Below are 56031 nucleotides of genomic sequence, written 5' to 3'. Positions count from 1 at the left end.
TGCAACTATTATTTCAGTGGAAGAAGAGATGACGCATATATAGAAGCTGATGATGAGCATTTATTTATACAGCACGACGCATACTTTTTTGTATTAAATGAATTCTTGAGTAAATATGGTACGATACAGATGGAAAAGAATAATACAGATACTCCTTCCGTTCTATAATAATTATTCAATTAATACATTAAACAATTTTTTTTATCTCTAATTAAATATATTTAATTTTCTTTCTCTTTTCATCTAATACTTGCATACACTCTTTCTCTCTTCAATTAAATAAATTAACCAACAACTCCTAAAATACCATATCAACTAAAAAATGTGTTATATTTTACTAATTTTGTATTAAAACTCGTGTCGTTTCAAATTTTTTTTATTTTATCTTAAGTTGGATGGAGTGTGTTTTCAACGTAGTACTAATTTTTTCCATAAAATCTAACGTTGACTTGTAGATGTATACTATTTGCAATTTCATGATTTATAGTTCATCAATGCAATCAATTTTACTAATATCATTAATTATGATTGAGGAGTAATAAATTAGGGATGTCAATCGGACTAATCCGTTCGGGTTTGAGCCAATCTATTGGGGTTGTCGGGTTATTTGGGTGCGGGCTATTTGGGTTATCAATTTTCGGGTCATAATTTTTCAAACTTAGCCCTAACCCACCGGATTTCGGGCTAACCCATCGGGCTATTCGGGTCTAAAAACTTTCGAAAATTATTTCTTGTATCAAAATTTTCTTCTACGAAATGATTTTAAGTTTTGATATTTTTCTTCTTCTTGGTTTTAGAATTTAATAAAATCTTTAAATTTTCATAGTTTTCTTCAATAATAGTTGGAGAGAATCCTTTCATCTCGATCGACTACAACATAAAATAAATAAATCAAAATTAAATCAATCAGTTTGAATTAAATCTTGTGTTTGTGTTATTATTTTGGCATTATTCATAGTTAATTCTTTACGAAAATTGAAAATCATATCTTACATGAATTATTATTAAAATGATAAATATATTGAGACTTTGATGGGTTAGTTCTTAATTTTGTACTTATTAGATGGCTTTGGTGGTGGTAAGACAGTAGTGACAGATAGTGGGACGATGAAATAATGAGTCGAGGTGAAACTTAAAAGTTGATAGTGTGGGACCGAGTGGAAAAGTGTAGAATGAAGATTGAAGAAGACTAATGATTGTGTCATATGAAATTCAAAAATACAAAAAATCCCTAAAAATTAATACTCCCTCAGTCCCATAAAAATATGTGCACTTTCCATTTTGGTCTGTCCCATAAAAATAATGTAAGTCTCACTTTCAACTAACACTACTTTAATTATCATTCTCCTCCTCTCTCTTACTTAACTATATCTTTCTACTCATCTCTCTTACTGATACGCTCAGATTTTGCACTATTTTAAGGTCATTATTTGGTTCATTTTTAATGTCAAAGTTGCATTACATGTCATTTATTTGTATATTTTATCTATTTTGGTATTTTAACGTGTTTTGTGAGAAATGTGCATATTTGAGCCTAAAAAGGGAGTCAAAACGTGAAATCTGGAAATTTGGAGCTTCAAGTGGCGTCCGGCGACCTCCGCAACACTTCCGGCGACCGCCGGGAAGTGCGTGGAGACCGCCACAAAAGAGTCAGAAGTTTCTGATTAACGCGCGGCGACCGCTGGCCAAGGTGCGGCAGCCCGCCACAAGAATACGGTGCACAACAGCTGTGTTCAAACTCAATTTTCCGGAGATACTGAAGTCCAATCAGGGTGTTCTATATGTCATTCTCTTATTCTTCGAATGAGCTTCGCATTGGTACCAATATCACCTCAATCGTAGTTCTGTGGAGAAAGTTATGGTCGTTCTACCAAAGTCGCGCAAAGTTGTCAACTGCAGTATAGACGGAAATTTAAAGAAGGAAAGAAGATATTACCTTGTGAAGCCAAATCTTACAAAAATTTCATCTTTCCTATTGCTTAGAGGAGACTTTTTACCAAATTTAAATCCTTCTCAAGCCTATATACACCCCATAACCTAATTTATAGAATTCATCCTTCCATATAGCCCCAAAAAGGGGAGCTTTCATAGCTCCTCCTCCAACCCTAATTCTTCATCATCTTTTTGTCAATTACTTCCATAGCATAAATTTGAGAGTTCTTCATTGTGCAAGAGGTTGAAGCAAGAAGCAAGAGATCATCAAAGCGCTACAAGGATTCAACCTTTGAGTTTTATTTGCTTTAGCACTTATGTTTATTTTGTCTTCACTTCAATCTATGTTTTTAGCTTATTCAATTATGCCTAACTAAATTCATAGGATTCTTTGGATGTGTTAGTAACTTTTATTGGTTTGTACAATTCTTTTTTCTATTTAATATCCGTTTTGTTTTTGCTTTGTTTCTTCCCTAAGTTATTATTGACGCTTCACGTCTAAGTGACACATTCTGTGTTGATCCAATATAACTTGCTTCATAACTGTGAGAGAGTTCTAGCGAGTTAGGTCCACTTAGTAGACACTACAATTAGCTTCCTTTAAAACGATACTGTTAATTGAGAGTGAGGACTTTTTAAGGGTCTTAGGAGCTTTATGGAGTTACGTGTTAGGATTGACAACCCTAATGTTAGTAATCAACGTTTGCATCGCATGAGCATAAGCTAGGTGACTCGTCCTTTCAAACTATAAACTGTGCTAGGGTATTGTAGTTGGAATTTGTATAACCATAATTGTGAACGCGCATCCCTTAAATTCTCTTATCTCTCATATTTTATCTTTGTGATTTAATTGCATTTAGCGCTTTTCTTGTTTTTAATTGTTTTTTCTTTCAAAAATCCAAAACTCTCTTGTTTCTCTAGATAGTATTTGACGCTTAGTACATAATAACCAGTTGCAATTATATTCCACGAGTTCGATATCCCGGTACTGACCTTTAGCTATACTATTCCTACTTTGTATACTTGCAGGTATTTTTAGTGTTAATAAATAGTGCATCACTTACTTTACCTATATTGTCTTAATTCTCGTGCCATATCCAAGTCTATATTTTTGTGGGACGGAAGGAGTATTTTTTAGTTAAAAGTTGCAACCCGTCAGGCCGACCCGTAATCCGTTCAAGCCAACCCATTTAGTCGGTTTTGTATTCGGGTTACAAAATTACAGCCTTAACTCACTAATTTTATCGGACTATTCGAGCGACCTATGGATTTCGAGTTGGATTGACTTCCCTATGTTAAATTAACAAAAATTGTACGCATAAAATTGGACATTTTGGGTATTCTACAGTAGGATGCATTTATTAAGATACATATATAGAAGCTGATGATGACCATTTATTAATACAGTAAGATATACACTTTTTTGTATTAAATGAATTCTTGAGCAAATGTGGTATTATCTTTTTACATTATATATGAATAAAAGGAGGTTTGACTCTTAAATATTAATGAATACTATTTGCAGTTTTATGATATGTAGTTTCATTAATAAATATTACCACTGCCATTTTGTTTTGAGGAAAGTACAGATGGAAAAGAATGGGTAGTGATAAAATGCAAATCTATATATTGTACAAACTCCAAACTATAATCTGGACCGTTAGAAAATGTCAACAGATGACTAAAATACATCAACAGAAAATGTCAACACAGTTTCAACATATTTTCAACACAACATCAACCGTTGACATTGTGTTGACATTTTCTGTTGATATAATTTTGTCATCTGTTGATATTATCTAACGGTCCAGATCATAGTTTAGAGTTTGTACAATATTTAGAGTTTGCATTTGATTACATCCCGGAAAAGAATAATACAGATACTCCTTCCATTCTCTAATAATTATCTAATTAATACATTCAACAACTTTTTATCTCCTTTTAAATATTCAATTTTCTTTCTTTTTTATTTAATACTTACATCCACTCTTTCTTTTTTTAATTGATTAAACTAACCAACAATTCTGATAAACTCATAGTTTAGGATGGTTTTAGAGGTATTTAACACATGTTTTTGTTGAATTAAGGTGTTTATAATAGGTTTTCACCCATTTAGTCATCAAATAGATGAAGTAATGAGTTTGTTGGAGTTTTGAAGTAAAAACAGGTTGAAACGGGAAAAACGAAGCAAACGGGATGATTCGAGAGAGTTCGCCCGGTCGGGCGTTTTCCATATACAAAACGCACGCCTGGCCGGACGTTTGAAGAAGAGAACAGAAAGTTCACCCGGCCGGGTGTTTTTCATCTGACGAAACGCCCGGTCGGGCGTTTGAAGACTGAAGTGTGATTGCTCCAGAACCCGGCCGAGCGTTTTTCATCTGACGAAACGCCCCGTCGGGCGTTTGAAGATTGAAGTGCGATTGCTCCAGAATGCCCGGCCGGGCATTTTCACACTCATAAATCGCCCGGCCGGGCGTTAGCTACTGATGCTCACTTTTGCCCCTTGCTCACTCCGGATATAAAAGGGTTCTCACTCATTTTCGAACCCTAACTTCCCCACTGCAAAATTGAGAGAGAAATCGAGAGATTCAAGAGGATTGAAGACGAGGCTTCCATCTTCAAGAGATTGAAGAAGAAGACTCTCCCCAACATCAAGTCCACCTTAGGGAGTTCTATTTTCCATTCCTATCATGTTTTCCTTTGTTCTAGACCACCTTAGGGATATTGGTGAAGTTTGTATGGAATCCATGGGCTAAACCTTGATTTGTGCTTATCTATCTCTTTTGTGTTGGTTTTGTTGGTTATTGGGCTTTTTCATTATCTAATTGCTTAGCTACCAATTGGATATGTCTTGTTCTAATTATTGTCATTGAGAGATGCTTGATTAGATTATTAAATAATCAACAACTACGTGCGTTTTATGTGATCGAGAGATGCATAGCTAGATAGAGGGCTTGGGTCCGTAGGCCTTAGGAGTCGGCCTTGACTTGTAGGGAGGAGACTCTGGCATTAGAGGTCGATCAACGAGTTAGATGCACCCGAGAGGGGGTCTAGCCAATTATCCCGACTTTCCTAGCCACACATGAGACCCAATAGATGAGCATGATCCCTAGGTGAACACCCGTGATCCATACCAACGGATCCATATCCCTACCTTCCCAATTTGTGTGAAAACTACCTTTTATTTGCTTTAGTTTCCTAATTTGCTCTTATTTGCTTACTTGTTCTTTGTTCTTAGTTCGCAGTTTAAGAAAAACCAAAAACCCCTTTTATCTAGATAGTGTTCAAAGTTGCATCGTAGTACTCAAGCCGGCATTTAGTCTTCGAGGATCGATAATTTCAATTTTTCACGTGCTACATACCCCATACACTTGTGGGTGACGTATTGATTGCAAATTTAGCATGAGTCAAACTCCTAAAATACTATGTTGACTAAGAAATGTACTCCCTCCGTCCCTCTGTAGTAGAGACAATTCTTTTCAGCATTGGATTTAAGAAAAATTGTTTTAAATGAGTTAAGTAAAAGGAGAATAAAGAAGAAAGGAAAAAAGTACAGAGATGAAGAGAGAGTAGAGTACATTTTGCTTAAAAGGAAATGACTCAGTTACAGTGGGACAACCCAAAATAGAATACGACTCAGCTACAGAGGGACGAAGTGCGTATTATCTTAGACACAAAGGATAGAATAGTTTAATAACAAAATGTGAGTGTAATGAGTTAGTGAAATATGAGGCATACCTACCCTTTATGATAAAAGAATAAAATATAATTAATATGAGACAAATGAAAATGACAAAAGCGAACAATTAATGTGAGATGATTGTAATATTATGAATGTTACTAGTACTTACTCTCTCTTTACTCCTTGTAGAAAATTACTCCCTCCGTCTCTTAAATTTTGTCACATTTTAACTGGGTACGGATGGTACAAAATATAATGGAAAGTGAGTTGAAAAAGTCGGAGTTCGTGAAATTAATATATGGTTATGCATTATGGAGTAATTTATTTGCCAATGTGTGTTAATTGTTAATCAGTGAATAGTTAAAAACCCTGAGGTAGAGTTTTGAGATATCCATAATTATTTGTTTTTGTTTTGGCTATCAATGTATTCTTATGTTGGGCTTTAGTTTCAATAAAGAATTATATAGAAGTCCACCATAAGCTTATATAGCCCAATGATGAATGAAAACAATCAATTTACTTCCCTTTTTTCTAATTTTGTCGGCAAACATGCACCCTCAATTAGAGGTGTGTATTCGGGTTTCGGTTCGATTTTTCAACCAAACCGAATCAAACCTGAAAAATTAAATTTAGGCTAAAATTAAAATCAAAAACCAAAAAATCGAAAATCGAAAATTAAAAAACCGAACCAAACAGAAAAAACCGAAATTAAAAAAAAAAAAAAAAACCAAAATAAAAATACTCCCTCCGTCCATAAAAAATAGAGCACATTTACCATTTTTGGCCGTCCAAAAAAAATAGAGCACATTCATTTATGGAAAGTTTTCAACAAATAATAACCCTACACATCATTCCACTAACACTATTTCTCACTTATTGTTTCTCCTTCTCTCTTACTTTTTCCCTTCTCTCTTACTCTACCAATTCTACATTAAAATTCGTGCCAAACACCAATTGCTCTATTTTTTTGTGGACGGAGGAGTATTATATATATAATTTATTTTATTTTATATGTACTAATAGAATATAAATATATATTATAAAATTAATAGAATATATATAATAAGTACATATTATATAAAAATATATTAAAAGAATATATATTATACTATATGATATAATATACTAAATTAATGGAGTAGAATAAATATAAATAATATTATATTTAAATAAAACTCGTTTTCTCAGTTTTTCGGTTTTTTTTCCGTCCGAACCGACCGAACCGAAAAACTAAATTTTTTGTATTTTTAAAACCGAATCGAACAAGAAAAACCGAAAAAATCGAATCGAATTTTAAAATTTCTGTTTGGTTTGGTTCGGTACGGATATTCGGTTTTAGGTTTTTTTCTCACCCCTTCACTCAATACTCTCTCTCTCCCTCCCTCTACTTTTCATCTCTCCAGAAATCGGCAAGTCGCCGACCAACAGTCCGAAACTCCGCCGTCGCTCATCTCCACGGCGTCTGCGTCTGCTCTGCCTCGCCTCCGTCCTCTCCTTCTTGCTTTGCTTCGGCCTTCTTTCCTCCTTCATCCTCCGTTGAAGAAGATTCCTAGAGCTTAGAGCTTCAAAATCCACGCTTAAGCTTAAACCTAGTGAAATTTTATGGTACCAATTCTAATTTATGTCGCCTCTATCACACTTTGGAGTTGAATTTTTGAGTTAAATAGAAGAAATCCAAACTTAGGTTGAATTTCTGAAAAGGGGCTAACTCTATGTCCTTAATTCATGAATTTTTGTGAATAATTGCTTAATCTGGATAAAGCTCTATGCTTCTTGGTATAATTGAACATGTTTTGAATTAGGAGTTAAATTCAAATCAACACTTTCTTGAATTATGTAAAGTGACCGAAAGTTGAGCTAATGGGTTACTATAATTTTGGTTTATTTGATTCAATTTGCTTTAGATATATGAGCATCTCTTGTTGACAATTTTTCAGCCGTTATAGGATGCAATCTTTATGATAATCAACTTAAGTGCAGCCCGCCTAAGAGAATAATAATGTGTCGCATATAAGGTAGTGTCTTTCTCACCTCATCGTTTAATATAATGCTCTTAATCAAGCTGATTATTGTTGCTCGTGCAGTTATATAATAAAATAAAGTAAATCGACTTGTGCTCTGCATATAGAAGAACTGTGTGTTGATATTTTCATCTTTACTGCGTGTGTGAGGTACTAGTTCGATGATTTCGATTATTTAAGTTGTTTCATCGTTGTTGGTTGATGGAGAGTGGTGATATGAGCAATGTAATGATATTCACAAGGTCGGTGTTTGATAATTCATCAAGTGTTATTAGTTGCTATTGATTTGCATTTTGGTGATCTATGTAAATCTTGTGGTTTTGAATGTTATGGTACTACGGTGAGTACCAAATTATGTTTGTTTAGTAATTCAAGTAAGTTTAATACTTTGTGTAATCCTTGGATTAGTGTGATCTTATCCCTTTAGTTTTAGAAATTACCGAACATAGAACATGTTAATAAAAAGGGATTGACAAACTGGTATTTTAGTGTCGTGATTGGTATGTTGATATGCTTAATTGTTGAGTTTTTGTGATCAATGGTTATTTCCAGCCAATTACTATATGTTTTGGAGTTCATGTGTTTGTTGAGTGTTTTAGGCAAAAATAGGCAGAAATGGGCGAAACAGGGGTCTCACCCGATCGGGTGCAGTATTGTTCAAAAATACCACCCGGCCGGGTGGCATTTAGAAGCCGTGGAGAGGCCAGAGAGTTCGAGAGAAGTCCCACCCGGTCGGGTGATTTTCCAATACAACAATTGTACCCGGCCGGGTGGTGAATTTATACCTGCGAGAGTCCAGAGAGTTGCGGAAAGTGCAGACCCGGCCGGGTGAGTTTCCTGTGCAATAATTGCACCCGGTCGGGTACGACGTCGCTGGCGATTTTTCCTTTTCAAAAGCGCGATTTTTAGAGGAGAAGAATAAGAATGAAGATCTATGGCAACTCTACTCATTCTCTACCGCCGTAAAACACACAATCCATCTCTCTAAAGCACTCTTGTAAGAAGATTGAAGATTCAAGCTTCAATTCCAACGCCAATTGTACTCCGTATCATGTTTTCCATTGTTTTTCTTAGTTTAGACTTGTTTTCTTCCATGAATATGAGTAGCTAAACTTCTTTTATGTAGAATTTTTGGTGAAGATGCATTGATTCATAGTTTTAATCCAATTGACTTCGTTTTTATCTAGCTCTTGTAATTGTTTGGTTTATTCTTGTGCTTTTTCCTGTCAATTGCTTGATCACCAATGGGTAGTGTTAGGGTTTCTTAGAGTAATCAAGAGGTGAAATAATTAATCTTAAAATAGGAATAATCCACACCTTTATTCAATAAAACTCGGGAAAGTTGAGATTCTGAGTGGGATCTTTAATCTAATCGATCTTTTGGGAGTAAAGTCTAAGACTTAGAAGGGGACTTCAATTGTTACACTTGATCTGCGGATTTCTCACCTTGGGAAAGGGTCAAATCCATATTTGTGATTGATTCAACAATTCTAGAGACTTTAAATGGTAATTTAATTTCAATTGGGTTAGGCTATGAGTTGTGCATCGGATCCTTGAATTCTGCATATTTCTTCATCTCTGTCTGCAACTTGTTTCTTTGTTCTCTTGTTTAAGTGTTTTCTTTTAATCTCTGAATTATATGCTTTCAGTAGCTGTTAGCTTTAAATCCAAAATTGATCGTCTGGATAGTAGTCAAAATTGGTACGTGGTACTTAGGTTTACACTTAATTGTCTCTGTGGGATACGATATACTCTTGCTTACTATTTGGGTAAAATAAAGTTGAGTTAGGGATGCTTGGATGTGAGATATTGACATACTTAGATTTTACATGGTTTTAAAGGGTGGTTTTGTATGAATTTGATCATATTTGTCTATTATTGGACGTGTTTATATATACTTCTCTATTATGTTGGTATGTTGACCATTTTGTTAAGAATGTGTAGAAAAAGGTACAAACTATGTGGATGTGCAGCAGCCTTGGTTTGAGACAATTTTTACTGGAGAGTTTGAAGTCCAATCAGTCTCATATGCATATCAATCTCTTCGTCTTCGAAAGAGCTTCGCGTGGGTATCTCGCACACCTCAATCGGAGTTCGGTAGAAGAAGTTATGGCCGTTACAAGAACACTGCGCAGTCCAAAAATTACACCCGGCCGGGTACGTTATTTTGGCATATTTTCTTGCCAAAAACGCGATTTTTGATGGGAGATTAAAGAGAAAAACGCCTAGGGTTCATAGGATTCGATACCTACCGCCTCCAACACTCACACACACCCCCAAGAACATCTTGAGAGAGAGAATTGAAGATTGAAGGCTCCAGATCGGAAGATTGAAGACTTCATTCCATAGATTCATTCCACAGGAGTTCTTAGTATCTATCTCATATGTCTTTCATTGAATTCTTTGTTTCAAACATGGTTTTTGTGAAGAACATGAGTAGCTAAACATTTCTTGTAGAATTCTTGGTGATGATGCATTAATTTCATAGTTTTTATCCAATTGATTTTGCTCTTGCCTTGCTCTTGTGGTTATTTGATTATTCTTGGGTTTATTCCTTTCAATTGTTTGATCACCACTTGATTGTGTAGGATTAATTAGATTAATTGGGAGATGAAATAATTAATCTGGAAATAAGAATAATTCACACCTTAATGCAATAAAACTCGGGAGAGTTGAGGTTTTGAGTGAGGTCTTTGACCTAATCGAACTTTTGGGAGTTAAGAGTTTTAGGATTAGAAGGGGACTTCAATCCTAGCGCTTAATCTACAGGTTTCTCACCTCGGGAGGGGGTTTAATCTATAATTGTGGCCGACTTAGTAACTCTAGAGACACCAAAAGGTAAGACAACTTGATTGGATAAGAGCTTGGAATTGTGCATCGGATCCTTGAGTTCTACATTTTTCTCCATATATCTGTTCACTTCGTGTTTACTTGCTTTTATTTATTTACTTGTTCATTTTATGCTTTTCGTAGTGTTAAAACAAAACCAAACTTTTCCTGATTCTCTAGATAGTAGTTAATTTTTGTTCGTGGTAGTTAAGTTGACATAAATTAGTCTCTGTGGGATACGATACTCTTGCTTGCTAATTGCTACACTAGCCCCGTACACTTGCGGGTATCACTTGTGTTAAAATAAGTCGAGTCAGATATCAAGCTTCTTCTATGGACGATCTAGCCTCCATTCTGTTATTATCTTATGGAGGGTCTAGCTTCTATTCTGTACATATCTTACATGGATTATCTAGCTTCCATTATGTTATTATTATATGGACGGTCTAGCTTCTATTCTGTACATATCTCATGGAGAATATCCACCTCCATTCCAAAATATCGTATAGAGGGTTTAGCATCTATTTGGAAAATAAATATATTTCAAGGGTTGATCTAGCCTCCATCTCAACTCATACGGATGGCCTAGCTTCCATCTTTGAATAATCTGTTATGAATTTCTAAAACTCTCAAAGTCGGAGTTTAAGGCTCGTTATATGTTTGACTATATATATCTGGAAATATTTGTTGTGTTTGAAGCCTAATAGCTACTGGTCAATGTTACATGTTTATGAGAATGTGTAAGAAAGTAGTGATATTATGTGAATATTTTACTTTGTGTGGAGACTTTATGATCTTATAAGAATCTTGGAGTTTCCCTTTTGCCATTATGGGTTTCCATTTTATATTAATGAAGAAATGCTAAATGAGAGCAATTTGAATACTAAGTGAGTTAATTGAAGCTCTATATGTTATCATGATCATGTAAAATTGCTACACAGGTGTGGATACACATGAAATTAAATGACGTGTTAAGTTTTCTTTTTGTTGAATCAGATTAATCATTTAATTTTAATCGTATTGCAGGTAATTTATATATATCTTTTATTTGAGAAGTCTACTTTATAATATGTGAATAAACTACTGAGCTTTTAAAGCTCACCACTTTTCAGATTGTTTGTTTAATAGATAAAAGCCCTCATACTCTAAGCAGTTGCATCCCCATCAAGTCACCAGTCTTACGATTTTTGGTTATTACCTTTTTATTGATGTGTATTTTTGTTCGTTTATAGGCAGGTTGAATGTTTCATAAAATTATGCTTACTTGTTGGCAAAGTTATCAGCCTTTTAAGATAAAAAGAGTTTTATGGGTTTTCTACCGCCCTATCTTTAATAATATTTGTATTTTGGAATTTTGATAATCACAACACAAGGTGACATCGCTTATTCAGTTTTTAGCTAGTCGAGCAAGGGTGTTACAATTTTGGAAAAAAAAAGCGGGTGTCACAATTTTTCTCTATTTTCTATATTTGTATACACTAAAAAATTTTAAAATCTTAATCGTTTAGAGTACTATTTACATTTAAATTATTTCTATATTTTTATCTTGTTATATAGTGTTAAAATAAAGATTTATGAATAAAATTAAATTAGTACTTTCATTAAACAACTAAAAAGAATACATAATTTTACGTATCATCCATATGATTGAAGCATGTCCAAATTTCTTGAATTAGGTTTTATGAGGGTTAGTCATATTGCTCTTTATCACATCTTGCCTGAGAGAAATAAAGATCGAGAAGCGGATTATGAAAATTGTGTAGGAAGTGTATTTATAGGTAAAAAAGATTAAAAATCACTTACGACTATAATAAAATTCTATAATAGTCGTTGATTAAAAAAAGGCCATTTGAATTGTTGTTATTATTTTACTTTATTTTAAAATCAATTTTATATTAAAATACTCCTTCCGTTCCATAGTAATAGAGTTATTTCATTTTTTAGTAAAAGTCAACACATTTTTCCACACCTACTTTACCCTCTCTTACTTTTTTCTCTCTTCATCTCTCTACCTTTTTCATTTTCCACTTTATTCTCTCTTTACTTAACTCACCTAACATAATTTTTCTTAATCTCCGTGCCGAAAAGTTTTGCCTCCATTACTATGGAACGGAGGGAGTATAAAAAAATAACGGATGAGTCACAGTGGCCTCACCATTGAGAGAACGCATGTTCACAGATAGAGTGTGCTTTGAACAGCGCATCATCGTGCTTAGCAGTTAAGCACGCGACGACGTGCTTTGGCAAATGCTAAGCATGTTGATGCGCATGTCTTTACTAGCACATACACCATTTTTTAGTCTTGGGAATGATACATACAATGAATGATATAATCGTTATATACTCTCTCCGTCTAACTCTAAGTGGAATATTTCTTATTTGACACTAGATTTTATGTAGTTTTGTTTGGTAAGTTAAGTGTAAAGAGAATAAAATAAGAGAGGGAAAAAAGTAAAGAGAATGACGATTCTATTTTAGTAAATGTGTCATTTAACAAAATATTTCAAAAAGGAAAATGTGTGACTTAAAAATTGATAAAGTAAAAAGTAAGATAGAAAAAAGAAATATATTAGTGAAAAATAAGTCAAACCCATAGATAGAAATAACTTTTCTAAAATAGAGTTTTAATTTCTATTTTAAGAAATGGCTCAAAAAGAAAAGAGTTTATGGTCTATTTTTAGAAACGGAGGGAGGAGGGACAGCAATATGAATATTATAATTACTTTATGATTTTCTAAAACCAATTACAGCAATTTATTATACACCAATAAAAGATTCTGAACGAATTTGAAAAATCTGTTTCTCAATTACATATATTTTCCTTCGCAATTCTCCACTTGTATGGTAAATTTCTCAATATATGGAATGAATTCTGTGCACTGTTCTGTATAAATAATGCTCTTCACCAGCTTCCATATTCTTCCATTGAAATAATAGTTGCAAGTATGAGAATCCCCTGTTTTCTACTCCCTCCGTCCCAAGGTATTAGACTAACTTTCCCTTTTGGGATGTCCCAACATATTAGACTCATTTCTTTTTTTAGCAAAAAACATGTATCTTATTTTATTCCCCACCTACTTTTTTCTCTCTCTCTCCCCTACTTTTTCCCTCTCTCATACTTTACTCTCTCCACTTTAACTATTTAAATATCAATTCCTTAAATCATGTGCCTAAAAGAAGTGAGTCTAATACTCCGGGACGGAGGGAGTACTTGTGATGTGCATATTCAATTTTGTAACAGCAGAAGAAACTCTAGATACGTACATTTTCCAATTCGATCCACAAATCAACAATATTAATGACGAGCTCGAGTCACGTCTTCTCCATCGCTATAAAAACGTTTTCTCAGGTTTCTCAGCAAGACTATCAGCAGCTGAAGCGAAAGCCATGGAAAATACAGAGGGCTTCGTGTCGGTGCGCCGCGAAAAAGTCTACGAGCTCGACACCATCCACACTCCTAACTTCTTGGGGCTGAACCAGAATGCCGTTTCTGGAAACCTTCCAATTACGGAAAGGGCGTCATAATCGGCGTCATGGACACCGGGCCACCCGTCGTTCAACGACGAGGGGGTCCCGCCCCCTCCCGCCAAATGGAAGGGGTGGTGTGACTTCAAATCCTCAGGCTGTAACAACAAGCTCATTGGAGCGAGAAGCTTCCTGGCAGAGAGGCCGAGCCCGGTCGATGAGCAAGGACACGGCACGCACACTTCCAGCACGGCTGGCGGGAATTTCGTGAGAGAGAGCAGCACGGCGTCTGGAGTCGCGCCGCTAGCTCATGTGGCCATGTACAAAGTTTGCGGAGACAGGGACTGCCCCCAGAGCGCCCTGCTCGCTGGAATAGACGCCGCTATTGCAGACGGCGTGGACATAATCTCAATATCACTGAGCGGTGAATCGCTTCCTTTTTTCAGCGACAGCATCGCGGTAGGCGCGTTCTGGGCGGTGCAGAATGGGGTCTTTGTCAGCTGCTCCGCCGGGAACAGCGGACCTTCCTCTTATACTGTCTCCAACTCTGCACCGTGGGTCCTCACTGTCGGTGCTAGCACCGTTAATAGGAAATTGGCGGCTACAGTAGTACTCGGAGACGGCCAGGAATTGAGCGGGGAAGCGGTGTCCCACCCGCCTAACTTCTCATCCGCTGATTTGGCATTGATTTTTCCTGGCGCCACTAATACTACTACTTCCGAATGCCGTCCGGGCACGTTGGACAAAGCTGAGGTTATTGATACAAATTTTTCATCCTAAACTCAATCGATCAATTGGAGTGACTAATTAAACTTATATAATAATTTCAATTCTCTTTTTACACGAAGTAAGATATTATTATATTTAATTTTTTTCATTTGCCAACAGGTTGCCGGAAAGATTGTCATGTGTGAAAGGATCGAACCATATGCCACAGCTGCCGAATCCGTGAAGAAAGTCGGTGGCGCAGCCGTGATTTTGATGAACGGAGTATCCGCAGGCTACAGTTTTAATTTAGTAGCATATCAAACTCTCCCCATGTTGGAGCTCAGCTTCAATGATGCACACAAAATCAAAACCTACATCAAAAAGACTTCCACTCCAACCGCCAAAATCATGTTCGATCCCCACGCCCCATTAGTAGCATCCTTTTCGTCACGAGGCCCGAACAAACAAAGCCGTGGAATCCTAAAACCCGACATCATCGGACCCGGAAGCAACATTCTTGCAGCTTGGATCGGAGGTCAATTCAACATAGACTCGGGCACCTCCATGTCGTGCCCTCATCTCAGCGGCGTGGCAGCGCTGCTGAAGAGCGCGCACCCGGACTGGTCGATTACCTCTCGATGATCTTGAACCGGATCACTATCATGAATAACAATATCTGATCTATCAAATCAACCCGCCGTCAAGACTTGAATAGTATAACATAGGAAGTTCATTTATCCAACCGAATCAAAATTGGGATTCCTAACTCAATTACTCCAAAATGATATTTATCATCCGTTTCCTTGTTTTTTCTATAACCCACCTTGCGTTTTCCTTGGACAATCTCGCCAGCTGCAGTGAAGTCGGCCATCATGACCACCGCGGACCGTGTCAACCTCGGTGGCAAACCAATTGAAGATCAAAACTACCTTGCTGCTGACCCTTACTCAATAGGTAGTGGCCATGTGAATCCTACCAAAGCCAGTAATCCTGGTCTGGTTTACGACCTTCAACCAGAGAGCTATATTCCCTACTTGTGTGGCTTGAATTACACCGAACGGGAAATCTTCATAACCATTCATCGGAGGGTGAATTGCTCGAATGTGAAGTCTATTAAAGATGCAGAACTGAACTATCCATCGTTTTCAATCAATCTAGGATCGTCGACTAAGTCGGTGACGTATACAAGGACGGTTACAAATGTTGGTGAATCGAATTCGGTGTACCATGTGGAGATTGTTGCGCCACCAAAGGTGAGAGTGAGTGTGGAGCCAACGCAATTGATATTTTCTAAAGTGGGACAGGAACTGAGTTATAATGTGAGCTTCACCCGCTTATCTATTCCAGCCGTGGAAACTGTTTCTCAAGGATTGCTTAGCTGGATTTCTGCGGATCACTTGGTCGCATCTCCGATTGCAGTTACATATGAACATCGTTAACCACTTCTTCAACTTCAAGTATCCTCTAATTTGTGTAGACTGAAATTATTTTCCTCACCGAAATAATTCACTCAAACTTGAAAAAATATGATACAAATTAAAAGTCCATGTAACGCTCAATTGGACGTACTAGTTAAGAAAATTGAACATTATAATATTCCTTTTTTCCCCTAAAAATAGTCTCTTTTTTGTAAATTTTGTTTCACCCTAAAGATAGTCTTATTTGTGAGTATTAACACCCCAAATCTACCCTAAGAAAGGAATATGATTTTTTATTAAAATCAAGATTGAATCACCAGTTTACAACAACAATCGAAGCGAGGCCTTCAAATATTGTTTAGTGCACCTGCACCAGCTAATTTCTTTTATCTTTGATTTAAATGCTTATTGCACTTCTCTACAGAGCATTTTTCCCATATGAAAAATTACTAGTAAATTTGGGGATATATTTATTAAACACACGAATACTTATTTATGAAAATGTAGCTAAAATTAAAATTAAAGTATGTATATCTTTGATAAGTATTCGACACTTCCAATAACAACAAATTTTATTATAATGCATGTTTCGGGATGCTTGAAGTTGAAGAAGAGGTTAATGATGTTCATATGTAACTGCAATCGGAGATGCGACCAAGTGATCCGCAGAAATCCAGCTAAGCAATCCTTGAGAAACAGTTTCCACGGCCGGAATAGATAACCGGGTGAAGCTCACTTTATAACTCAGTTTCTGTCCCACTTTAGAGAATTTCAGTTGCGCTGGCTCTACACTCACTTTCACTTTTCGTGGCGCAGCGATCTTAACATGGTACGACGAATTCGCTCCCCCAACATTTGTAACCGTCCTTGTATACGTCACTGACTTAGCTGACGATCCAAGATTGATTGAAAACGATGGATAGTTCAGTTCTGCATCGGCAATAGGTGTCACACTCAAGCAATTGACCCTGCGCTGAACGATGATGCCGACTTGCTGGTCGGTGTAATTCAAGCCGCACAAGTAGGGAATGTAATTCTCTGGTTGGAGGTCATAAACCAGGTCGGGGTTATTCGCTTTTATAGGATTGACATGGCCACTACCTATTGAGTAAGGGTCAGCAGCAAGGAGGTTATGATCTTCAATCGGTTTGCCACTGAGGTTGATGCGGTACGCAGTGGTCATGATGGCGGACCGAACTGCAGCTGGCGACCAGTCTGGGTGCGCGCTTTTCAGCAGCGCTGCGACGCCGCTGACATGAGGGCACGCCATGGAGGTGCCCGAGATGATGTTGAATTGACCTTTATTGTCTCCGATCCAAGCTGCGAGAATGTTGCTTCCGGGCCCGATGATGTCTGGTTTGAGGATTCCACGGCTTTGTCTGTTCGGGCCTCGTGACGAAAATGACGCTACGTATGGGGCGTGAGGATCGCCTATTTGAGTTCCTTGGAACACGATTTTGGCGGTTGGAGTGGAAGTGTTATTTAGGTAGGTTTTGATTTTGCATGCGTCTTTGAAGCTGAGCTGTAACATGGGGAGAATTTGATTTGCTACTAAGTTTAAACTGTAGCCTGCGGATTCTCCGTTCACCAAAATCATGGCTGCGCCACCGGCGATTTTCATGGATTCGGCAGGTGCAGCGATTGATCCGCTCCTTTCACACATGACAATTTTTCCAGCAACCTGTAGGCAAATGAAAGAAAAATAAACAGAGTAGTACAAAATATCTCACTTCAGTGTAAAAAGAAAACTGAAATCCATTATTAGTCTATTGATTTTAGGATGGAATCCTATGGATTTTTATAACTAACCTCGGCTTTGTCCAACGTGCCCGGGCTACATTTGGAAGAGGTATTGTCTCTGGCTCCAGGAAAAACCAATGCCAAATGAGCAGAGGAGAAGTTACGCGGCTGGAACATCGCTTCCCCGCTCAATTTCTGGCCGTCTCCGAGCACTACCGTGGCCGCCAATCTCCTATCAACGGTGCTAGCGCCTACAGTGAGGACCCACGGAGCAGCGTTGGAGACGGAACCAGAGGAAGGTCCCCTGTTCCCGGCGGAGCAGCTGACAAAGACACCCTTCTCCACCGCCCGGAAGGCGCCTAATGCGACGCTGTCGCTGTAAAAAGGGACCGATGCAACACCCAGCGACATTGACATTATGTCCACGCCGTCTCCGATGGCAGCGTCTATTCCGGCGAGCAAGGCGCTCTCGGGGCAGCCCTGGACTCCGCAGACTCTGTACATAGCCACATGAGCCAGCGGCGCAACTCCAGATGACGTGCCATTCGCGCTGCCATAAACGCCGGCGCCTCTCACGAAATTCCCACCGGCCGTGCTGGAAGTGTGCGTGCCGTGGCCTTGCTCATCGACCGGGCTTGGGCTCTCAGCGAGGAAGCTTCTCGCTCCGATGAGCTTGTTGTTACAGCCTGAGGAGTTGAAGTCACACCGCCCCTTCCATTTGGCGGGAGGGGGCGGGACCCCCTCGTCGCTGAATGAGGGATGGCCCGGTGTGATCCCGGAGTCCAGGATGCCGATTATGACGCCCTTTCCGTAATTGGAAGATTTCCAGAAACCAGCATTCTGGTTCAGTCCCAAGAAGTTGGGAGTGTGGGTTGTGTGGAGCTCGTAAACTTTTTCGCGGCGCACCGATACGAAGCCCTCTGTGTTTTCCATGGCTTTCACTTCAGCTGCTGATAGTCTTGCTGAGAAACCAGAGAAAACGTGGTTATAGCGATGGAGAAGACGTGGTTCGAGCTCTTCATTGGCTGCGTAAAGTGAATATTGATTAATATTGTTGATTTGTGGGTTGATTTGGACGATGTACGTCTCTAGAGTTTCTTCTGATTTTACAAAATTGAATAAGCAGATCACAAGTAGAAAACAGGGGATTCTCATACTTGTGAATTGCCTGCAACTATTACATCAAAGTTGATTATGCCATTATTTATTCAGTACGATGCACACACTTTTGTAACATTTTCCACTAGTAAAGATTAAATGAATTCTTTAGTAAATGTGATTTGATCGTTTTTATATATTGGATATGCGTAAAAGCTAAGTTTGACTCTTGTGAATATAAATGTATACTTACTATTTGCAGTTTTATGATTTGTAGATTCATCAATAAATATTACTCCTATCATTTGTATTGAGGAAAGTACAAAAAGAAAAGAATAAAGTGAATATATAAAATATTTTGATATGTCATAGTATTATATAGAGTCCAGATTTGCTAATACACGACCTTATTACTATCATCACCATTATGTCATTATCACATATACTCCAGTATATAAAATACAAAAACGGATTAGGGACATTTTCAATAACTTGAGGCAATATGGCATCCACACGGCTCCATAGTCAAAAAATCACTTTATAAGTATGAATGTTTATCTCCATTATCCACCTACCTCGTACATAAAGCACATAAAATAAAATTAATAATACCAACATTAAACAAGTACAGTATAATTCTTTTTCAACTAGATCTTACTGGAATCAGCTATGTTTGTCTTTATATCTATATGAATTCAAAAGTAATTCATTTATAAAAAAAAATTGAATTCATATATTATTATTATTGCTATATCTTTTCTCTTGTATATTAAGATTTATATTTATGGATAAAATAAATTAAAAACTAAGATAAAAAATACTCCATAATTCTACGCATGAATTCATATATTATTATTATTGCTATATCTTTTCTGTTGTATATTAAGATTTATATTTATGGATAAAATAAATTAAAAACTAAGATAAAAATACTCCATAATTCTACGCATTATCGATGTGGTCGAGTGTGCCCAAATTTCTAAGAGCATCCCCATCCGTGCTTTTATTTAAAAGCACGGAGGTGGGCCCGGACCCACTTTTACTCCTTGTCCTTAGCTAAGAGCACAACACCCACATCCGTGCTCTTCCGCAAGGACAAGCTCAAGGGTCCCATCATTCTATTATTCAATTTAAATACTTCAATTACTAAAAACATTTCTACATTATAAAAATACATTAAAAAATAAAAATTACATAATTAAAATCCTAAAAAATAAAAATTACTCCCTCCGTCCCTGAAAATTTGTCACTTATTTCCTTTTTCGTCCGTCCCTAAAAATTTATCACATTTCACTTTTATCATATTTGGTAGTGGACCTCACATTCCACTAACTTATTCCCCTTCACATTTTATTTTAAAACTAATATATAAAAGTAGGACTTATTTGTCACTAACTTTTTCAACTCACTTTCTATTACATTTCTTAAAACCCGTGTCCGGTCAAATGGTGACGAATTTTGGGGGACAGAGGGAGTACATAATTAAAATCCTAAAAAATAAAAATACATAATTAAAATCCTACAGATTAAAAAATACACACGTGGAAGACTAGTCATCTATCCCCAATGTTCTCTTGAGACCCCGGATCATTCCCTCATGTGTTGAAAGTTGCTCCGGAGTCATCTTAGACGTATCGTGCATATAGAGTTGACCCAAGAGGACCCACAACGAGTTGTTCGAGGGTGGAGGAGGCACAAAGGGAGCGGGGACGGGGGCGGATGGAATCGGGGCGCGACGGCGGGTGGTCGTCGCCTTCTTCCTTCATTGCGGCCGGCAGGAACTGCTCGGGCCAGCGTCGGGGCTACCCAAGTTAGTTCCGGCAAGCTGGGTAGCCACATCATCGAAGGCGCCGTCGGATAGGGCTACCGACCTCGACCGTTTGCTGGAGGAGCTGGAGGAGGCTACTACGCCGCCACTATACTTCGGATGAAGGCGCCCCTCCTGCCAACAAGCGAGTACTTGAACACTTTGAACTCCAAGCTTTGGTAGGTCGCCAAGGCGGCACTGATGATGTCGAACTCGCTCTTACCGCTCCCCGTCGCCCGCTCTTCCTGTTGGAAGTACCCTGGAACTTACCGATTGCCTCGTTGCGTCTGAAGATGCAATTGCGCACCATACTCTCATTGCGATAAATGGTTCCCTTCGGTCGGGTTTCATTGTAAAGACGAGTGATGCGCCACCAATACGTATCCCCGGTTTGGTTCGTGCCAACGTCCGGATCTTCGGAGACTGCCAAGTAAGCTTTGAACATCGCCATCATCTCACCCGGAGTGTACGGAGTCGGGTGCCACGAGTAGGAGGAGTGGGAGTAGGAATAGAAGTAGGAGTAGGAGTAGAGTTGTTGCTCCCTCCCGATCCGGGTTCGGGTGCCCACCCGAACCCGCAGGCATTTTGGTCGTCCACCGGGTAAGGGCGGTAGCCACCGGCAACTTGCGAACCTTGGGTTTGAGGAGGGGCCATAAATTGCGTTTCTGGACTAGGGAATGAGTCGAGTTGAACCAATCGTGGTTCCAACCGCGATTGCCGGAGGGGTGATCGCCGGAGCCGGACATTGTGTAGTGTGGTGGGAATTTAGATGAGAGAATATGAGAAAAAAGATGAGAGAATGTAGATGATAGAATAGATGAGAATGTGATTTTTTTTTTTGTTGAAGTTGGGGTATTTATAGATGAAAATGTGAATTTTGAGGAAAAAAAATTGAAAAATAAATTAAAAGTGGGTAGAAAACGGATATAATTTTTTGGGAAGTGGGAAAATATATATTTTTTATTTAAAAATGTTTTTTTAAATTAATTTCGATTTTAAAAAAAAAATTGAATATGCCAACGGCTAAGCCATTGACCAATCAGAGAGTGCCACGTAAGGATGCTCAGCAGCACGCATACGCTCAAATCCGAAGGATCACCTTGAGCAGGGAGGTCACTTCTAGTTAAGGAATCGATTGTCTCTTCGTTTGCCCACTCAAGCTGAATTGACACCTTCGTATCCAAAAAGAAACGAACCAACTAGACCAAATCCGATAAGATCTACTTTATCATCCAAATTAGAAATATCATCGACTTATTCGATTCGAATATTATTCCTTTGTTACACCGAATATTATTCCTTTGTTACACCAATGCTCACGCAACGTAAGAAACCGGGATACTGTGCAAATTCATATAAAGTATTGTACTTAAATTTATGCCCTACCCAGTAAAATTTCGTATAACATGGACAATCATTAGTTTCTAATTCAGCCATACCATTTGAAATATATATAAAAAAAAAAAATCTAACTCAGCTATACCAATCAAGAAAGAGAACTGAAAAGGTAAGGACAAATAAAAAGAGCAAAAGAAATGTTCTGCTACTGCTATTCCTTTGGATGGCTTGCGACAGCTCTTTATTACCAAGCACCACATTATTTGTAGCCTCAACTGCCTGTTTAATCCAAAAACAAAAGGAATAATAAAGTTCAGTCATATTTAATGGGACGGAGGGAGTAGTAAACAAGTGTTCTAAGACTTTTTTATGGATGTGAACCAAGCAAAAAGTTATAAACGAGCTATATCATGAATTACAATTTCCACATGAAAACATAGAGATTGTAAATCAGCTGGGAGAAGTGGATGAAGTTCAATTTACCTGCTCATACAGAAATTCTATCTGTTGGGCCTGTTGCAAAACATGAGTAGACATGAGGTGGTTCAGTGCAGACATTTCCACCATCTTTGTCTCTGTATCTTGAACAGCGTCTAACATGGTAGCTAACTCTACCTGCATCAATATTACACAAACTCGGGAAATCTAATTAGAGAAACTATGGCTTGACTAGCTTATGCCACAAATACAGAAGCTTCTACTAGTGACCAGTCGATTACCTGAAGAGCGTGTGTTTCGTCATCTATGTATTGTTGCTGGAATCTAATTGGCTGTGCTTGAGCATCATCTGTCTGCCTGATTCCTGTATTGCTTACTTTCCTGGAGTCAATGTTACCAGAAGTTGAGCTCTCTGCAACAGTAGGGCCTTTCGGCTTGAGTTTTCTTCTTGGTGTCACCCGATTGATGGCGTCTCGAAAGCGTACAGCTCGAAGCTGATCAAATTGGGATGTTACTGAGTGAAGCTTTTCACTTAAGATTAATACCTGCAATTACAAAAAATAACTTTGCTAAGCAAAAAGTCATATTGAGAAATGATAATATACTTCAGTTTTTATATTAGTAGTAGTACATAAATATGAGTCTATGTGCTTCGTAGAGATGCTAAAACTATAAAAGTTTTTTTACCTTAGGTTGCCACAGCATTACTAACATATCAATGGTTATGGCACAATATTCTGTACTCATAGACAAATGAATTTGACACTACAATCTCAGATTGAGGACCACCACAACTGATAACAAAAGCAAGGTCATCTTTTGTTTCATGTAAAAAACATTAAAAGAGACAAAAACATAGTGCTACGTATTATTGAACAGCTCGAGTGAATAACCAGAGAAATCTAAACAATAACCACAGCTGCAACTATAAAACAAGGAGAAAGCATTATGATTGATATCAAAAAATGCAGATATACAAGCCATACCACTCCATGTTTGTGAGCTATGGTATCTGCATTTGAACTGTCACTCCTTATACCAAGCCATCCCTTTGAAATGGCTTCCTCGTTATTTATGCTATTCTTGAGAACATCTATTTGCTCTTTGCACGCTTTGATGAAAACTGTAACCTGCAAAATGTAGATTTTGTCAAGATGATGTAGGTAATGACATAAAATTTGCCTGTATGGAGCAGAAAACCTCTTATTCAGATAAACTAAACAGAGCATTTTAAATATAGTCTGCTAGTTCCAAGATCATAAGGTCCCAAAATAATTAAGATTAAAATGGCAGCACAGAGCAACGATAAGGGGTTGGGTATTTCGAGAGGATAGGAAAAGTTAGACATGTTGTACATCGGATATTCAGCTACACAATTAGAGAATCTAATCCAATTTAAATTTGACAAGAAACTGCTCATGCGACAGTAAACACATGAGAAATACGAATAAAGTATGTACCAGACACGGATCCATTAAGGATCACGAAGAAAGGACACAAGATGTTAGATTGCTACTTAGCATATGCAGTATGTACAGTTGAAATGAAACAAACATAAAATTACCCTGAAGAATAATATGGAAGATATACATTGGTAGCATATTTGTGTAGCTATGCTAAACGACCAAGCCAATACATTATCCATGAAAATATGAGAAAATCAATATTAGCAACATATGGCAGTTTAGCCTTTTCAAGAATGCAATTGTTATCTATGATGGATTGATGGTAATAGATAACCCAATATTAATTTATTTTCCAGCTCCCAACCATAAAGAAAGCATGAACTTAAGTAGATTACACTTTATGGCCTGACCTCTGGCTTGACCTTCAAAAAAGTACTCCTACCTTTAACCCAATCTCCAAAGCTGGCAGGGGAGTGAATTTCCAGTGCCGGAATGCTAAATTTTTGGATTTGGAACACCAAAAATGATCAGACATGGCCAAATCTAGAAACCCAATCCATAGCTTTTGGGACTCTGGCGTGCCAAGGCAGCAGTACGGTACTGAAAATTCAATCCCATGCGTTTTTGGAGATCCGGTGAATGGTTGGGTTTTGTTGCAGTATTTGAAGGTAGAGCCATTTTAAAAACCGGGCCAAAATCCCAAAGGTCATAAATAATCCTAAACTTTTAAAACACAAAACCTTAACAATCATTCTATAAGGAAAAATTAGTCCCCAAAATGCAAAGCCAAAGGGAGCTCTAGACAGAAAACTAACATCATGTAGACAGGCCAAATGTTATAAGTAACTTATAAGAAATCTTAAACTTAAATACAAACCCTTAACAATAATTCTTGAAGGAAAAAGAACAGTCTAATAAAGCTAGGGAATAAATGTATCTCACCTCATGCTCGATGCTATCTCTCTCTTTTTCAGTAATTCGGTGTACATCTACATAATCCTTTTTATGCTTCGAGAGGAACTGCTCTAATGCTCTAATACTTTCAAGCTGGCAAAAAACGATCGCACATCAACTCAAAAAAGTTTATACATCCTTGTAAAACATGCCAGTATCACCAACACTAAATTCAACAATCTTCCCAGCTATGTGACACAAATGTACCGTTTTTAGTGCAGCTTTGGTGAACAGTGACCTTTCCAAAGATTTATGCATAATAAAAGATGCCATTATCGCTGCAATTTTGGCCTGCCAAAAGAATTGACAAAGTAAGAGAAACATAGAGCAACCATCCAAAAGAAAGAGACTCAACTGTAGGAATAAAAAAATCTACAACAATCTGATAAACCATGATGAAATAAAAATTAACAAAACCTCATCATATTCCAAATTTAGTGCTGCTCGGCGCGCAGCATCCTTAAAATCCTCAGTTCTATCTCTGGCTTTTGCCATGCCTTCAACTCCTATTTAGCGGGAGCGGAGTGGCCGTCTGATTTGGGGGAAATCTGCAATTAGATTTCACAATCAATATCAACAAATTAAACTAATCAAAAGAATAATTGGGGAAAAACTAGGAAAAAACATAACGATTCTAAGTCACTTAAATGTAAAGCACACTGACATGATAAGCATCTATGATAGATTGATAATCAACCCAACAAAAAATCCAAATCTTTGAAAATTATTGATAAAACCGCAATCGAGTTTGTGATTTCTCAACAGATAGCAATCTACACAGCAGAATAGCTTATACAGACACGAGCAACCAGAACCTTTCCAAATCGGAATCGCACTTCTAGAGAGAACGATCTGGGCAGAGACCTAAAGTTCAAAGCTAAAAACACTAATATGACATTTCCATCCTTATTTCTTCGTGAACAAATGAAATTTAAAGTTCATTAGAAGAATTGAGGTTCGATTGTTTTTTTTGAAAAAAAAAAAGGCCTTTAACTTAGAGCATCCACGATGTATTGTTTTTTATAATTTAGTATTATCTAATTTTTTTATTTACAATGTCTAAACTGACATGTTTATTCAGCCGGTTCCGATTCTAATCGGATCAGTTAACCAATTAACCGGTTTTAAATTTTCATAAATCTTAGAATCGGAATTGAAACCGACCTGTTCCGGTTTGGAACCGGCCGGTTAAGAATCGATCGATTTCGGTTCATAACCGGAATCGATTTGTAATATTTAATCCAAATTTATTTGAATAAAGATTTAAATGATTCAATATTTATCATCTAATAACTAAAACTGCAATAAATTAAATACCTGAAAATTCGAAAAACCTCACAACAATACAAACCGACATGACGACAATATTTATCATTCAATACATAAAATTTCAATAAATTAAACACTAAAAGAAACGTACTCCAGTAATCTAGCATCTAGAAATATAACAATTATTATCTCAAAATTCAATAAACACATACCTAAAAAATCCAATACCTAGAATATTCATTAAATCGGTATTTAAACAAAACAAATTAATATCTGAAATACTATTCATTAAATCAGCATGAGTCGGAGACCGCGGCATATATGGATGACGTGGGGTGAAAGAATGAAAGTTATGGGAGGATGATAATTAGGGTTAAATTTTAATTTAGGTAATTATTTATTATTATATTAAAATAATATCTGAAATTTAAATAATAACAGTATTTGATTAAGATTATCTATATATTAAAATATAAAATAAAATTGAAATCAGAATGCAAACCGGTTCCTGGTTAAGAACTTGTCGGTTCCGATTAGAACCAGAACCAATATTTTTCAAAAAACAAGAACCGGAACTGATTTTCAGTTCCCGGTTTCTCAATTAACCGGCCGATTCCGATTCCGATTCTGGTTAACTGAGAAACGGAGAACCGATTAAGCACCCCTATGTAAACATTAAAAAGATATATATATTAAAGTTGAAATGAAAAATAGATAATTGATAGGGCGGACACTAGGATGAAACCATTGCAGAAAGAAGGGGCAGACTAAGAAATGATGATGTGACAACCACTAGAGCGGAGACTAGGGTATCCATTGTGGATGCTTTTACTAATTTGTGCATTTAGTTTAGGAAAGTAATTTAATCTCCAATTATTAAATCTATATCATGCGTCAATAATAAAAAAAATATATACAAAATCAATATAAATATGTTCTTATGCATAGCAACTACCTTGGCTGCTCGAGAAGAATACTCCCAACAACGGTCGGACGGAGTCGTCAAGGTCTTTCGGCACTATAAGTGTGCATCGTCCCTCTGACAGCTCGCGACTGACAAAAGTTCTGACATGTTCGACGAGTACTTGCACATCGCCGAGTTCATTAGTCGCGAATCCTTAAAATGATTTTGTAAGGACATTTGCAAGGCATTCGATGCAAAATACCTTAGGCCACTCACAACCCACGACTTCCAACAATTGATTTGTCTTCACAAAGCATGTCACGGGTTCCCCGATATGCTCGGCATTATTGTATGCACTAGCAGTGGAAAAATTATCCAACGGCATGGAGGGGGCATATACCAGCGGCCACAAAGGCTCTCGTTTGACAATAGTGCTATGAGCAGTCTACGACTACAACCTAGTGTATCTGGATTCAATAATGACAAAAATATGTTCAGTCTGAACAGGAGAATTTCGCTAAAACGGTGTCTGTTCTCACTACAATGCAAGAAAAAGTGCTTGCAAAGTTTTTGTTAGTGAATGTTATACGAGCAACATTGTGCTCACCATTTGTGATGGAGTTGAAAGAGCACTTCCACTGATTTTCTTTTGTAGTGAAACACGATCATTAATAGAAACAAGTTACATCATAGACCTATCCTCAACTCTCCATCATCATCATCATCAAGACACCAACTAATCAATCTGGAAACATTTGTGGACGATTTGGCCGATTAATGAAGTATTCATTGGGCAACACAGTTTCTGAAATATTTCTCATTTCACGTCTCAAAAAAGTTTATCCAATATCAGGACATATAATAAAAAGATGTATGTAAGAATATTTTAGTAATCCTTAGCGTGTCATTGTTACATCTCCATTGTAACTCGTTATCATCTTGGACCTCTTGCCATTGTTGGACACATAAATTTCTGGCTGACAAGTACTTGAAACATATCAAGTTAAGCACTAAGGGAACACATCTTTCTCGCTAGTGGGCGATGGAAATCGAACTATGGAGCCACTAACTTAGTGCACACAGTTTCAGAAACTAATTTAAATACGCACGAGAACTTCGATCCAAGACTCTAGTCAACAAGAAACAGACTTACAAAAAATGTACTTATTGATCGGCAACATAATGTAGTTTTAGCAAAATTCATAGAAATACAATGGCTTATATAATTATTCATCTTAAACTTTAATACTAAATGATCTTGGTCCATAAAATCCTTCCTCCAATGACCAATACCATATTCACAAATCAAGGAATAGAAAAGGTACGGATAGCTAATTCCCACAACAAAATTCTAATCAATCGAACCCTTTAATTCTCACACACACACACACACACACGGAGACAGGCTGGGTTTGGGTTTTACACATGACTCGAAACCAATGTAATGAATGACAAATTCCTAGTCACATCTCTACGCCTCAATTATATTCTTGTGCATCAGAGACCAGGGTAGTAAATTAGTATGAATAATTATATACATGTGTGACTGCATGTGAACTGTGAATAATAAGGGTATCAGCCTGTCTCAAAAAAACAAGCCTAAACATGTGGATATTGGCATCTGGCAATTTCATTTTTCACTTCAGGGGAAGGGTGCAAATGCAAATAAAACAGAAGCATTCACAATCTAAAATGACGAGGAAGACGGCCACATGTACTTTGCAGCCTCAAAATCTCTTGTGCAAATCCTTGATTACCAGTCAGCATCAGCCCATTTAGAACACGATTGAAGGTAAGCCTTCGTGGCATGAATCCTCGATCAACCATTTCTATCAACAGCTTCCCAGCAACCAATAAGTCATCAGACTTCTTCCGTACAAACATTGAGCCAATCAAGATATTGTATGTATCCAAATTAGGCAAACAAGACCCACCATTCATCTTGCCAAAAATCTCTAAAGCCTTCTCAAGTTTACCATCCTCACAACAATACCTAATGACAACATTATATGTTTGAATTGTCGGTTCACAATCATCTTTCATTTTATACATATACTCAATAGCCATATCAATTTTTTCAGCGTGGCACAATCCTCTGATGATTACATTGTAGGTAGTTGCACTTGGCACATAACCTTTCATTAACATATCCTCAAATACTACAATGGCCTTTTCAACAGAATCCTTCTTGCACAAAACTTGGATTAGGGCAGTATAAGTTGCGACTGAAGGTAGCACACCAGCTCCAATCATCTCATCAAATACTTTCCTTGACCTCTCAACCTCACCTGCCACACCAAACCCATGAATGACTGTTGTGTAGGTCACAACATCAATCTCAATTTTCCTTTTCTTCATTTGTAAGAAAAACTCCCATCCTTCCTTAATCTGCCCAGCTCTAAAATAACCTTTAAGGAGTATATTATATGTGGTCAATGTTGGTTCCACGCCCCTTTCAACCATCTCCTTCATAACTTCTAAGGCTCGTGGAGTTTGCTTCTTTAAACAAAACCCATTTGCGATAATATTGTAACTGACAACATCAGCTCTAAACCTTCCCCGGAATACTTTTAAAAGCCCATATGCCATCTCTGCCCGTTTCGACTTACACAATACATCAAGCAATGCATTAAATGACTTCAAATCTTGTTGGCAGCCATGTTCATGCATAGACAGAAATATCTTCACAGCCTTATCAGCCTTTCCAGCAGAGACATAGCGCTCCATCATGATAGCAAAGGTTTTAGGGGATGGGCCCAATCTCATGGATCTCATCTTGCATACAAGGGTCCACATGGTTTTGTAGTCTCGTATTCGTGCAGAGATGTCAATAGCATGGTCAAAAGCAATAGCTGAGTGTGTATAAGATGGGTGGTCTTCAACAAGTTTAAAGAATTGAAGGGCTTTAGGGCCATGGTTCCAGAGGCGTTTAAGAATTGCTTGGACTAAACCTGGAGTCCACGCAGAAACAGTGTTGATGCATTGGGCTAGTGACTCTGGATTGTTTGATTGGAGTAATAGATCAGTGATGGTGACAGGGTCTGGCAACAGGAATGGAAAGTTGCTGGACGGGGTATTCAGAGTTCTAATGTTATGGACTTTGGTAGCTATGTTGGGTAGGGCCATTATTTGGTTTGAAGTTAAAAGTCCATATACATTGGTTAAAAAGGGATTACCTGTCAACAATAACACTTCATGGTCAAGGATGAGTAAACAATGGTGGGGAAAGAGGAAATTTTTATTCGAAATAGTAGTAAATGAAATGACAATGAAAGAGAGAATAGAAATCATGAAAGGAAACAAGAGAAAAGGATAGAGTGCCAATATTTAAGTGAGAGAGAGGTGCACAAGGAAAACTGGAAAAGATACAAGTGAAGTGAAGTACAACTATAAAAGTAGTAAACCGCCCCAAAATGAATAATTAAGCACAACATAAAAATAGTGGTGAACTTCAATGGATGAAAATGTATTCAAACATAACTATCAGCCAAACAAAACAAATGCAAAGAAAATTAACATGTCTGGATTTTCTTCTGCAATCTTCCCTAACATAAACATTCAGTCTTGGGGCTTGCCCGTGGAATCGTGGACCAGCAAATTTATGCAAAAATGAGCTTCATGTATGGAGTACTTCATATAAAGAAAATCATTCCCAATCTAGTTGGAAAAGATAGGGCTCAAATATCAACTTTAAGCTAAACTGTAAATGAAATTATAGGCTGCCTCATTTCTTTTTCTCTTCTCCATTTCACAATTCAAGGATTTTCATTTTTCATGCTTTAAAGATTAATCTCAAACCAAAGAAAGCAATAGCATAACATCTCTTAGCCTACATGAAAGGAAATTTTCATTTTTTAAAACCAAAACAATCACAAAATCTGAACTTCCTTTCTATTTATTCCTAACACAAGCCTAAGAGATGATTTAACCACGAACAAGATCAATTCTTACTCAAAATTATTGAAACTAAAATTGGGGATAAACCCAGTTCTACAATTGAAGATGAAATTGAAGGCAATATGGATATAGGATAGTTGCTTACATAATTTGGGGGCACGACATGCATAGAGTTGCCGGAATCCGGCGACAACAAACTTGGAATCAAGTTCGGACAGCTGCTACAGAGAGAGAAGAGGCGCGGTATATGCTTACCTTCTACTGTCGGAGGATACGGGCCGGAATGGCGGAGGAGGCGGGGCGGCAGCGAGAGAGAGCGACTGAAAGAGTGGAGAGAGACGAAGTCAGAAAGTTTTAAAAATGTAAAAGAAAATAACAAAAATAATTCTAACAAATACTCCCTCCGTCCCATTAAAAATGCAACGTTTACTTTTGCGCACTTATTTTGAAAAAATTATAATAAATAACTTAAGTGGTAAAAAAATAAAGTAAGAGAGAGAATAATGTAGAGGAGAGTCTCCTTTATATTATTTTTTTATTTTATTTTAGTTTTTCTTCATTTTAACTATTTATTATTATTTTTTCAAAACATGTGTAAAAAAGCAAACGTTTCATTTCTAATGGGACAGAGGGAGTATAAATTAAAAAGTACTCGAACTATTTTTTAACAGGAAATGAACTTCATTCTTTTAATGAAAAGGAGTATTTTTTATAAGTGGATGCGACTAGTTTTATGAGAGAGGATAAAATTGGAAATAATCAGTAGAGGAGAGAGTATTATATGGAATAGTTGAGGGAGAAAATAATTAAACATTTTAATAATAAAAGAACGGAAATTACTTTCCGTTATGAAAAATGACATTTTGTATTATTTAACATTTTAATAATAAAAGAAGGGAAGATTATTTCCCGTTATGAAAAATGACATTTTGTATGGTAGTACACACTACAACGAAAATATAAACATTTAAAATGGAATGTAGAAGTATTGTCTATGAAAAATAGTCTTATTTTAATATTTTGTGATGTTTACAAAATATAATTTTCATTTTTAAAATTAAACATTTTCTCTCTTATACTCTAATATTTTTTTCTGCCCATATCTCTTACTTTACATATTTGAAATTTAAATACAAGTGCTGATCAATGAGACTATTTTTTATGGATGAATGAATTATTTAACATCCAATTAATGCACGGTGTATTAAATAATAATTTTATAATATGTGTAATAACTTTTATTAAGTCAATTTCCAATTTTGTGGGAAATTGTTGAATAACTAAATTCAAAACCAGCGTCCGCGTTGCTGTACATCCTGGAACGCCATTTTCACTGTGCTGAGAGTTGAGACCCCCATTGCCCATTCCATTCTTACAGCAGGCAGCAGCACACTGTCATAGAGTGTGATTCTTGAATATAGAATCCCAACTCAACTCGTATGGATTATCGTACCGACACTCTCTGGGCCCCACCTACCCTCCATCCAACAGCTCTCCCTCCTCCTCCCCCTCAAATCTAAATCCCCACCTTCCACTCAGATCCAAGCAACCTCCTCTCTACACACACTACACACACACTACCACTACCTTATCAGTTATCCCCCCAGATTCACAAACAAAGACTACATTTTTAATTTTGAAATTGAAATGGTGGAAGCCCAGTCATGGACGACTCGCAGGGGCAGCAACCCCCGCTTCGAGCCTCCCACCCCCGACCAAGTCGTCGACATCCCCACAACCCCCACCGCCGAGATCCGGCAGCAGCAATACCTGATCTCCCCCTCCGTCATCACCGCCTCCGCCGTGGCCGCCTGGTACCTCTCCAACATCGGCGTCCTCCTCCTCAACAAATACCTTCTCAGCTTCCACGGCTTCCGCTACCCCATCTTCCTGACCATGCTCCACATGCTCTCCTGCGCCGCCTACTCCCTCCTCGCCATCAAGTGGCTCCACCTGGTCCCCTTCCAGCACATCCACAGCCGCCGCCAGTTCCTCAAGATCCTCGCCCTCTCCGCCATCTTCTCCTTCTCCGTCGTCTGCGGCAACACCTCCCTCCGCTACCTCCCCGTCTCCTTCAACCAGGCCATCGGCGCCACCACCCCCTTCTTCACCGCCATCTTCGCCTTCCTCATCACCTGCCACAAAGAGTCCGCCGAGGTCTACCTCGCCCTCGTCCCCGTCGTCCTCGGCATCGTCCTCGCCAGCAACAGCGAGCCCCTCTTCCACCTCTTCGGCTTCCTCATGTGCGTCGGCTCCACCGCCGGCCGAGCCCTCAAATCAGTCGTCCAAGGCCTCCTCCTCACATCCGAAGGCGAGAAGCTCCACTCCATGAATCTACTCCTCTACATGGCCCCCATGGCCGCCGCGATTTTGCTGCCCTTCACATTGTACATAGAAGGGAATGTGCTCGCAATCACTGTACAGAAAGGGAGAGAAGACGGATTCATGGTGTTCCTCCTCATCGCCAATGCCACCGTCGCCTATTTAGTCAATTTGACCAATTTCTTGGTCACCAAATACACGAGCGCGCTGACGCTGCAGGTGCTGGGGAACGCGAAGGCGGCGGTGGCCGCCGTCGTGTCGGTGCTGATTTTTAGGAATCCGGTGACGGTGATGGGGATGATGGGGTTCGCAATCACGATAATGGGAGTGATTCTTTACAGCGAGGCAAGGAAGAGATCCAAAATTACAGCTCATTGACAGCTGTAAATTAGAGATGAGATTCATTATAATGGCATGCTTACTTTTTTCAATTCTTTTGGATTGATGATTTTTGTTTTGGAATTCATACATTAGATTGAATTAATCGTCATTGGGTTTGGTTATTTATTGCTGTTGTATAGGAAAAGAATTCCGTTTTTTTGCTCTGCTTTTTGTATACTGATTTTTAGTATAATGTAAATGGCGAGGGGCTAAGAGAATAAAGATGTCTCTTTTACTTTTCCCTTTGCTATCAATTTGTATCTTCTTTGCGCAAAATTATAATTCCACCGCATAAAGTCAGTCATTCCTTTAGTATTTATAGTCAATTTAGTTTTCGAGTTTCTTCTTTTGTTACTAAGATTTTGTAGAATGCATAGTTTGCTACAGATGAAGAAACTGAGATACGAAAATGGATGGATGGCATTGCTTGAAATGTAGTAGGGGTACAAAATAGGCAAAAATGTTGGTTGATCATAATGTTCATAAAAAATGAGTGTTTAAAGCTCATTTTATTGTTCTCTTGAGCATCAAAACAACATACAGCTTAAATAGACAACACACTTCTTATTAGTTTTGGTTGATTAAATTATCACATAGTGGTCGAGTATTTGATGTAGTTGGTAAAGATTTGGATTAATCATATAAAATGTTAGTTACTAGCAAGTGGACCTAAACTCTAAATTAGTTTAAATGGTTGGATCCACTCTAAGAAAGCCTTCCAAGATTAGGTTTAGTACTTTTGTTACTTTTGAGTTACTTATTGGGGGCCTACTGTTTGATTCATGTTTATCTAATGTGGAAGTGGGACTATGTGACCACATCCATATGGGAAATGATATTAAAGGCAACTTCCTAATCAATTATGAGGTGGTTGGGGCTTTATTCATCTGTTGGGACATTGCTCAATTATATTGTTATTTTCTTTAGTTTGCATATTTCTGGTTACGGTTGATATTCAACGAGTTACAAGATTCATAAGAGAAAGATAGGGGCCAACTCTTCTTTATTAGGTTAAGTCCAAAGTACAATGTCAAAATGGTTAAATCCACTTCGGATTTGCTTTGTGATGGAGAGTACAACATATAATTAACAAAACTAGCTAAATGAAGAAGGGGGGAAATTTTTGGTACTCACTTTTTGAAATGTTGGCATACTAAGGGCAATGGGATTTGATAAAAATGTGAATCTTAAACATTAGCATTGTTTACATTTAGTAATTTTTAACACTTAACACTGTTGCTCCATATTCAAATTTTTTCTTTTCATTGTTAATTAGTTTTGAATTGTGAGATTTTAAGGGTAACGGAAAAATCAAAACTTCATTAAAAAAATATGGAAAATACATAATAAAACATTTTATATTTCGTCACTACATAGAACATATCGGCTCACCCATATGCTTGCCTAAGCACGCTGTCATGGTTTCCCTAAGATGTCGTTTAGTAGCTCTGTCAGGTTGGAACCTAGATTAAACTAGTATTGACCAAATAGATACAAAATTCTATGGATTAGAACCGTCCGCAAACCTCTTTTGCGAACTAGCTTGTGAGATGGTTAGTCCCACTCGAACTATAGACAAATTACAAGGAATACAAGAGATGCATAAAACATGCAAATTACAAGCCATATATCACACTATACTTCTTACATCACATCCATACATCATCCGAAGCAAAGTAAGACAAGGAATCAAGGAAGATTGAATTCGTCAGAATTCTTCACGAGAGTTTTTATAATTTGCTTTATGTTAACTATATATTCACTTGTATTTAGTTATTTTTCTATAAATAGCTAAACTCATAAATAAGGGTGAATTTTTTTTTTGAAAAACTAGTACTCCCTACTTTACTTATCAGTTATCACACCCAAAAAGTATTGAAATATAAAAATTTTTGTGTACCATAATTTTCATGAATTAACTCAAAATACATTTCAATCATTACAATTTACAACTCTAAACCCTAAAATATACCGAGAAAGAATTTCTAACACTTGATTTAGTTCCGTGCCCATGGCGATTCATCAGAAGCACTAAATTTCTATAGCTAAACAGTACGAAACCAGTTGCAAAACAACTGGTAAACCATACAAAAAAATGGAATAACGAATTTGCTGTAAAAAGTTGTGCATTATTTGACATTTAGCCCTACCATGGATCTAAGATCAAACTACAAGCTAATAAAACAATGTTTCCGCACGCTATGCACAACCACGATGGATATTAGCCAAAGATAACATTTCATGGGCGGAGAGACTTCAGCGGCAGCCGAAGCACTCGGACGTGAGGCAGAAGATCCGGACAAAGGGGCCGGGGATGGTCCATCGGCCGGGGACGTCACAGTGAGGGCGAGCTTCATCCCCTCCGAGCAATCTCTGTACATGCCGCTAATATACCACTGCTTACCTAGGGATGTTAGCGGAACGACGTCGAATCCGCTCGATAATATGTTTTCTGCTGCACTCGAATATATACAACGTAGGAACTCACTTCCATTCACCTTTATAACGCTGTGCTCTTGCGGTGTATACATAAACGCTGCAATCAATGTCAAATTTATGCACCGATGTTACACTACTGGGATGATTAAAAGAGCTATAGTATTCCCTATGTCTCATAAAAAAAAGTCATATTTTCTTTTTCATTTCCATAGAAATAGTCCATATCCATTTTATGGAAACTTTTTTCTCCTTTTTTTTACTTTATTATTTATGGCCCCACAATCCACTACACAATTTCGACTATTTTTTGTCTTTCTCTCTTATTTTACCAATTACACATTTAAACTCGTGCCGACCCCTGAATGACCTATTTCTATAGGACGGATGGAGTAATAAACTAGGAGTAATAAATATATTCTATATTATTTGTAGAGGTCAAAAACAAAAGGAGCTACTTAGTTAATAAAAAGAAAAATAGCAGTTTTACCTTTTTACCTTTTTAATTAATAGTAGTAATTGACAATCAAAAAACCTATTAGTGGAATTGATCATGGTTTTATTTAATTAGAGCATCCACAATGGAGGCTAGCGGATAGGCTAGCCGATCGCGGGCGCTAGCCGATCCGCTAGCCTCCATTGCGGCAATTTAGGCTAGCCGATCGGCGAGCTCTAGCCGATTTGCGGGCGCTAGCCGACCGCTAGACGATCCCGCTAGCCGCCATAGTAGGCTCAATTTCGGCTAGCCGGTTGTATTTTTTTTAATGTATTTTTTATGCATTTTTTTTATTTATTGCATTTTTTAATGTATTTTTTATGCATTTTTATTGCATTTTTAATGTATTTTTTTTTAGAATTTTTTTTAATTATTTTATTTTTTTATTATGTACTTTTTTTAATTTATATAAAATTATTGCATTTTTATTGCATTTTTTAATGTATTTTTTTAATAAATTAGTGAGGAGTAGAGTGCAGCGGGGCTCGTGTGTGGAAGCTTATTTTTTTTATTATGTACTTTTTTTTATCTATGTAACTTTTTTTTATCTATGTACCTTTTTTTTATTTAAATAAAATGAATGAATTTTCCCGTATATGTCTCGTAAATTTAATTTCGTAATTTATCGTAAATTTAATTTTGTAAGTGTAGTTGTTTTTGAATTATTTTTATCGCGGCTAGCCTTAGGCTAGCCTATTTGCTTAAAATGATGATGTGACAGGTGGAATTTTAGTGCTGATGACGTGAGAGAGAGAGTGACTAGCATGTGGCTGGCCTAAAGCCATTGTGGATGCTCTTAATGGCCAAAATGCTTTAATGGTAAATTTATTACATTTTGCCTACAATTTGCATCTACAAAGCTACTAATAATTAACGACTAAAATGCTAAATGGTAAATTTATCACATTTTGCCTACAATTTGCATCTACAAAGCTACTAATAATTAACGACTAAAATGCTTAATGGTAAATTTATCACATTTTGCCTACAATTTGCATCTGGAAAGCATTTTTTAATTGTGAACGACAATCCACAAAGACTCTTGTGATGTGAATTAAGGGCAAAACAACCGCATATTTAGCCTTAAAATCAGATAGTTTTATACGACCATCATTTTGAGAACTGTTTTCGTTTAGTTTGAGTCTTATCTCACTGTAGTTAATTTTACAAGTTGGAGTATTTACAAACTCAAGCCCAGTTTGTTTATTTTGCATATAATTAGTGTATTCGGTAAACTCTGTGAAAAGGAATGCAGAAATGAAAACAGCACATACTGATAGAGTCACCGACGTGAAAGTTTCGAGCGTCCACCCAAGATGTGTACGCAATGCCAGTATTCCAGCCCTTGTTGTCTCCAACAATATGATCGACGCCCAAAGCTGATGTAAACATCATCGACATCAAAAAAAACCTCAACGCCATATCCAACGCCCAAATAATAATTGCCCTCTTATTCTATTTGGTTATGTTTGTGATTACTATATGAGCGAATTTAAAATCCATACATGTGCCGCCTAATAGCAGGCGGCGACATATTTTATGCATTGCTAAATAAGTTGTAACGAAGATTAAATAAAAATACATAGTTATACGTGATACAAATTTGCGGTGGACATTGGACTTGTAATCTTGCATTTCCTAAGAGCATCTCCGATAGCGGCTAGCCCACCGGCTAGCTGATTGCATCGCTAGCCGGTCGGCTAGCCGAACCATTGGAATCGGCCAGCGCAATTTCGGCGAGAGAATAGGCGATCGCACGCCGATTTACGAGCGCTGGCCGATGCGCTGGCCGCCATTGTGGCGTGCCGATCGGCGAGCGATCGGCCAGCGCTATTTTTATTTTTATTTTTTAATTTTTTTTGAAAAGCTATATATACGCGATTTTAGTTTCATTTTCATTTGCATCACTTGTTTTAACGAGTTTTCTCTCACTCTAAATTTCTGTACAAGAGCAACATCGAGCGATGAGTAACGCGAGCGGTAGCAGTGGTGGTAGTGGTGGGGATGCCGAGGAGTATGAACGGCGGATGAACGAGGCTATGGAGGCCTACATGAACCGCGAGATAGAGCGGTACATGCGAAGGGTCGAACAGCAGGCGGTACCTCACCCTCTACCCGCTGTCCACCGCCGAGCGGTGATTGATCGGGATCACGTAACCGCACATCAGCGGCTATATGACGACTACTTCGCTCCGGACCCGCGGTTTCCCGCAAACATGTTCAGGCGGCGTTTTAGAATGCGCAGAGAGTTGTTTATGCGTATCGTTGACGCTTTGGAGCGTCGATATCTGTATTTCCGCTTCAGGCACGATGCGGCTGGCAGACCCAGCCACACCTTTATTCAAAAGTGCACGGCGCCAATCAGACAGTTGGCCTACGGAGGCGCGGCGGACATGTGGGATGAGTACCTCCACATCGGTGAGTCGATAGCCCTGGAATGTCTGATGTATTTCTGTCAAGACGTGATTGAAATATTCCGTGATCAGTACCTTCGAAGCCCTACCCCCCAAGATTTTCAGGATCTGATGCGGATGCACGGGGAGCAGCATGGGTTCCTCGGGATGTGAGGCAGCATAAATTGTATGCATTGGGAGTGGAAGAACTGTTCGACTGCCTGGAAGGGGGCCTACACGACCGGATACAAGGGAAAGAATCCGACGATGATCTTCGAGGCCATAGCTGATTATCGACTGTGGATCTGGCATGCATATTTTGGGATAGCCGGGTTGAACAACGACCTCAACGTCCTCAACTCGTCGCCCATCTTCAATGAGCAGTGTCAGGGCATCGGTCCGGCCGTCTCATTTGTGGCCAACGGCAACCGGCATGATATGGGATACTACTTGGCGGATGGGATATACCCTAGGTGGTCCGTCTTTGTGAAGATGATCAGGCAGACAAATGATGACAGGAAGGCCTACTTTGCGGAACGGCAGGAGTCGGCGCGCAAGGACGTGGAGCGCGCATTTGGTGTGCTCTAGTCTCGATGGGCAACAATCAAGGGTCCAACGCGTTTGTGGGATGTCGGCTGCATTGCTGATATAATGTACGCCTGCATTATCTTGCACAACATGATCGTCGAAGACGAAGGTGTACAACTGACTAATTGGGCCAATGATGATGAAGCCGGTCCAAGCCACGGAATGGTCACCCCTAACGTATGACGTGGGGTACCTCACGATGAAGCCGGCTGCCTCCAGGCACATGTCGACATGCGTCAAGTGAATGCTCATATTCAACTCCAAAAGGATATAATTGAAGAGTTGTGGGCACGGAAGACTGCACGGCGATAGTTTTTTTCCTTATTATGTAATTTTTTTTTAATGAATGTACTTTTTTTTAAAATGAAACTAATATGTCACGTAATTTTAATTCCGTAATTTATCATAAATTTAATTCCGTAAATTTAGTTATTTTTGAATTATTTTTATTGCGGCTAGCCTGTGGCTAGTCTATTTGCTTAAAATGATGATGTGGCAGATGGAATTTTAGTGCTGATGACGTGGTAGGGAGAGAGAGTGGCTAGCCTATGGCTGGCCTAAAGCTATTGGAGATGATCTAACAATACCGTTACACTTTTTTTTAAAATATAATTGTGATTTTTTGTACTAAGTTTGTTATTAGGCTAAATAGAAATGAGACATTTCTTGATAATATTCATGTAGAATGTTCCGAAGGCTTTGTCCACAAAATCAAATAGTCAACTACTTCTGGGACGCGACATTGGAAGATAATTTTCCATTCTGCGATTATATATGGAAAGAGAAATAAATTTAAGAAAATGACCACAATTTTAGATATTCACTTAATTTTGTTAGGTCTTGCGCTAGTCTTCAATAGGCTCTTTATTTTGGGCAAATTTCTTATCTGGTCCAATATGCAAAATAAGCTTTCCAAATCGGAAAGCGGCCAGAAGAGTAAATTTACAATTTTGGGGGGTTACATTGATACATTGGGGGTGTAATGATACATGGGCACAATCTTAGTAGTGTCGATGAGTTCAAGCTCAATTCACAATATACACTAATTACCTTAGATTTACAATTAAATAGGGGAAAATGTTTTAGAGACATAATGTCTAATCCATAATGCCATAATGAGATTAAAATAGTTATTTTATGTTTTTATTTAAATTTACGTTTTATACATATACCACCATACTACCCTTATACATATAAAATATTTATTTGTATTTAAGAATTAATTATTTATGAAAATTGTATGTATATTTATGGAAGGCTTGATTTAAGTAAATATTGGGATTGTGATTTCTCCCTCCTCCACATTCCATCGCCCACATTTTTTTTCATGCTCTAACTTCATTATTTCTCTCTCATCTCTACCATTTCTCTTTACAAAATTGATGCTACAGATCTCATTCTTTTCTTTTTTCCATCTCTACCGTATTTTGCATCTTTTGAATTCGGATTTCAATGGAGACATGGAGTAGTAGCCTGAACTCAGTGGCGGACACAGTAAGGAGGAAGGAAGGGCTTAAGCCCCTCCAAAAAACTTTTTTTTGTGTTTTTTCCTAATTCAATTTTTTGAAAAAAATTTGCAAACACTCTTTAGCCCTTCCCAAGTTGATATTATTGAAGAGTAAATCATCAAAATTAGAATGGTAGAAGAGGCTGAACTTTGGAATCAAAAAATTGCAGAGGTGAAATTACAGAGATAAAAATGGCTGCTTGTTTGAAGGAAGAAGAAGACGCTCTTTTTAAACAAAAGTAATAATATATATTATTTTAATGTAAAGAATATCTTTATTTGTGATTGGATACATTTAAAGATTGTAATTTGATATGAGTTTTGACTTTTATATTTAGATAAAAGATATTAATTTGATATGATTATCTTTCCTTTTATATTAATTGATATATATTCATTTATTTAATTATTATTTAATTTAAAATAAGGGTATATTAGTTCATATAATAATTTGGATTATGGCAAAGTGACATAATATCCTTATAGCTTGGAGACATTATGTCACTAAATCACTACCCTTAAATAAATTCCTTCTACAATAAATGCCGAGCTCTTTTCTGTTCATCTATATAATTACCTACTTAATTCGTGCCGAAATAAAAGTTAAAACAAAGGGGATCAGAAATCCACTTCTTAATAATAATCAACATAAATGATTTAGCACAAATAATGAATCGTTCGCTTGGATTGAAATGAAAATGCCGAAAAAAATAGCAGTACTCCCATCTGAGGCTCAATCCGACTTGCTCTAGTCATGAGCCTGGTACGTATAAGTCGTTCATCAAGTTCAGTGGGCCTTTACAATATAGATTGATTTAATAGTAAAATGGTGTATTTAATTGTAAGAAAATATCTCCTAGTTGAATATGATTTTTAAATTTAATGTGGCATTTGGAGAGAGGTGTTAAAAATACTAAAAAAGGAAACAGTTAATTAAATTTCTAAGACTTATGGATTGAATAATACTCCCTTTATTCATGATTAATTGTCTTAGTTTGACTCGTCCAGGAGTATAATATTAAGTGAGTGGAAAATATTAGTGGAATGTAAAAGTTATTACCAAATAATAAAAAACAATTATTTATGGATAAATAATAAGAAAATATGAGATAATTATTTGCGAGAAAACATGTCCCACACAGCTGTAAAACAATCACTTGAAACATGTTTTATTAAGCAATAACAAACTTCTATGCTTTTGGCAGTGACCACCAAAATAGAAACTGAAAAAAAAAAAAAAAGAGTAAGAAAAGAAGAATGACAGCAGCTGTAGCAAATAAAGATGACTTAAAAAGCCATGAGCAAGGAGAAGGCAGCCGCTACAGAAGCAGCCATCCACACCAACGAGCTGGTGGCCGGTGCACTCGATGGGGCGGGGGCCGGGGCTCCCGCGTCAACAGAGATGACGAGCTTCATCCCACCGTCGCAGTGACCTTCCTTGCCGCAAATGTACCACTTCTTCCCGGGCGCGTCAAGGGCAATCTTGTCATTTCCGCTGTTGTAAGGGCCTTTTAGTGCACCCGATGCGTTGCATGCTTTGAAATCAGCTCCACTTACCGGAATTACATTGTGATCTGCTGCAGTATACATGAAAACTGCAACCAACAAAATTAATATTCTCTCTTATCAACATTAAAAAAAAGAGATAATATTCCCTTAGTCCCATAAAACGAGTCCTATTTGATTATGTCACGAGTTTTAAAAATTGTAAGAAAGTGGGTTAAATAAGCTGGAATATGAGTCTCGCCTATGTATAGTATTAGTATTAGTTTTATAATAAAATATGAGTGAAATAAGTTGATAAAATGTGAGGCCTACTTACCATTTATGACAAAAGTGAAATAGAATTCTTATTGTGGGACAGACCGAAATAGCAAAACAAGACTCCTATCGTGGGACAGAGGGAGTAGTAAAAAGGAAAAAGGAGATTAAACATACTTAGATTATCTCCAACAACGAAAGTTTTCCCGGCCACCCATTGAGTGTAGTTAACCTGTAACTTCCAGCCTTCGGTATCTCCAACCATATAATCCAAGGCTAGAGCCGGAGCCACGGCGGCGGCGACCAGGATAGTGATCAACAAAGCTTTCGATGCCATATCTCTTTGGAATTGAAGCTTGGTTAATCAAAGTTATTAGTTATTTGGATGTTGTTTTGTTGGAGATAATAATAAAGATAGTTGGAATGGGATATATATAGGATTGTGAAATGGTATAATTAGAACATTTTGCCGGCTAAGAGCAGCAGAATACATAGTCTTGGTAATTCCCCCTAACAATGCTAATGTCAAGGCTGTAATAAATAGATATGTCTAAGTTAGATAAATCCAAAACATAGGTACTGTATGGTTTCGGCTTTAGCGATGTATATTCCAAGGGTTTAAGATAATTAATCGGTTAAATCGAGGTTGTTTCATGAAACTAAAGAATAATTATATAGTAGTATAACTTACGCATTCTAAATTTGATTTTCTTTATATCCTTGTAGTAGTCGGTCCAAGGATAGAAAGAAAATCAAATCTTGAAGAATATATTGTCACATGGTGAGTCTAGATCACGAAATTTTTACTCGTGATTATAAGCTATTCACAAAATTAGGCTAAAATGCTAAAATGTAAAAGCATAGAGAAAGAGCTAGAGAAGGAGATAAACTTTAAACCCATATCTACTGCGACTATAGCCGTTGTTGACTGATTTTTTGGAGGCTAATGGATTTTCGGATTTAGTTTGGTCATTCTATTAATAATATTTAGATTTTATAAAGAATGTAATTGTTAGCTAGGATATGTTAATTGGTTGATTTGATATAATTTTTTGTTAATTATAGAAAATTAATTTTCATGTTTCAGTTTTTTTTGTTTGATTTTCCGATATATGGTGCAATTTTGGAGTTTGGATTTCAATTTTTCGTTTTTGGATAATATGGGTAAAATTTCAAATTTCGGTTCGAATAAGTTTTCATAGTTTAGTTTTTTTCTATTTAAACACCCAATTCCCATACCATTTCCCATCTTCCAATTTCTCATCTCCCAATTTTTCTCTCTCATCTCTCACATCTTCACTTTCCAACTTTCTCACTAAAAAAATGAATCCCGGCGGCGACGAATGGAGTACATCGGAAGGCATTACTCGGGCCTGACTCGGGCCTTATTCGATTGCGTTAATGATGCTGCGGCGGAATGATTGGCAGAAATGGAGCGCGAGCGTGAAGCGGCAGAGCAGGCGGCGGCGGCGCAGATCCCTCGGCCGATTCGACGTCGGACGTTTGTCCCCCGCGAGCACGACATAGCTCACCAACGTCTGTTCGCAGACTATTTTGCCGAGCAACCACGGTGGGGCCCGACGGTTTTTCACCGCCGTTTTAGAATGCGGAGAGATCTTTTTCTCCGCATTGTCCAGACGTTGGAGGGACGTGATGAATACTTCCAGTATCGGGAAGACGACATCGGCAGACCCGGACTTACGCCGTTGCAGAAGTGCACGGTTGCGATCCGGCAGTTGGCCTACGGCACCACGACGGATATGTTCGACGAGTACCTTCACGTCGGGGAGACAGATGGTCGTGATTGTCTGAAGACTTTTTGTAGGGGTTTGTGGAGGCTTATAGCAGCACATATTTGCGAAGGCCGACTGCTGAGGATTGCCAGACCCTGATGAGGATGCACGAGATGGTGCACGGCTTCCCTGGAATGCTAGGGAGCATCGACTGTATGCACTGGCAGTGGAAGAATTGTCCGACGGCGTGGAGAGGCCAATTTACTAGTGGATACAAGGGCAGCCACCCGACGATGATCCTCAAAGCCGTCGCTGACCATCGGCTCTGGATCTGGCATGCTTACTTCGGTGTAGCCGGGTCGAACAACGACATCAACGTCCTCAACTCGTCCAACCTCTTCGCCGATCAATGCAGGGGTCGTGGCCCGGCCATCGAGTTCACTGCCAACGGACGCCAATATCATATGGGGTACTACTTGGCCGATGGCATATACCCAAGGTGGCCTGTTTTTGTGAAGACGATCAGCTACCCAATGGGTGACAGGAGAGTGTTATTTGCGGCAAAGCAGGAGGCTGCGCGGAAGGATGTGGAGCGGGCTTTTGGTGTGCTCCAATCGCGGTGGGCAATAGTGAAAGGTTCGGCGCGTTTGTGGTTCAAGGAAGTCATCGCCGATGTCATGTATGCGTGCATCATCTTGCATAACATGATAGTCGAACAAGAAGCTGGACATGTCACCGATTGGGCCGATGATGAAGGTGGATCTAGCTCCAGCACGGCGACCCCGCCTGTCGCTCGAGGATTACTGATGGGCTTCAGTGAGGTTCTAGCTAGACAGACCTCAATGCGCAGCCAACAAGACCATGCTCACGCTCATGAACGACATGATTGAAGAAGTTTGGAAGCGTAACGGCCATTGAGAATTTGTAGTTTTTTTTTATTTCGTACTGTAATTTGAACTTTCAATGAAATGAAGTTGTTTTTTCAATTTTTGTAGTGTTTAAATATTCAAATAATAAATAAAATGCTTAGGGCGGGCTATAGTCCGCCCCATTGCAGGTGGAAGGGTAGGAGGATAGAATGATGATATTATAAAAATAATACTCACATTCCACTAACTTTTTCAACTCATTTTTCATTTTTTCAACTCATTTTTCATTTTTACGTTATATTTAACTCACTCGAATGCATCGTGAATGGGGGGATATACATAAAGTTCATATAAAGACTGTTAATTGAACTTACTCACGTAAATGTACTTCATGTATCAAATTCAATGCATAACAAAGTCTAGAAGTTTTGTGCAGAGTGTAACTTTATGAACATAGCACTATTAATGGAGCATTTTTAATGTTCTCAACCGTATATTGTTGGAACTTTATACTATCGAATATAGTTCAGTGAGAAATTGCAATAAATTTAAACTAGATTATGCTTCAAACTTTAATTAATAATAATTGGACTATTAAGTAATTGATGCAAACAAAATAACAGTACATGCTCATGGGGATAGATTACGAGAAACAAGCAGTTAATATATTTCTATATTGCAAATAAATACTTCCATAGTTCCTTCATAATTGAGACAACTCTCTTACTTGATTAATTATGAATTAAAGCTCGTACAGTTTCAAAAGTTTCTAATTTTCAAGGATAAAGGACGGAGGTACTATATAAAAATAGGACGTGCAATCCACTACCCTTTTCAACGCATAATCGTTAAGAGCATCCTCATCGGTGCTTGTGGGGAAGGGCGGGGTCCGTGCAGTTGGCACGACATGTTCATGTCCGCCGTTGTGCTCTTGCCAACGGCACAGCTCTGCTCGATGCATCAAGCACGTCAATGCCGTTGAGCAGGGCGACGTGGCGCGTTCTATTGGCCGTTGGCATTTCTTTCAATTTTTTTAAAAATAAAAAATAATACCAAAAATTTTAAAAAAATATTTTCGGATTCCAAAAAATATAAGCGTTTTATTACCATTTTCATGAAATTTTTTTAAAAAAATTTTAATCCCAAAATCATCTATAAATACACACATTCATCATCCATTTTTTTTATACAAATTATATGGGTACTTTTAATGCATTTTAATATTGTGAAAAAAATTTTATTTAGATTGAATAATAGAATGGTGGGACTCTTGAATATGTCCTTACAAAAGAGCATGGATGTAAATGTAGTGCTCTTGCCAAAGAGTGGAAAGAAAAAAATGAATAAAAGTGGATCCAGACCTACATGCATGCTCTTTACATCCATGCTCTTTACATGAGGATGCTCTTATATTTTCTAAAATGCTAATCGGGTTAAAGTGAGACATATACCCATGAACTAAGATAGTAGGTTATATATACTTTAAAATATTCAGACACTTGAGTTTAGAATAATTTTTTGTAAGACAAAATACATGCAGTAGAGTTTCAGAGCATTCTTTATTGGAAGAGTCATATAAAAATTGTTTATGCATCAGATTATATACATGTGAATACAGTAAAACCTAAAATGATCTAAAAATAACAGCAAACCGAAATATTATAAAATGATCTAAAATTGATTAATTATGGTCTTTCGTGTTTTTAGTTAATTATTGACATCAGATCGCTAATCTTAGGACCATAATTTGGGCTTCTGTATTAAGATATTCACATTTTTGTTTTGATCATTTTCTCATTAAATAATGATAAGAACTTATAATAATTTTTTTAGTGTTTCTTCTACACCAAAGTGCGCTATAGTAGAAATGAATTTTCATGAAAAAAAAAGCCTAAAATAAATTTGGCGTAATTTATCTTTCTTGGATTATTTGAAAAGGGGCTTACCAATTTGCCTTAATTATGAAAATATGCGAAATTAATGATGTAGCTCAAAGGCCTAAAATTACTGTCGTGTAAATTACGTACTACTCCCTATCATTGTTATTTGCCTTAATTATGAAATGGAGGAAATTAAATGATATAGCTCAAAGGCCTAAAATAACTATCGTACAAATTACGTACTACTGTTTTCTTTATCATTGTTATTTGCCTTAATTATGAAAATGGACGAAATTAAATGATGCAGCTCAGAGGCCTAAAATAACTACCGTATAAATTACGTGCTGTTTTCATCATTGCTCTAATTTTTGTTATACCATATACACGAAAATGAAGTATTCAATTAATTAGTAAAATGAAACGCACATACACGGATTGACAATTTCAAATCCTACTGTAATCAACTGCAACTTGCTAAGACAGATCTATCGTTACTCCTCCATGTTTCATTTCTTGACCAAATAAAAAATAGTATACTAGTAATAAAAAGAAATGTAAATTTGGAACTGCATAATTTTCCATCCTTATTTTTCAACCTCATCACCATCTTTCTCTTCAGAATTTTGCTTTCTCATGCCCGAAACCAACGACAACGGCGACTGCTTCGTCCAACGCCTTATATCGTAAGCCTTCTTGATCGGCTTCCTCTCCTTCCCCCCTTGCCTCCTCTTCGTTATGGCGATGGCGAGGTCGTTCGGGAACAGCGTCTGCCACCAGAAAGCATGGAGAAGCGTGGACACAAACAGCACCGAAACCATGGTCGAAGACATGAGCGACAGCGACAGCGCCAGCCCCTTGCTTATCACGCACGGCACTTGCTCCGCGTACTTTATGGTCGCTATCGATGCCGTCGTCATTGGAAACGTGTAAGACCACCACGCCACTGAAAACTGGAATCCACGGAAGAAGTTTATCCGCACAATCAAGGAGCAGTAGAGAAACAAGGCGATGAAGAAGCAAGTCCGAGCCAATCCATCAAACTCCCCATAAATAGCTCCCCAAGCAATGCTCGCCGCAGCCGGGGTCGCGATGAACATGGAGTATACCGGGTGCAACTCCTTCGGCAGCGCCTCGCTCGTAGGCAGCCTCTGATATAAAGTTACAAACACAACGAGATAGTGCGCGAACCCGATCGCCCACAAGAACTTCCCGGCCTCCATCCACCCGACCTTCGCTGCCAGAATCGCTCCAACGAAGTTCCCGACGACCGAGAGATGGGAAGAGGGGTTTGCCACTTTGCAGAGGCGCCTCTTCCCTCCGGAGAGCCACTGGCCGTAGACTTTGAGGTCGAGGAACACGATGGGGGCCATGAACACGCACCACACGGCCGGGTGGAGGTTCCCCGGGGCGATGCAGGGTGGCACGCCGATGGCGAGGAACATGCACACGATGGAGGGGGCGAAGAAGAAGTTCACCCTCACCGGGTGGAAGTACTCTCGCTTCACGGCCTCTAAGTAGAAGGCGCATTTGAGGGTGTAGGTGATGGAGACAGCGACGAGGACGGATAGGGCGAGCAGCCAGATTGAGAGGTTGATTATGGGTGGTATCTGGAGGAATCGGGTGGCTGGGCTCGATGCCAGAGCCCGCCACAGGATGGCTTGGCTGCTGAGGCCGAGACATATGCCGAAGCAACCGATTGGAAAACGGAGGAGGAATGGCCATTTCTTGTCCTTTGGTAGAAGTATGTCCTCAGAGTCCTGCAACAAAGATGACAAAAAGGATTGATCACTGAGTAGTTATTTCTGTTGGGTTGTAAATCCATCCCACATCGGAGGATGAGGGAAGTTGGACTGTCCAATCCCAATTAGTTTAATGTTTTTGGGGAGTAACCCAAAAATTGGCCAAAAGCAGACAATATCAAACTGATATGCAGTCTGTTGTCCTAACGGATACCTTGACTTGATCGAGTTCGGGGCCGGTGAGAGCAGCAAAGTATCTTCCAGCTGGAACACTTTTGTTGATGGAGTCATCAAGCCCACAAGAGGCATCATTATACTGAGAATCAATCCCACTTTCCTTTCTAAAAGGAAGCAAGGAATTCTGCTTCACAAGACTAGACTTGGTCCTGAATATGTTGAAATCGCCTTTCCTTGTTTCCGCTTCTCTTCTATCGGCGGAGCCAAACCCTCCGAAGCTGTTCCCACTTCGGGGCAGCGCCGTCTTCCTCCCCTTTTTATCTCCGTTGAGCACAGAAAACCCGGTTTCCAGCGAAACCTGCCTGCCGAAGTTCTGGTTCTGTCTCTTCACTTCATGAAATTTCATCGGCTTGTTACTCATTCGTTTTTCTTTATGATCAGCAGCTTTCACGGGCTTGTTTCGTTTGCATTCATGTTCGTCTTCTTCCTCCTCCTCTTCTTCTTCGGGCACTTCATGGATATCCACAAAGTTTGATAATCCATTTGGAGATGTTCTTTTGGTTTCTTTCATCTCCATTATTTATTTATTTTTGTAATGTTGGCCTGACCACTAATATGTATTTTACAAGAAAGAAGGCTTGAATGTATATAAGTTATAATGTAATGTATTTGTACATTGCTTCACATGTAATGCCACCTTTGTAGAGGTTCACGAGAATGCAGTTCCTTTAATGTGGTTGGTTTGATTTAGTGAACTTGATTGTTTGAAGGGTTGTTTTCACTCGTGAGAGGTGATCTTGCATTGCAGCAATTTGTGGCTCAAATACACAGAAAAGTGTGTATAGGTGTTGGACAACTATACGACTTTTCGAGGCATGAATTTATTTTTCTCCTAAAGTTATGGAAAAGTATTTTCCGAGAATTTCACGGGCATGAAAAGAGCAATAAAGACAAGCCCAAAAGTCAACAATCGAGAAGAATTTGATTTATAAGGACATGGACCACATATTTCATTAACTTTTTTACACTCCCAATTCATTATGGTATTAAAAAATGGATCTCATATTTCACTCCTTTTCTTCCTTTACTTTTCTTTACAAAGTTAAACAATTTCTTAAATTTTATGCCGAGTCAAAATGACTCTTTAAATAGTGGAGGGATATATTCACGATTCAACATTCACAACCTAGTAGCCTACCATTCATTTTTTACGCTATTAAATCTTTCCATATTTGATTCATTATAATGTTCCATCCGTTCCAACCTAAGTGAGATGTATTCCTTTTTGAAACGTCCCAAACTAAGTGAGTTGTTTATTTTTTTGACAAAAATAAACTCACTCTTTTCTCTTACTTTATTATCTCTTTTACTTTATTATCTCTTTTTCTTTCTTATTTTACCATCTGTCTTACGTTATTATCTCTTTCTCTTTTTTACTTTATTCCCTCCCCTTACTTTACTATTAATAATTTAATTCATTAAACACCACTATCTAAATTCATGTACCAAAATAGAAACGTCTCGCTTAGACCAGGACGAATGAAGTATATATAATATATTCCATCCGTTCTATAAAGTTAAGGACACTTTACTTTTATGTTTGTCTAATAAAAATAACACATTTTCATTTATGAAAAAATTCTCACAACTCATTATCCGTATACACCAATTTATTTACAACTTATATCAATAGGGTCCACCATTAATGTGCGTCCTACTATCCAGGGACGGAGCCAGAAAATTATACTAGAAGGGGGAAAAGTATAAACATTCAAATTTTTCTTTAGAAAAGCTCTAATTTTTGTTCGTCAACAGCTATAAATACTTGATTTTTTTTCTGCATGTTCTATTCTATAAGGAAAGGGAAAATATTTTATCCATCTTTTCTATTTTTTTGGATTCTGACTGCATTTTATCTTATTAGATGGGGCAATTATATATTTTTATTATAAAATATGGAGGGGAAATTTAATGCTTAATTAATAAATTAATATAAGTTGCTATATAAATTTACACGTATGTGGGAAATTGAGGTGAGGCATTTGCCACTTCTCATTATTAATTGGATCCGTCCCTGCTATTCTCCACTAACACTATTTCAATAATCTTCTCCTCTTCTCTCTTCTCATAGGTTTAATCTTTATTTTCCTGCTTTCTTTCTTTTTTAATCTTATTTTTGGAACTTCTTAGCCAGTTAGCCTAGCAATTTATACGTAGTCTATCACGACGGCACTTTGCTAATGATAACAAAGCTTGAAAGCCATGACTATGGGTGGTGGAATAAGAGAAAAAAAAAAGAAGGAAACCAAGCATCAACCAAACATCCATTTTATCACGAAAGATATTAGGATTTCACAAGGGATTTACATGGTCATATATACAGACTCGAAAATGAGTTCATCAACTTGTACTTCACATTCCTATCATAGTTCTCATCAGTAAGTCTATCCAAGACAAAGATAAAATGCACAATGGAAGAAGGTTTGAATGCGACAATATGTATGGAGACATATGCCTTCGAGGGTCCTAAAAAAATATGGAAATCACCAATCTCACTCAGCACTACTTCATCCACGGCTCAACCTGCACATTTAGAAATACATGCAGGGCTGAGTACGAGAGCACTCAGTGAACACTTTGCCAAAAGATACACATATACACAAAAGATTTATTGTCTGCCATCACAGTAACACTCAGGGGTTTTATCTTAAAAGACCCGAGCTTACTAAGTTCTCAGTAACACTCGGGGGTTTTTACCAACTAAAAGTATTTTTAGAATATTCTATTACTATTTCGTGGTTATATGTGCATCAAAATTTATATTTAAACTGCGCAACACTCATGAGTGGGCTTCACATATCATGTCTCGATTAGCCGAGGGATGCATGATGGGATGTCACGCCAAGGGACGGACCTAGCACTAGCCAAGCAGCTGCTCCAGCGGAGGCTTCACCAACGTTGAACCCAGTACTCTTGCCAATGTAGCGATGGCCCACCGCTGTATTGCGTCTGTGAAAGAAGAAAGGGAGAGATGGATTGTGAGGAAAAAGAGGCTTAACCCATCTCGTGTGTTAGTTCGATTGTTAGGATTTGCCTTTATAATTATGGGGGAAGTGATTAATTGCTAACTAATTAGCAATCCTAAACTAAGACTAAATCTTAGCAATTAGATTAGAAGATCTAGTGGTTGAAATAATGTCACATGGATTATATTTTTAATTAAAAAAATTAATAAATAAAATTAGAGGGTATTAATATCAATTCCCTCTCATTAAAATCATCTTAAAACCTTAAATTTACGTAACTCTCTCGATTTAAATTATTTTTTCGCAAAAAATATATCAAATTAAAGATAATTTTATAAGAATTCCAACGAGATCTCAATTGCATATGTTCCGACGACATTCGGATGATGAAATTTGATATTTTTTATTTTAGTTTTCGTAAATGTTGATAACCAGATTTTTAACAACAAATACATCAAAAAATCTCAATAAAACCATGTAAAAATCTCAATAAAACCATGTAAAAATCTCAATAAATATGTGTTGATATTTTCTTGTACTAGTATTGATATTCTTATGTCATATTGTTGATATTTGTAATACTATGTTGACATAAAAAAACATTCACGAAAATTATCATATGATAACATAATAACGATATTACCCTTTTGTTGATATTTTATCTACTACTTATTGAGATTCGTAAGATTTAATCTCATCCACTCATTTTAAAATTTAAGGGTGGAGATTTGGTCTTGATTTTGGATTAGGGTGCTATAAGCATTAGAATATGACCCATATTTATGGTACGTAGGTAATTCAATACACATAAATCAATAATACTATATATGTGAGCAGTCAAAATATAAATAAAATGAATTAACATCACAAAAAAACACCAGTGTGTCTATAGATTAAGAGTATAAGATATAAGGGAATAATAAAATTGGTGATTCTTTCAGCTTTATTTGTTAATATCATATTTATGATTTGTGTTATTTTGCAGAATGTAAATATTATAAAGATATTATAATTAAAATTTTAATAATATTATTATCAATTTAATTTTTAGCACTGACTTACTTCAGTTTTTGGTTCCGTTATTGGCTAAGCCACCTTTGACTCATCTCGTGATGCTCGTGTCATCCCGTAACCAACGATTCTTCCCGCGTTGGTCATGGCAAGCGAAACAGCATGCATGAAAAATTAAGCCGAGAAAAATAAATATGGGAATTGGCGTCACACATTACGTTTTTTTCTTGAATGTAAGTAAGAGTATATGATAAAATTAATTCATGGAGTATATTATAAGAGTATATTTAGGGCGATACAATTCAAATGAGTAACAGTATGGAAAACTAACAAATTAGGAAAAGAGTGTAAACGTTTGTTTATACAACACATATTTCATAACTATAGATAAATAGTGTAAATGTTTAAACAAAACAAACATCTACTATTTCTTATCTATAGGAGAAATTGACGTCTTGAACACGTACATTTGCACCTTCTTTCAATAATATATAGTAGTACTAGTTATAAAAGAAACCATCAAGCCATTTTCTAAAATATACTCACCAATTCATAAATTCAACTTTAGGACATTATGAAATTGTAGAATTAATCTTTATAAATATAATTTTGAATATTTAAAAAGGATAACAAACTATATTTAAAATTTAAAATTTGTTTGCTCTCGTCCCATAACGTAACCACAACTATGGTGCCCCCATGCCGGCCGTGTAACATTGATCCACTATTTATGTAGGGATCAGATCAGTCTAGATTCACTAATTACCGAGACATCTTTGTTCTTGTACAAGAGAGCTCACCCAAACTCTCACCCACGCGGCTGATTTACACAAGTAATACAACTTAGATTACAAGAATCAAGTTCTAACTATTACTAGGTCTTGGAAGCTATTAACTCAGCTTCCTTGTAGTTACTTCAGTCTGCACACTCAACACACAAGTTAGTAACAACAAGAAGGATCCTCTCGGTTCTAAACACAAGATACTAACTAAGAACAAAGTGAAAGACAATAGATCAAAGAATCTTGGCTCAGAACCCGCCACAACAACACTGATCTATTCTTCCAGAACTAGACCCAAGGGAGCACAGATGGATTGGATAGAGTTAACCCTCAGACCACCAATACCTCCACCAGAAAATCCCCTCACACCAGATCAAGTTCCACCGAACAAATCTCAACACAAAGCCTCCAAGTCTCACAAACCCTAGTTCCTCTCCAGCAACAAGCAATCGAAAAGATTGCCTCACACCAGCACTCACAACAGATCTACCACTCAGAGAACCATGGAAGATCACCAAGAGATGGCCGGAAGTTCATCGGAGAAGAAGAGAGGAAAGAGAGAATACACTGAATCGAGTGTAGAGAGAGAGAAAGATTAGAGTGTGTATGAGAACGGCGCATAGCCTTCTCACATAACAGAACACAGCCCTAAATCTAACGGCTGAGAAGCTTGATCCCAGTGAGAAGGCACGTGGTAGCATCTGGTGTGAGAGGGGATAAGTAATTGGGCTCAGCCCAATTAATCACATCCGGGCTAACAAATAACACAGTCCAAATAAGAGTCCACTCAAATATATCCAACATACTCCACCTTGGACTTTTATTCTGGGAAACCAATCAAGTGTTGTAGGCTAAGGCATACTCATCATAGCCTACAAGGCAGATCTCTCAGCACCAAAGGACAAAGTCCACTAGCATTTTGGGAACCACCAGGTTGCCTTTAGACACCAGAGGGGCTGACACCCATTAGTCTAAAAGGACTTCATGCCGCCAGCCACCCTTACCACAGCTGATAAGGTGGCTGAGGTCTTTCCCCCGGGATATGCAACCTATTCTAGATCAAAGTACAAATATTTAATGCAGAAAAGAAGTTTTTCTAAAGGTAAGGGTAGTTCCCATGTCAGCTGGGTTTTTATCTGTATGCACTTTATGAAGAAACACTTCACCTTTTTCTACAATATCTCTAATGTAATGAAACCTTACATCTATATGCTTTGTCTTATCATGGAACACGGGGTTTTACATAACTGAATAGCAGATTGAGAATCAGAGAACACAACAGGAGAGGTTTTCACAAACTTGAGTTCAGAAAGCACTACCTTTAACCATACAACCTCTTTCATTGCCTTAGTGATGGCAATATACTCTGACTCAGTGGTAGACAAGGCCACAATATGCTGCAACTGGGATTTCCAACTTATGCAAGTCCTACACACTGAAAATACATAGGAGGTAGTTGACTTCCTTTTATCTCTGTCATTAGCATAATTAGAATCCACAAAACCAGTTAGTAAAACACCATCATCACATTTAGAATAGCATAAACCATACTTAGCAGTTTGCTTCAAGTATCTAAGAAGCCATTTCAGAGCTTCCCAATGAACAGGACTTGGATTAGACATGTATCTACTGAGGCATGACACTGCATAGGCAATATCAGGCCTAGTGCTAACCATCAAGTACATCACAGATCCAATAGCATTAGCATAGGGAATTTTCTTCATAGCATCAACCTCAGACTGAGACTTAGGGCACAGATCTTTACTCAACATAAAATGAGCAGCTAAAGGCATAGAAGCAGGCTTAGCATCAAACATGTTAAATTTTTTCAGAATTTTGTAAACATAGGGCTCTTGATGCAACACAAGGGTAGAAGTTTTCCTATCTCTAAAGATACATATCCCTAAGATTTTCTGAGCATCACCTAGGTCCTTCATGTCAAAATTCTCACTCAAAGCAGCTTGCACACCTTTTATGGTTTTCAAACAGGGACCCATTATAAGCATGTCATCAACATATAACAA

General features: G+C 37.7%; 8 protein-coding genes and 1 pseudogene across 11 annotated transcripts; 4 read left to right on the top strand and 5 right to left on the bottom strand.

The window, feature by feature from the left end:
* The first annotated feature begins 13836 nt into the window (after window positions 1-13836).
* On the top strand, window positions 13837-16076 carry LOC125210384 (annotated as a pseudogene).
* A 522-nt stretch (window positions 16077-16598) lies between these two features.
* LOC125210058 (subtilisin-like protease 3) lies at window positions 16599-18809 on the bottom strand. The gene is made up of 2 exons (XM_048109629.1): window positions 17865-18809; window positions 16599-17736 (listed from the first exon to the last, which is right to left on the bottom strand). Exons 1-2 carry the CDS (start codon window positions 18726-18728, stop codon window positions 16672-16674), a joined length of 1929 nt encoding a protein of 642 aa, XP_047965586.1. The 5' UTR covers window positions 18729-18809; the 3' UTR covers window positions 16599-16671.
* Window positions 18810-22026: 3217 nt separating this feature from the next.
* Window positions 22027-25785, bottom strand: LOC125211655 (syntaxin-81-like). 3 transcript variants are annotated; one of them, XM_048111543.1, is made up of 8 exons: window positions 25652-25785; window positions 25254-25384; window positions 25044-25127; window positions 24825-24929; window positions 23463-23606; window positions 22758-23021; window positions 22522-22683; window positions 22027-22317 (listed from the first exon to the last, which is right to left on the bottom strand). In XM_048111543.1, exons 2-8 carry the CDS (start codon window positions 25329-25331, stop codon window positions 22174-22176), a joined length of 981 nt encoding a protein of 326 aa, XP_047967500.1. In that variant the 5' UTR covers window positions 25332-25384; window positions 25652-25785; the 3' UTR covers window positions 22027-22173. The 3 variants fall into 3 exon arrangements, with proteins under 3 accessions (XP_047967500.1, XP_047967502.1, XP_047967501.1); XM_048111545.1 differs by having other exon boundaries at window positions 22522-22653; XM_048111544.1 differs by lacking the exon at window positions 25652-25785 and adding an exon at window positions 25501-25616.
* Window positions 25786-28556: 2771 nt separating this feature from the next.
* On the bottom strand, window positions 28557-31244 carry LOC125210662 (pentatricopeptide repeat-containing protein At1g74900, mitochondrial). Of its 2 annotated transcripts, none has more exons than XM_048110221.1 (2): window positions 31162-31244; window positions 28557-30185 (listed from the first exon to the last, which is right to left on the bottom strand). In XM_048110221.1, the coding sequence occupies exon 2, from the start codon at window positions 30133-30135 to the stop codon at window positions 28690-28692; it is 1446 nt and encodes a 481-aa protein (XP_047966178.1). In that variant the 5' UTR covers window positions 30136-30185; window positions 31162-31244; the 3' UTR covers window positions 28557-28689. The 2 variants fall into 2 exon arrangements, with proteins under 2 accessions (XP_047966178.1, XP_047966177.1); XM_048110220.1 differs by having other exon boundaries at window positions 31052-31243.
* A 1077-nt stretch (window positions 31245-32321) lies between these two features.
* LOC125216517 (probable sugar phosphate/phosphate translocator At1g12500) lies at window positions 32322-33871 on the top strand. Its single transcript, XM_048118254.1, has one exon. It carries the CDS (start codon window positions 32554-32556, stop codon window positions 33604-33606), a length of 1053 nt encoding a protein of 350 aa, XP_047974211.1. The 5' UTR covers window positions 32322-32553; the 3' UTR covers window positions 33607-33871.
* Window positions 33872-42155: 8284 nt separating this feature from the next.
* Window positions 42156-43175, bottom strand: LOC125210666 (mavicyanin-like). The gene is made up of 2 exons (XM_048110227.1): window positions 42968-43175; window positions 42156-42624 (listed from the first exon to the last, which is right to left on the bottom strand). The coding sequence occupies exons 1-2, from the start codon at window positions 43125-43127 to the stop codon at window positions 42317-42319; spliced, it is 468 nt and encodes a 155-aa protein (XP_047966184.1). The 5' UTR covers window positions 43128-43175; the 3' UTR covers window positions 42156-42316.
* A 1045-nt stretch (window positions 43176-44220) lies between these two features.
* Window positions 44221-44682, top strand: LOC125210383. Its single transcript, XM_048109941.1, has one exon. The coding sequence runs from the start codon at window positions 44221-44223 to the stop codon at window positions 44680-44682; it is 462 nt and encodes a 153-aa protein (XP_047965898.1).
* LOC125210382 (protein ALP1-like) lies at window positions 44682-45413 on the top strand. The gene has a single exon (XM_048109940.1). The coding sequence runs from the start codon at window positions 44682-44684 to the stop codon at window positions 45411-45413; it is 732 nt and encodes a 243-aa protein (XP_047965897.1).
* Window positions 45414-47653: 2240 nt separating this feature from the next.
* Window positions 47654-49847, bottom strand: LOC125212488 (guard cell S-type anion channel SLAC1). The gene is made up of 2 exons (XM_048112677.1): window positions 49226-49847; window positions 47654-49029 (listed from the first exon to the last, which is right to left on the bottom strand). Exons 1-2 carry the CDS (start codon window positions 49763-49765, stop codon window positions 47857-47859), a joined length of 1713 nt encoding a protein of 570 aa, XP_047968634.1. The 5' UTR covers window positions 49766-49847; the 3' UTR covers window positions 47654-47856.
* Window positions 49848-56031: the final 6184 nt, after the last annotated feature.

This window comes from Salvia hispanica, chromosome 3, assembly GCF_023119035.1.
Source record: "Salvia hispanica cultivar TCC Black 2014 chromosome 3, UniMelb_Shisp_WGS_1.0, whole genome shotgun sequence".
Taxonomy (NCBI): domain Eukaryota; kingdom Viridiplantae; phylum Streptophyta; class Magnoliopsida; order Lamiales; family Lamiaceae; genus Salvia; species Salvia hispanica.
The sequence above is the reverse complement of the archived record's forward strand: the minus strand, read 5'-3'. Positions and strand labels throughout refer to the sequence as shown.

What these genes read in the sequence shown, in the direction of transcription:
- LOC125212488 (XM_048112677.1), bottom strand. Translation starts at nt 49,765, where the DNA reads ATGGAGATGAAAGAAACCAAAAGAACATCTCCAAATGGATTATCAAAC. An exon ending in CCGAACTCGATCAAGTCAAG is followed by an intron (nt 49,030 to 49,225) that starts GTATCCGTTAGG and finishes TCTTTGTTGCAG; the next exon opens with GACTCTGAGGACATACTTCT.
- LOC125210666 (XM_048110227.1), bottom strand. Translation starts at nt 43,127, where the DNA reads ATGGCATCGAAAGCTTTGTTGATCACTATCCTGGTCGCCGCCGCCGTG. An exon ending in CGTTGTTGGAGATAATCTAA is followed by an intron (nt 42,625 to 42,967) that starts GTATGTTTAATC and finishes TGTTGGTTGCAG; the next exon opens with TTTTCATGTATACTGCAGCA.
- LOC125211655 (XM_048111543.1), bottom strand. Translation starts at nt 25,331, where the DNA reads ATGGCAAAAGCCAGAGATAGAACTGAGGATTTTAAGGATGCTGCGCGC. An exon ending in GAGATAGCATCGAGCATGAG is followed by an intron (nt 23,607 to 24,824) that starts GTGAGATACATT and finishes TACATTTTGCAG; the next exon opens with GTTACAGTTTTCATCAAAGC. An exon ending in TAGCTCACAAACATGGAGTG is followed by an intron (nt 23,022 to 23,462) that starts GTATGGCTTGTA and finishes TTGTAATTGCAG; the next exon opens with GTATTAATCTTAAGTGAAAA.
- LOC125210662 (XM_048110221.1), bottom strand. Translation starts at nt 30,135, where the DNA reads ATGGCCCTACCCAACATAGCTACCAAAGTCCATAACATTAGAACTCTG.
- LOC125210382 (XM_048109940.1), top strand. Translation starts at nt 44,682, where the DNA reads ATGAGGATGCACGAGATGGTGCACGGCTTCCCTGGAATGCTAGGGAGC.
- LOC125216517 (XM_048118254.1), top strand. Translation starts at nt 32,554, where the DNA reads ATGGTGGAAGCCCAGTCATGGACGACTCGCAGGGGCAGCAACCCCCGC.
- LOC125210383 (XM_048109941.1), top strand. Translation starts at nt 44,221, where the DNA reads ATGGAGCGCGAGCGTGAAGCGGCAGAGCAGGCGGCGGCGGCGCAGATC.
- LOC125210058 (XM_048109629.1), bottom strand. Translation starts at nt 18,728, where the DNA reads ATGGAAAACACAGAGGGCTTCGTATCGGTGCGCCGCGAAAAAGTTTAC. An exon ending in GCACGTTGGACAAAGCCGAG is followed by an intron (nt 17,737 to 17,864) that starts GTTAGTTATAAA and finishes ATTTGCCTACAG; the next exon opens with GTTGCTGGAAAAATTGTCAT.